At 41.9% G+C, this 60,948-nt stretch overlaps 1 protein-coding gene across 1 annotated transcript; it reads right to left on the bottom strand.

The window, feature by feature from the left end:
• Positions 1 to 1,742: 1,742 nt before the first annotated feature.
• LOC138797771 (alcohol dehydrogenase 1-like) lies at positions 1,743 to 24,536 on the bottom strand. The gene is made up of 9 exons (XM_069978375.1): positions 24,440 to 24,536; positions 15,989 to 16,090; positions 12,462 to 12,600; positions 11,060 to 11,147; positions 9,128 to 9,347; positions 6,735 to 6,995; positions 6,466 to 6,601; positions 5,153 to 5,291; positions 1,743 to 3,190 (listed from the first exon to the last, which is right to left on the bottom strand). Exons 1-9 carry the CDS (start codon positions 24,455 to 24,457, stop codon positions 3,166 to 3,168), a joined length of 1,128 nt encoding a protein of 375 aa, XP_069834476.1. The 5' UTR covers positions 24,458 to 24,536; the 3' UTR covers positions 1,743 to 3,165.
• Positions 24,537 to 60,948: the final 36,412 nt, after the last annotated feature.

Here is a 60,948-nt window from a genome sequence, read left to right as displayed (position 1 = left end):
ATTACCATTAAAATCGATGGAAATATAAAAAGTAGAGATGGGCAAATTTACAGTACAAATTAGGCCAAATCGCAATATTAGCTCGGCAATAAGTTTATCAGCAGAAAGTCTGACGCTCTGCCCTGGGTGCAGGCCCGCTTCTACCATGAGGCGGAATGAGCCTTCCGCCTCAGGCGGCAGATTTTGCGGTCCGGCAGGGGGGCGGCATTATGTCCCCCCTGCTGTCACTTAACAAAAATGACAGCGGCTGCTCACCTGTCCCGTCACCCGCGCTCTCCACATCCAGTCTGGTCCCACGACGTCACCTTGCAGCTGTCACAGACCTCCAGGCTGTGGTGAGTGCCCGGGGTCGGTGGGGGACGCGCTGGGGTGATCGGGTCGCGATGCTGGCCATCACCCAGGATCCCAGAGACCCCAGGATCGGCCCTGCCTGGGTGCCTGGAAGCGCTAGATCCAGTCCTGGGAGAAGTTTTCCAGGACTGAATTCAGCATTTTCAGGCACCCAGAGTGAAGCAGCACAGAGCAGCATGGACTTCTAAAGCAGCAGGCACTTTGTTCATACTGTAAATTCACTAATCTCTACTGGAAAGCAACTTCTCTTCTTGAGTACTGACGATTGACCTTCACCAATTCCTATGCTGTTCTCAGTTTATCTTGTTTCCACTATTGGAGGCAGAATCTTTCAACACCTCCCGATTAAATAGCAGTTTACTAAATGATCCATGGTGGAAGGATACCCCAATGTGTGTCCAGGCAAAAAAAAAAAAAAAAAAAAAAATCATGAATTATAAGATTTATCATCAAAATGTCAGCATAGTAGAGAAACAAGCAATAGATGGAAAAGTAGATAGAGCTCAAATTGAGCAAGTTTTCATAACTAAAGAACAACATTTCCAGGAGTTTACTGAAACTAGAATATATCTATATGCATATAGGGGGTAATCTGTCTATCAGTGCCAGAGACCGCCCCAATGACCCAGAGACCTGTTGCTGGCCCAAGATCTATGTCTACTGTAATACAGCACAGCCATTCAGAGTGAATCACAGAGCACAGTGTAAAAAGGTCTGTTAGCGTATCCTCCTCCTCGTGATTTGGACAGCATTGAATTAGTTGAGACTCGCAACCGAGGCTCCACGGACTCTTGTTTTGCATATTTAAATTTTGGGGGCATCAGTGGAGACTTAATTCCAAATTGATTGGAATTTTTTCGCTGGTCTCCTTGAGTTCAGTGATTGTTGTGTTTTGTTGGTTGATTTGTCATGGCCCCAACTAGCCAGAATCCTGCTCCACGCTGATGAGGGGCAAATACCCCGAAACAGCTGTCTGTGGATGGATGCCTGCCTTGGCAAGCCCTTGTCATGTCGCAATACTCGCACCTTGAGTTAGACTTTGACACAAAAGGGGCCACCCTGTTTCCCTATTTATGTTTCAATACTCGCAACCGGGTGGGACTTAAGGGGTTATCTATCAGGGTGGTGTGGTGCTCTCCCCATCTGGACGCACCCCTGGCAACAGGCTATGGATACCTGGCTATTCCAGTGTTTTGAGACTCACAACCCGAGGCTCCACTGACTCCTTTTTTGAATATTTAAATTTTGGGGGCATCAGTGGAGACTATGTACTTTATTGGAATTTTTTCACTGATCTCCTTGAGCTCAGTGATTGCTGTGTTTTGTCAGCATTGAACTAGGTAAGAATACTATGAACATGTGTGATTTATGATGAAACCAGAAGAGACATAAAAGATGTACATAGAGCTGTTTATTAGGCATGTGGAAGTAACATTCGTTACAGTAACACATCTATACCTTTTGTGTCCCTTTATTTATTAGGCTGGGTTCACACTACGTATATTTCAGTCAGTATTGTGGTCCTCATATTGCAACCAAAACCAGGAGTGGATTGAAAACACAGAAAGGCTCTGTTCACACAATGGTGAAATTGAGTGGATGGCCGCCATTTAATGGCAAATATTTGCTGTTATTTTAAAAAGGCTGTTGTATTGAAATAATGGCCGTTATTTACTGTTATATGGCGGCCATCCACTCAATTTCACCATTGTGTGAACAGAGCCTTTCTGTTTTTAATCCACTCCTGGTTTTGGTTGCAATATGAGGACCACAATACTGACTGAAATATACGTAGTGTGAACCCAGCCTTAAAGTGTAACTGTCACAAAATTTATTTCTTAAGAAATCAACAGGGGTTGTGATTGCGAGCAGGTTTGCAATATACTTCAGTTTGGCCATATGTATAACTTTGATATAAATCTAGAAAACTGAAGTTTGGCAGGAAGGGAGACACCTAGTGGCCATATGTAAGACATTGTTTTACAGGGATATTCCACTCAAACATAACTTTTCATATGTTGCTTACCATGATGAGACTAACAATTCCTTCCATACTTTGTATTCTCTATTCAGTCTCCTTCCCCCAGTTCTGAGCTGCTGCTTTCTGCTGAAGACAGAAAAATCTGTGTTTGAGCTTTTCTGTCCGCCTCCCCCCCCCCCCCCCCCACCCCTGAGATGGCTGCTGTAAACAAGTCCCTATCTTCAACTCTGTAATGCGGGTAGGGATAATCACAGTGAGTCCATCAGCAAGTTGACCTCAGATTAACCCTCCCAGCATTACAAAGAATCTACAAAGCTGCAGATAGGGACTTGTTTATAATCAGCTGTCTTAGAAAGAAGGGGGGAGGAGACTGAGACCGAAAAGCTCACACAATTGTTTGTGTCTTCAGCAGAAAGCATCAGCTCAGAACTGGGGGAAGGAGACTTAATAGATAACATAATAAGTATGGAATGTTATGTTTGAGTGGAATACCCTTTTTTAACATAGATTAAAAGTGTATATCGCAAAATTGCTAAACTGTTGATTTCTTTAAACTATTTCAGAGACCGTGCCTTTTAAACATATCTGCCTTTGCATTATACGGTACATACAATAACTGGGATACATATTAGAGCACATATTCAAGCAGCACTGAAAGGAAGAGAAAAAGATATACGTACTGAAGATACAGTATACATTAAGCATATCAGTAACATTAGACCTATCAGTTATAGAACAGAAAGGTAGTAAAAGTTTGTGATTAATGAATATTACATCTTGTAAGCAGGCAATATTAGGCTTTCTTGCTAAGGTGACAACCAGCTTTGGGCTCTTCAGAGAGTCAACACTGTGCGGATACTAGAAAAAAAAAAAAAAAAATAACATAAAAAAAAAATAATGTTACAGACATCTACAGTACTAAACAATGCATTATATATTTAGTGTGCAAAGATAATGGCTATGTTCCCACTACGTACTAACAACGGCCGTTCTTTAGTGAACGGCCTTTGTTGTAAAACTATGGCTAGAAATAACGATCATGAACATTAATTCTGGCCACGGTTTAACAACAGACGTCGTTTGCGCTCATCTGTACGTAGTGGGAACATAGCCTCAGGCTGGGTTCACACTGTTTTTGCAAAAAACTGATGGAAAAATACATTGAAAAAAAACAAATGCATTCGTGTGCATCCATTTTGATACGTTTTTCCATTGACTGCCATTATAAACGGATCAAAACACTTTTTTTAACGTACACAAAAATGTAGCTGACCTTTGTGTACGTTTCCCTTGACTTCTATTATAAATAGAATGGATCAAAATGAATGGACTCGAATGCATCAGTTTTTCCATCGATTTTTTGCAAAAACGCAGTGTGAACCCAGCCTTACGCATACATAAGAAAAGAATAAAGAAGGTCACTCTGCAGAGAATATTCTTGGTTGTTCAGTAGAATATACAAAACTACATAGTGAGTTATTGTATCAGTAATATTGTATTGGTGGGAACTTAAAAAACAGGTATCCAGCTTTTAAAGCCATGTTTAATATTAAAGTTCATAAGAGAAACAGATCGCTGATCTCAGGGAGACCAGCCAAACGATAACACTGCCAGCTGCTAGTGAAAGCGCTCAATGCAGTGAAATCCTAGGTGCATTGCCCCCTGGGAAACATAAATATGCAAAAGAAGAGCCCGTGGAGCCTCATTGAAGAGTCTCGAAACACAGGACTAGCCAGATATCATTCCGGGAAGGACCCAGCCAAGGGGTGGTTCCTGTAAGGAAACCACCGTGTTAAGTGGCCCTATAACTCAATGTAATAAGGGAAAAACCAAGGCCAGGTATCCATCCACAGAAAGCAGTTTCAGGGTGTTGCCCCTCATCAGTGTGGAGCAGGATTCTGGCTAGGTTGAACATCCTGCTTTAATACAGTGGTGCCTTGGATTAAGAGCATAATTCGTTCTGGGACTGCTTGTAATCCAAATCCACTCTTAAACCAAAGCAAACTTTCCCATAAATTACTGAAATGCAGACAATTCGTACCACAACCAAATGATTTTTTATTTTGAACATGTAAAACAGATGAAATAACTGAATATGTGATATTATAAGTTACTGTACAGTATAGCAATTAGCATGTGGGTATAATGTATAGTAACTGCATAAGAATAAAAAAACAGCAGCAGTTTGTAGATACAGGATGGAACTGCAGATGCCTTATAATGCAGGAGCGTAGTACAATAGGCTAGAATAGAGAAGCAGGGCTGCTGTCAAAGGTCTGTGAGGTCACATGACAGGAAGGGGGTGTGTGTTCAGCATGGACCAATCAGGAAGTGAGAATCAGAGCTGTGCAGGAGGACAGTGACAGAAACTTTACATACAGCAGTTTGAGTGCAGGCACATTATAGCAGCAGTGTGTATAGCTGAGTGTAAGTGCAGGAACATTATAGCAGGAATGAAGAGGATGGGAAACACAAGGGCTGACAGATCTGCCATGATTTGGAAGGTGAGGGAGACTTCCTGATCAGTGTACAGGGCTGTAGACCCTGCTATGCAGACCATACCCCACCCCCACTTCCACACAGTACAGGAAGCTTTTAAACCAAATCAATGCTCTTAAACAAAGTTACAATTTTGAAAAATTGAGCTCTTCTTGCAAAACGCTCTTAATCCAAGGTACCACTGTATATCGTTAGCAGTCAGGGCTCCAGGTTTCTTAGAGCTCCAAATTCCCTTCAGAGCCAGATAAGATTCCACCTCCCTGCAGCCCTTATTAGGGCAGTATACTGCATATGGATTTATATTGTATATATCAACCATACCTCTCTCCTTTGCGTAGAAGTTCAAATGCTTCATTGATCTTCTCAAATGGTAATCTGTGTGTTATCAGCCCATCAAAGTCAAATTTCTTATTCAGATAGTCTGACACAATTTTTGGGACGTCATCTTTAGCCTTCCATCCTGTCTCCGCAAACAGAAGTTATTACTAATTATAATACTGCTATTATTTACATGTCCCTTTAATTTAATGTGCCCATTTTTCATATGAGAAAGACTATGGTGAATATTTGTAAGTACCGGGACCAGTTAAAGGGGTGTTCTCATCCACTGATCTAAACACTTCCATGTGAATGTGGTCTAAAACTGATAGGAAATCTATGTGTGAGCTGTTCTCTCCATCTCCCCCTCTTCCCTCCTCCATTCTGAGACAACTCATGTAAACAAATCCCTGTCCGGCTGTATCTGCAACTTGTAGAAACTCTGTAATGTTGTAGAAACTCTGTAATGTTGGAAGGGTTAATTACATTGAGTTCATCAGGAACATGACCTCAAATTAACCCTCTGAGAATTACAAAGTTGCAGATAAAACGGACTTGTTTACATGAGCTGCCTCAGAAGGGAGGGGGGAGGATAGGGTTTAGAGCTGAGAGAGAACAGCTCAAACACAGATTTCTTTGTCTTCAGCACAAAGCAGCAGAATCAGAACTGGGGGAAGAAGACTGAATAGTAAACAAGTATGGAATCAATTGTTAGTCTCACCATAGGTAGCAACATGGAAAACATGTTTGAGCGGAATACCCCTTTAACACATAATCCCATACATGTACATGATTTTGCAGTTGTGTCTATGAAGTGGGCTGGGGACTCAATGTTCCATACCTGGCGGCTCCTAGCTATTTTTAGCAGCTGGAGGCCACCACTAATAGATTGCTTTATGTTGGCTATTTATTCATTTAGATGCCACCGTCAAAACTAACAGCAACATATATATTGCATTACATCATGTCAATGGTGGCAAAGGGGATCAAATTGGCTTCTAGGGTGTACCAAGAGTGCAAATCTAACAGATCAATGCAGTACATATGTGCTGCATTAATCTTTATGAGCAATTAAATGATTGCTCGTACAACTCCCCTATGAGGACTAAAAATGTGTATTTTTTTTAAATTATTTAAAAAATATAAATAAAGTGGTACTCCAGAGAACATGATGTTTTAAAATCTACTGGTTGCAGAAAATTATACAGATTTGTAAAGGAGAGTCTGCTATAAAACTCCTCCAATGGCAAAGTGTCTACCCACAAGGTATAATACAAATTCTCTTAATATGGAATTACTTTGATGTAATGTATTACCTCCAAAAAAAGCTCCAGTCAGGACACGTCCAGTTAGAACTAGCAATGGATCAAATTTAATAGTAGCGTCGGAAGGAGCCAAGCCTACAATCACAGTTTTTCCGCAGCCAAAGTGACTGGATTGAAGAGCAGACGTCTAATGGAAAAAAAATAAAATAATAATACACGGCACTTAGAATAGTGACCACCATGGTGCATGATTTTGGACAGCATTTAACATTTCAAGATAATGTAATGATGGTATCAACTAGTTTTTGTCATCAACGTACCATGACTCCAGTGTTTCCGATGACCTCAAAGGCATAATCCACTCCGTCATTAGTCTTCTCTGCCAATACTTCATGGATAGGACGGTCATAATCTTTCGGGTTGATACATTCAGTGGCTCCAAACTCTTTGGCCTTTTCAAATTTGTCACTATTTATATCAACGGCAATAATCCTGGAAGCTCCTGCTACTTTACATCCAATAATGACCGACAAGCCAACTCCTCCCAAACCAAAAACTGCGCAAATAGTGCCGGGTTTAACCTGTAATAAGAAAAAAAACAGTATAACGGCTGCTGTAAACAATGGTGGTGTGTATACTGTAGGTAACATCTTATGGTCTACATGTGCAGAATAGCAGCAACAAAGAATGAGAGACACAGAACATTCTACAACAAATCAGCTATGTGTGAATATATATAATACAACAGATCCACCTTTCATTCCTCACAGACTCTTTGGAAAGTGAAAGGTGGAATCTGATTGGTTGCCAGTGTCACTTGACACCATGTATGATCAATCACCCCATAGTATACGCTCCGGCCGGGATCACTAGCAGAGCGACAAAAAGCGGACATGTCAGTTTTTTTCGGTCGCTATTCATAGAATAGTGGCCGCAGAAAACCTGTCAGTTCACACAATGGAGCGTGCGGCTCTGGCCACATGTTCCATTGTGTGCAGCGGGGAATTTGGATGAGGGAGGACACTGGTGCGCCAGCATCAGAATTCTGAAGAAATTAAGGTCATCCAGCCAGTACTGCAGTACCAGCCAGGATGATCTTCTCTGACACAGGCAGTTCTGTGATCCGGCCGAGTCACAGAACGGCCGGTGTCTTATGCCATGTGAACATGGCCTTAAACAGCGTGCAATGGTTTACTAGTCGTTTTTTCTAAACATCAGAGAGCAAATAGTATGAAGAATACTGGGTCTTTATTTAAAACGTTGCTAAGTTTCTCTTCTACAGCCTTGGTTTTCAATCATATTGCTGTCTGCGGTGTCTTTTTTAAAAGGGAAATGTGTCATAGAAGCAGCTTAGATGGCTCTGTTTCCAGCCCCTATATCTCTCCTCTCCTGAAGGAACTGCTTAGCTAATTTATTACTACAAAGTTGACTTTTGATCTAGTCATAAATCTTCAAATTTCCTTCATGAAGCCCGAGATAGGGACTGAAAACAAACTACTCAAGGTAACATCTCTGAACAAGACAGCAGAATGCTTTATATGTGAAAAGAGGCTGGAGAAGAGAAACTAAGTACAGTTTTTTTTTTTAATATAGACTTATGGGGGAAAATATTTTTGTACCACATTAAAGGGGAACTCCGGATAAGCAAAACTTGTTTTCTATTAAAAGTACATTAAAAAAAGTTATATAGATGTGTATATACTGTATTACTGTATCTGTGCGGTTCTGCCACACTGGTAGCTGATAGAAATCCAGGAAGTGAAAAGAAATGGCCCCTGTGCCAATTCACATAGTCTCCTCCTCCTTCTGCTCTCCCACCTTAGGAGACAAATATTCCATGCCTCTGTATTACATTGACAGAAACACAATACAGAACAACCCCCCCCCCCCCCAAACAAATGGACATTTGGCAGTTTCAAACTGGGATAGACAGGTAAGTAATGCTATATGCTTCATTTTTTAACCTCTACCTGGAGTTCCCCTTTAAGTAAGAATAAAAAATACATTCAAAGTTGTCCATAGTTAACTGTACATACAGAATAAAGCAGATCACTAGAAGTCCCAATATCGGTACACTCAATAGCTTGCTTATGAAGGACTTTTAGCAATAAGACAAAAGGGTGAAAACAGACAAACAGGTTGTGATGCAACTACAAACCACAGTGCAACTGCTACACAACCTGTGTTTTCACCCCCCCCCCCCCCAAAAAAAAAAAAAAAAAAAAAAAAAGAAAAGGAACAGGTTGCCCATTTTATAGCAAAATGACTCATAGTACTGTATTAGTGAGTGCAAGCCCTGTACTCATTATGTGCCCCCTTATGTGTCCTGTAGTGCAGATATCAGACATCCCCCCCCCCCACCCAATGCTGCGATGTCCTCTGTATGTTGAATGGAAATCCTGTCCATAATATGGCCACGCATGGAGATGTACAGGTCATGCTCCTCCCTTAGTGTCTTCCACTGAGCCTGTATATCCCAATGGAAGACATTGAGGGATGGGCATGGTCACATGCTTCTCAAAAACATACAAAGCAGGATGGCACAGCATGGAGAAGGTGGGGGCTTCTGATATCAGCACTACAGGGAACACAAAGTGCCATGTGGTTTGTGATACCCTTACTAATACAGTACCCTAAATAATTTTACTATAAAGTGGACAACGCCTTTAATTAAATAGTTAATATGTAGAAATAAAGCACGGCTAGAGCTTACCTTTGCAACGTGCACAGCAGAGCCATATCCGGTGGAGAATCCACAGCCAATGAGGCAGACCTTATCCAGCGGTGCATCCTTGTCTATCTTAGCCACAGCGATATCATCAACCACTGTGTACTCAGTGAAAGTGCTTGTAGTGATGAAGTTGTACACAGGTTTCCCCTTGCAGGTAAATCTAGTAGTGTTATCCAGTAGCACTCCTTTATATTTTCCAAGGCTGTATGAAAATGAAAGGAAATTGGTTACTATCTATATTGTATTAGTCACTATTACATAACTATCTACTCAATTCAAAAAGTTTTCTAGAAGACAGGACACTTTAGGTTAATAAACCCATATGCAATAAAATAATCATCTCTAACCTCAAACTGAAATGTATTTTATTGCTACTATACACAAAGTTGACCCGGTTAAAAAGCTATAAAATAAAAATAGCACAATTATTGTCAATCTGAGCTACAGGACATAATACGAAAAACAATGAAGTCAATCTAGGTATTTATCAAGATTGTCATACAAGTACGCTGGTCTAATATAAAGCCCCATCCCCATGCCCAGTGGCGTAGATACCCCATAGAGGCAGGGTAGGCAGCTGCTATGGGGCTCGTGCAGGCGGGGGAGAAGGTAAGAGACGTCTTGTGACCTTCCCCTTAACCACTTATGTACTGAAGTGTGTAAGTGACCCAATGTTTACTTACATGCTGCAACACAAAAAAATGTGTTAACAAGCAGAAGGCAAAGAAATCTCTGCTTCACTGCACTGATAACCCCTGACCTCTGTTCTCTGCCTGCCACAATCAAGTTGGAAAATGTGCAGAGCTCCATGCAGAGGTCAGGGGGTTATCAGTGCACCAGCAGTTAAACATCTCCTTTCATCTGAATTTTGGGTCACTTATACACTGCAGTACATAAGGGGTTAAGCAGAAAGCAGTCTGCTCCTGCACCTATGTAGTATACAGAGTATATATAGTGCTTTGTGTTGTGTGTGTGTGTGTGTGTGTGTGTGTGTGTGGGGGGGGGCTTAAGTTTTTTTGCTATGAGGCCCTGTGAATCCTAGCTACGCCCCCTGCCCATGCCCCCACATGATTTACTAAGATTTACATGCCTTTCAGTAAATATGGCAGAATTGAGGGTCCTCCTTCTGCCAGGAGAGAAGAGACCTCCACCAGAAGAACTATCCTCCCCACTAGCAAAGTGCAGTCTCCTCCCCACCAGAACAGAGAGCTCTCCTCCCCACCAGAACAGAGAGCTCTCCTCCTCCGAGCAAAGTGCAGTCCCCTCCCCACCAGCCCCTCTCTAAAGAGCCCTTTAAAGAGACCCCTAACCCCAAGTACTGTAAAGATACCCTTTCCCACCATTAAAGAGAGCCCCCTCCCCCCTGCAAAGTAGAGTCCCTTCCCTCTCCAGTATTGGGGACAGGGGGATCTCTATACGGGTAAAGTACCCCCCTCTGCCCTGCATATAGAGCCCCTTTTCCACAGCACTATAGAAAGTTCCCTTCGCCCTAGCACTGTATAAATGATTTAGTGTCCACCATTTTACTTCAAAGGTTTTCATAGGGTTGGTCCAAATAAATTATTTCCAATGACTAATAGCTCCATAGCCCCTGTAGAAATAATGGGAGGGGGGGCACACTGAAGACTTGCACCAGGGCACACAAGCCTTTAGCACCAGTTATAGTACTGGTCTCTTGTATGTGACCGCCCTCAGGCTGCAGGGCCTGGCTCCCTGGTTTGCCCCCTTTATAGACGGCCTGCTCCCTGGTTTGCCGTCTTTATAGGCGGCCTGGCTCCCTGGTTTGCCCCCTTTATAGACGGCCTGGCTCCCTGGTTTGCCCCCTTTATAGACGGCCTGGCTCCCTGGTTTGCCCCCTTTATAGACGGCCTGGCTCCCTGGTTTGCCCCCTTTATAGGCTAACTGACTACTTACTCATTGTTGTAGCAAAAATTACTGTCTGGATTTACACAACATCTGCATTTGTCACACTGAGGCATAAACAATGGGATGACCTTGTCTCCTGTAAGAAAGGGAAGATGACAATGAATATGTTGTTTCTTGACCCCACTTTCACAATACAGATATTTCAGCTGGATAAGTCTGACAGCATAGTCATGGATCCTTGGCACTAATTTCTGCATACGGCAAACAGATCAAGGAGAACAGCCAAAGATGACACTGTTGGCTGCCGATTAAAGGGCTCAGTACAGTTAAATTCTAGGTACATTGCCCCCTGGGAAACATCAATATGCAAAAAGTTCTGCAGCAGTTAGGAGTCTCAAAACACAGGACTAGCCAGAGAAGCAGCCTCCAGAGAAGGTGCTAACAAAGGGGTGGCTCCTGTACGGAGACCACCAAAACCACCATATTAAGTGGCCCCTTCAGTCAATATCCAACTCAGTTAAGAGTCCGATGATATGACCAGGGAAATACTAAAGCCAGGTATCCATCCACAGACAGCTGTTTTGGGGGCAAGGCCTAGTAGAGCCATACGGGAAACAGATCACTGATCTCAGGAAGACCAGCCAAAGAAGACATTGTCGGCTGCTGGTTAAAGCGTTCGATACAGTCCTGGGGCGATTTCTGGCTAGTCCCGTGTTTTGGGACTCGTAACTGTGGCTCTGCAGACTTTTGCATACTCACTTCTGAATGGCATGGATGCGGCAGTTTTGGATGCAGGATAGCCCAGTACAGACAGCATAAATCATGTACAGTGGTACCTTGGTTTTAGAGTAACTTGGTTTAACCCTGCTGTTTAGTTCTGGATTTTTAACTAATTTGGGTAAACCGAGTATGTGCTGCTTGCATGCCATGTATGAGAGTTTGGATGAATGACCAAAAGGCTATGTTCACACTATGTAAGACAACGGCCGTTGTTTGACATGGCTATGTCAAACAGTGGCTGCTGTCTTACATGTTCACCTGGCCGATTCTGCAGTATCGGCCAGATAGATCATTTTATTTTAATTGGAATTTAACCACTAACCACAATGTAAAGTATGGCCAGGAGCCGTACTTTACACTGAGCACAGGCTATTTTCTACGGCCACAGTTTAGTGAACAGAAAATAGGCATTTCAATTATTTTCTGCAGCTGCAGTGAACAACTAGTGTATACACTATGGTCGTTTTCCCATTAAAATCAATGGAATTGTATTAATTTAATTAAGAACGGTTGTTCGAAGAACGTCCGCTGTAAACTTAATACACTGTGTGAACATAGCCAAAAGGACGATTCTTTACTCAAACCTTTCCTTGGCAGGTTAAAAAGTCAGTATCAGATTATACTCATCACCATTACTTTAGATAACAATTCTTAATATTATAAGTCTTACCAGGCTTCAGATCAGTCACTCCTTCACCGACACTCTCGACAATCCCAGCAGCTTCATGGCCCAGTATTATAGGAAATTTCACATTTAATGAACCACTTATAACGTGATCATCTGAACGACATACTCCAGTCGACACAATCTGTAGAAATACATCACATTTTGCTTTGAATTTACACCGCTGTATCTAGTTACAATACCCTAAATGGCATATCCCATGGTTACATTTACAGTAAAAGGAAGGAGTACCGGTACATTCTCCAGTGGTATTCCATAAGAACATTGTTTTCTAGTAGAGTCTTTATGAAATGGTGATGCTTTATAAAAAGTCAGGTCAAGTCTTTCCCCAAAGTTGTTGGCGTGGTATTAAGAGTCTGCTGTTACCTACACACAGACTTAGGCCCCCCTTCACACATCCGGAAAAACCACCCGGATTTCCGGACCCATTCACTTTAATTAGGCACGGACACCCTTCCAGATTTTTCCAGAAGTGTGTCCATTCCGGAAAAATGATGCGGAAAATATAGGACATATAGTCCTATTTTTGTCCAGAATTCCGGCCCGGACGCCCCCATAGAAGTCTATGGGAGCGCCGGAATCACGGGCACTTGGCTGATGATGCCGCTGCTGAAGTTCCCCCATCCCCCCGGGACTCACAAGGTGCTGCTGGTCCCGTGGTCCCTGGAATCTTCAGAAGCTGCTGCTGTCCCGCCGCCGCCGATATGTGAGAGCAACCACCAGAGAACTAAAACTCCCACCATGTCCTGCTAACAGTTCATGATGGGAGTTGTAGGTCTGCAGCCTGTGGCCATCCAGGTTGCAGAACTACTATTCTCATCATGCCCCTGCTGGCAGGTCATGATGGGAGTTGTAGGTCTGCAGCCTGTGGCCATCCAGGTTGCAGAACTACTATTCTCATCATGCCCCTGCTGGCAGGTCATGATGGGAGTTGTAGGTCTGCAGCCTGTGGCCATCCAGGTACACTAGGGGCTGTGTGTTGGCATACTAGACCATATTGGGAACACTTTTTTCTCATCAGGAAATCCTGAAGGTTTTTCCTGATGGTAAAAAAGGATTACTGTTAGGAAATCCTGATACTTTTCTGATGACATTTGTGGCCTCCTGATCGTTTTTACGGTCAGTTTTTACAGTCAGGAAATCCTGGACGTGTGAAAGGGGCCTTAGCGTCCGTTTACTCGGCACAATATGCGGCCGTATGGCCAGAAAAGAGTGCTGATCAGCGAGACTGGTGCTTATTTTAAATGTCTTTACACAGCACAATAAATCGTGCCAGGCCATTGGGGTCCAACCTCAGGGACCTCTACTTAGCCTTACTATGAAGGGGCAGCAATGTTAGTTTCCCCTGCATAGCAGTGCTGCTATCCATCCAGCTGTGCTCGGAACTTCAGCCTTCTCCATTCATTTGAATAGAGCTATGAAGCAGACTCCTGCACCTCGAGTGGCTGGAGTGTCACTGTAGATCAGGGATAGGGAACCTTGGCTGTCCAGCTGTTGCAAAACTACAACTCCCATCATGCAATCATGCCATGTCCAGGCATGATGAGAGTTGTTTTGCAACAGCTGGAGAGCCAAGATTTCCTACCCCTGGTGTAGAGAAAACGTAGGAGGGGGACTCCGCTCTAAATTAGCACCGCACCACCTATATTCTCAGGATAAGTAGGGCCTGGGTCTTCGCAATAATTTATGTGATGGGAATTCTCCTTAAGAACAGACAAGGTAGAGATGGTGTTGCATTCACTGATCCATAACATATGCCAAAACCTGCTTAATACGTTTTGCCTGAAGATCAGAGAGAGTAATTCAAACTACACCTGTATAAACTATAGGTCATAACTAGAGATGAGTAAATTAACAGTAAAGCTAGATTCACATGTAACTTATCCGCAGCGGATTTCTTGCTGCGAATTGGCAGGGATATCTGCTGCGGATACTCAGTGGCGGTCTTTGGCACCAAGCGATCGCTTGGGGCCCCCACGCCCCGCTCTTGTGCTCAAGACCGCTGGACAGGGCTGCTGCCCCGCTCGCTGCTGCCATCTGAACTGTAACTATGAGCACTCGTAATGAGCGCTCATAGTTATATGCAGCAGCACTTACAGGGCTGGAGACATTGGCTCCCTTCCTGTCAGTCACTCTTGTGGCCGCAGGAAGGGTTTTCCCTGCGGTCACAAGTGGCAGCTTTGTCCTTGTGGTGCCGGCGCTCCACTGACATCACTGGAGCATTGGCGCCAGGACAAGGGGAGTGCGGCCTCTTGTGATCGCAGGGAAAACCCTTCCTGCGGCCACAAGAGTGAAGAGAAGACGCCCGGACCCAGGTGAGTATAAGTGTTTGTTTTATTGTGTTATATACTATATGGGAGGGGGGCTATAGACTACTGGGGGAACATACAGGGGGTCTATATACTACTTGTGAGGCACACAGGTGGTCTATATATAACTGGGGGAGCACACAGGGGTCTGTATACTACTGGGGCAGCACGCAAGGGGTCTATATAATACTGGTGGGGCACACAGGGGGTCTATATACCACTGGGGGAACCACACGGGGGTTTATATACTACTGGAGGAGCACACAGGGGTCTATATCCAAGTGGGGGAGCACACAGGAGGTCTATATTCAAGTGGGGGAGCACACAGGGGGGCTAAATACCACTGAGGGAGCACACAGGGGGGCTATATACTAGTGGGGGAGCACACAAGGGGTATATACAACTAGGGCAAAACACAGGAGGTCTATATACTTCTGGGGGAGCACACGGGGGGGCTATATATAACTGGGGGAACACACAGTGGTCTATATACTACTGGGGGAAGCAAAAAAGTGGTATATACTACTGGGGCAGGACACAAGGGGTATATACTATTGGGGGGAGCACAGAATGAGTATATTACTGGCGGCAGCGCACAAGGGGTATATACTACTGGGGGCAACACACAGCGGTCTATTGTTTTGGAACGCGTGTCGAGTGGGGGGGGCAGACATAACTTCGCTTGGGGCCCCAGAAATGCCAAGACCGCCCCTGTGGATACTTTCCCATTCACTTTGATGGGCTGACATACTCGCAGTAGGATTGTCATCTTGCTGAGTGTATGTCAAGCTCCGCGCCATCAACCTCGGCGGCCTGGGAACATACTGTACCGGGTTCCCGCTCCTGCTTGCTTTGGGGGCTCCCGGCAGTCAGGGCACTGCCACAGTGTACTGATTGGCTGACAGCCTGGAGCCCCCAAAGCAAGCGGCAGAGGGGACCCAGCACAGGGAGGATTTATATTTTGGGCAGCATATTTTCACTATATATCAAGTTTCCCACACTGGAATATCCCTTCAATAGAAAAACAGCAAGTTAGTTTCCCTTCAAGCTATAGAAGGTCATCCTAACGCCAAATGTACAAAATACTTTTGGGTGATATTTGAATTCCAGGATTATTACACATCCCTACTAGATGGGGAATGCCTCTTCTAACTAGTGTTAATAATTTGTTTTCAGATGTACTTCTACATATATATTAAGTACCTTTATACGAACTTCATGAGCCTTTGGGGGTGCAACTTCAATCTCTTCAATGCTGAGGGGTTGTTTAGGTCCCCAACATATTGCGGCCTTACATTTGATGACCTGAATATGAAATAAAACTTAATATCCACAGATGTATAAGTCAAATATAACAATCCACTTAATTTCTGTATTCTCATTTGTTATCCTATATAGATATAGGGTAGCTTCACACGTACCGTATCGCAGCACATTTGATCTAAATAACCGAAAACTGGATTAAATCTGCTGTGGATCCTGTACGTGTCAATAAATTAGCCAGAATTTTCCGCCTCGGAATGACGCCTGTCATCTCTATGGGAGAGCGCACGCTCTTCCGCTACAGTCACTGTTCGCTTATAGTGACATGTCACTTCTTCAAGCAGAGAGTGGCGGCAGCGGAGGAGCGTGCGCTCTCCCATAGAGATGCTATGGCACACTGAGACAGGCAGAATTACACCTAATTTACCCTTAGACTATGAGGGAGATTTATCAAACATGGTGTAAAGTGAAACTGGCTCAGTTGCCCCTAGCAACCAATCAGATTCCACCTTTCATTCCTCTCAGACTCTTTGGAAAATGAAAGGTGGAATCTGATTGGTTGCTAGGGGCAACTGAGCCAGTCTCACTTTACACCATTTTACACCATTGATAAATCTCCCCCTATGTTCACACGCTGTTGAAATTGAGTGGACGGCCATCATTTAACAACAAATTGCGGTAGTTATTTCAAAACAATGAACGTTGTTTTAAATTAACAGCAATTATTTGCCATGAAATGACGGCCATCCACTCAGTTTCAACATTGTGTGAACATAGCCTGTGTTTTCAATCCACGCCTGGTTTTGGTTGCAAAATACTTACCAAAATACTGTGTGGGAACAGTTATATATGGCTTTCACCCCCTTCCTAAATATCCTTTTATCAGATACTAACATGTAAAACTGGAACAGACATCACTTCAAAACAAAACTTACATGATTTATTTTAAAACCTTCAATTATGTATTTTAGCTCAATCCAGCCCAGTAGAAAAATACAGTTCAGGCTGGTGTCACACAGGGCAGTATTGAACATTTGATTTCTATAGTTGTTGGCCAGAAATTAGTCTGCAGCGGATGTTGCACAGTAAAAATTGCAATTTTTCCACAGATATGCCATGTCAGTGCCCAAAATATTGGGGGAGTTTTATCAAACATGGTGTAAAGTGAAACTGGCTCAGTTGCCCCTAGCAACCAATCAGATTCCACCTTTCATTTTCCAAAGAGTCTGTGAGGAATGAAATGTGGAATCTGATTGGTTGCTAGGGGACATAAGACAATTCTACTTTACACCAGTTTGATAAATTGTGCCCAGTGGAAAAAATGGCCTTCTGATTATTATGCACTTTGTCCGGGCTTTAGAAACACCCTACATGTGGCCCTAAGCTTTTGCCTAGTCAGACATCAGGGTTCATTCACATTCTAAGGCCTCATGTGGTGATTTGCACGATATTGACCCCAGGTGCAAAACACACCCCCAAACAAACAAGTGGACTTTTTTTTTACCGACAGAGCTGTGTAAGGGCTTATTATTTGCGAGATGAAGTGGTTTTTGGGGGTACATGCAACATTTTGATCACCTTTTACAGTATGTCATTTTACGGAGGTGAGATTATAAAACAATTTTTGAAAAAAAAAAAAATTTTTTAGGGTCTTCACTAGGGATGAGCAAACCGAACAGTTATGAACCAGAGTCGTTACGAACTTTGAGAAAGTTCGTTACGAATCTGGTAAAAACAACGGCAACGCAAAATTGTACTTTTTTCACAGGATAGACCAGGATACTTGTATCCTGGTCTATCTTGTGAAAAAAGTACAATTTTGCGTACAATTATTACTCCTACAATCCCTTGTATCCTGGTTTTCTGTGAATATCAAGATGTGTGCCGTCACCCCTGTTAGGGTAAGACCTTAAATTACTCTCCTCAGATATACCTGGGTGATGCCTAACCCAAAATGTTATGTGACAGCTGTCTGAGTATTAACCAAGACACATGAAAGCAACTTCAGTGTTCAAGCTTATCGAATTTAAGGGAAAATATCTTTAAAATGCTGGATAAAAAAAATAAATAAAATAAAAAATATAGGAGAACCCCGTTTAGCCGCAACATAAAACGTTTAAAAAACAAAAGTAAAAAAAAAAAAAGAAGTCCCATCACTGTCCCAGAAGAAAAAAAGTCCCATCAGCTGTCCCATCACTGCACAGTTTTGAAGAAAAATGTTGGCGACTCATTGGGATTCTTGGAGTCCAAGACCGTGCACCCCAGTGCTGATGTCTGGTCCTTTAATTATGGGCAAGGGCAGTACATGTCTGTTACTGCCCCTCAGACCACCACCAAAAAGTTAGCCCATTCTTGCCACCGTCACCTTCCCGGTGCTTTAGGGGGCCAGTTCTGCAAAAGTTCTGCCTCCACCAGCTTGCAACCATCCACCGCTTTAACTGCAGTCCAACCTGCCCCGGTGTCTTACCAACAATGTCAGGCCCGGCGCTCTCAGGCTGTCCTCCATTTTGTGAGCCTGGGTGAATGGAGCCACAGTGGGCAGGAGCTCCTCCGGACCATCAGGGAGGAGATATATGAATGGCTGACCCAAGGTCAACTAACGGTGGGAAATGTTGTAGCCCACAAAGGGAGGAACCTTTTCTCTGCAGTGCAGCAGGGAGGGCTGCGTCATACATCTTGTATGGCACATGTGATAAACCTAATAGTGCACAGGTTTCTTCGAACATTTCCTGCCAATTGTTGATCCCTTTTGAGGACGCGACTGAGTGGGCATCAACGACATCATCCCACTCGTCCGTGTTCTTGAGAGTGCGGTGAACAACATAATCAGCGAGGATTCCCAGGCCACCACTCCAAGGCTGAACATCCTCCTCCTCCCCCATGAATAGTCTGTTCTCAATCATACTGGCCTAAGTGCAATCAAGTGGTACCGCCTCCGCCTCTTCCGTCAATTGTCTATTCTTCACCACACTGGGTCCAATACAGTACTATTACTGCTGCCGTTTCCATTGTCAAAGGTCTCTTTTCCACTCCACTGGGTCCAAGTCCAAGGAACTTTGTGTCCTATGTCCTGTGTAATCACTTACCCCTTGGCTATTTTTTTTTCCACTATTTTTGCACTTAATAGCAACTGCAACTAAACGAAACTATACCCTATCACACTCCAACTATTGTAGCTGCAGTTATTTAGCAGTTATTGCAAGGTTCGATTTAGGTTCGGTTTGTACGAATCCGAACTTCACGAAAGTTCGCCGGATCGAACTTTTCAAAAATTCGCTCATCCCTAGTGTTCACCATGCAGGTTAAATCATGTGTTTTAAAGCGACTCTTAACCCACAATCTGCCCCCCCCCCAAACCACTTATACCTTCGGATAGCTGCTTTTAATCCAAGATCTGTCCTGCGGCCCGTACGGCAGGTGATTCAGTTATTGTCCTAAAAAACAACTTTTAAACTTGCAGCCCCATGCCCAACGAGTGTATCTTTCCCTTAACTCTGCACCACCCCTCCGTCCCTCCTCATCATCATTAGGAATGTTCCAGGCATTCCCCATCTGTGTCAGCCCTGCACATGGGCTGGATCATTAAGGACCTGTGCAATGTTCAGCATGGAGGAAATGTTTCTGTGGCATTCCTAATGATTAAGAAGGTTCCTGGCTTTGGCTTAAAAAAAAATGTGTCAGATAAATTTTTCTGTGTAGACACACCCATACAGCAGCTGATAAGAACTGGAAGACTTGTAATTGACTTAAAAACCCTCAAATCTCTGGCACTTTAAAACAATTTGATTTGAAAGAAAGCAAATTTCTCTGGAGTTGCCCTTTAAACATAATTGGAAGCTGTATGTGCCATATTCATCCATTTTAGGCTATGTTCACACATTGTCAAAAATTAAGGCTGTATTATACAGACATCATTTAACACCAAATAACAGCCATTATTTGAAAGTGTAAAAGTAGCTTAAAGTGGTGATGGGAGCTAGACGAGCGTGCTCCTCCCACCCACGCTGTCTAAAATTTTACATTTCATACATTTTTCTATCTATAAACTTTTGCCCTGAAATAGAGATGAGCGAACCGGGTTAGAGTCCATCCGAACCCAAACGTTCGGTATTTGATTAGCGGTGACTGCTGAACTTGGATAAAGCTCTAAGGTTGTCTGGAAAACATGGATACAGCCAATGACTATATCCATGTTTTCCACATAGCCTTAGGGCTTTATTCAACTTCAGCAGCCACCGCTAATCAAATGCTGAATGCTCGGGTTCGGATGGACTCGAGCATGTTCGAGGTTCGCTCATCTCTTGTAGGGACACATTTTTTGTAACTGAATATTTTTTTTTACGCATGTTTCAATGGTTATAAAAAGGAATTAATATAAAAGACATAGCCTAAAGTTGTACTATATGTATCAGCATATAGGGCCCCAGAAAAAACTAGGGCCCCTAAATTGTACTGATAAATACATTGCATGTCAATAAATTGTCAGCATGTGTTACATGTGTTTTTTGCGATTACAACATTAAAAACATTATTTCTGAATGTGCATAGATTGATGGATTCCATATGACTGCCCCCCCCCCCCCCAACGCCATTTCACTCCATAGAGCAGCTGTATTGGTTATGTATCAAATGATTTGTTTTGGAAACCGAATGAGAGACATCTTTGGCCGAGCGTAACGCTTTCCAGGCCAGCACGATCCCACGAGCTTAACTACACAACATTTCATAATAAAACATAAAATGTTCCATTGGAATTTTTAGCAGAGCTCTCTGTACTGACTGCTTGTATGACAGCTTTGTGTGGGTTTGGAAACAGGAAGGAGTTGCTTTACATGGTTCATCCGAGAGATCAAGAAATTAATTCGACTGCTGGAAATGTTAAAAAACAAAAAAAAACAAAACACAAAATGTGCCATAACAGATCAGAGGATTGATGCTCAGTTTCTTGGCTTATAAACACTAGAGACAGCACAGAAGTGGCCGGTAGACATATCATATTTCATATCTTTTACTCCTGGGCAACATCTCCTGGCTTGTTTTCCCGTATGTTTTTCCATAGCCTTTTGAGTATATATTTTTTTTTCCCAAAAAATTCTGAACCAACATGTTACATCAAAGCTTTTTTAAAGTGGAATCTCAAAGAAGATTTTTTTTCTTCAAATAAACTGGTGAAAAAGTTAGATTTGTAAATTACTGCTTTTTAAAAGGCTATGTTCATACACCGATGAAATTAAGTGAATGACCATCATTTATCGTCCTATCGTTATTTCAAAACAATGGCCATTATTTAAAAAAAAAAAACAGTAATTATTTGCCATTAAATGACGGCCATCCACTCAATTTCATCAGTGTGTGAATATAGCCTTTATGTGTTTTCAATCCACTCCTGGTTTTGGTTGCAAAATGCTGAGCAAAAATACTGTACCTACGCCTTGTTTTTTGTGCAGGTGGGATTGGCAGTGCTGGCTGTGATCTTTGTGCTTTTTAACATGATTTATTTGCATTATTGCGAAAATTTTTATAAAGACGCTGCAGTACTGCAATGAAGCTCCAGCATGTGTGAACTTAGTCCTAATTTCACTGCAGACTTTTGCACAATCAGTCAAGTTGCAGCAGCTGCTTCTATCACTCCTTACATGTTCAGGCTGTAGGGGCTGGTCAGAGATGGTGAATTGGTGAATCATTCAGGGGGGTGGGAGATCCAGCCAAGCCTCCTGTGACATCAGAGATGATGCATTAACACTAGAGATGAGCGAACCAGACGGATTTCTGGTTCGTATGAATCAGAAATCTCGGCGGCTGACTCCCGCTGCCTGCTCCCTCCGTGCACCGGCATTGGCTGTATCCCAGTTTTCCAGGAATTCCTTACGATGTATCCACCAGCTGCACGGAGGGAGCAGGCAGCGGGAGTCAGCCGCCGAGATTTCGGAATCATACGAACCAGAAATCCGTCTGCTTCGCTCATCTCTAGTTAACACAAGAGAGAGAAGCTGGTGGTCAATACAAGTTTTGTAGTCCTATTTTCCCCCCCATTTCCTGTCAGTAGTGAAAAGCCAGAAATGCCACTGAAGCGAGGACTAATGGTATAAACATATATAGTTTATAATATATAATTTTATATTATATTATATTATATATATATATATATATATATATATATATATATATATATAAAATTTAAATACAATTTTCTCATACTGGAGTATCCCTTTAAGTATACTGCAGTGATCTCTATAAGAGATTAGAGCAGTAACAATAAAAGTCCTCGGGGGACTAAAATTTAAGGTATTTTTTTTAATAAAAAAAAGGGTTTTTTTTTTTTTAATACCCCCCTTCCCCCAATAAAAGTTTACCCTCCTTTACCATTTTATAAATTATAACATTTGGTATCGCCACATGCGTAACCGCCCTATTACATTATCACATTTCTAATCTTGCACGGTAAATGATGTAAGTGCAAAAGAGGCCAAATTTGATCAAGTCAAAAATTGTAATGCAATGCGATCAAAAAGTCTCATATATGCAAGTAAGGTACTGATAGAAAGTACAGATCATGGCGCAAAAAATCACGCCTCACACAGCCCCATAGACCAAAAAATAAAAGTATTAGAGGGATGGGAATAGAGCAATTTTAAACACATTTAGTTTTTTTCAAAGGTTTTCATTTTATAAAAGCTGTCAAATAAAAGTTATACAAGTTACATATAGTACAGTTACATATAGTTGTAATCGTACTGACTTGAGGAGTATGGATGGCATGTCAGTTTTACCATAGGGCGAATGGCGTAAACACAACCTCCCCCCCAAATAAAAAAAATTGCACTGCACAAATATTTTTTTTCTGGTTTTGCAGCATATTTTATGGAAAATTTTAGTCTGACAGTGAAAATTATAATTGATGTTGCAAAAAATAAGAGCTCATGTGGCTCTGTAGGTGAAAAAAGCAAGTGCTATGGCCTTTTAAAAACGAGGCAAAAATGAAACTTGGCTCGGGAGGGAAGAGGTTAACTCAAAAATATTAGACGTTATATGTAAAGCTTGTCTGCTGTTTATTTTTCCCATAATTTTGCTGATTGGCCATTTTTTTAAGATCAGGTCCAGTAGGGCAGAACTCTTGTAGATTGTATGCAGGGAGTCTGAGGGTAAATTCACACGGGCAGATCTGCGGCAAAATCGGCCCATGTGAATTTACCTTTAGACAGACCCATGTCTCATCAATGGGTTAGGCCAGTGCTTCTCAATTCCAGTCCTCATGTTCCACCAACAGGTCATGTTTTGAGGATATCCCATACAAAGAACACCCGTGATCACACCTGATGCACCCAGTATAATTATATCACCTGTAAAATACTAAGGAAATCCTCAAAACATGACCTAGTGGTTGATCATGAGGATTGGAACTGAGAAGCACTGATTTAGGCTACTGTTCCTACCCACAACCGAAAACTAAACCATTAGCAAAAAAAAAACAAAAAACCCATGATTGGTAGCTAGTACACACATACTGAGGGAGATGAACTTTAGTAATGGTGAACCTGGAGGATCCGATTAAGAAGAAGATAAGTAAATGACGAACTTTGATGCACTGATAAAATACAGTACCAGCATATATACACACACAGCACTGCCACATCTACTCATGCGTTAGAATATTCATCAAACCTCCCCGTTACTATCAGCATGATGTAATATTATCATGCAGTATCTGTGTGAGACCATATAATCCATGAATAAACATCTCTGGCTTTTGTTCTGAAGCCTGTCCTATGTATGAAAGCTGACCTTTCTAGGGAACAAAACAAAGTGTTGGCAGGGACTGTAGTACGATTGTTCCGAATTCTGCACAGTGTTGTATTAGGCTAGGTTCACCCTGTTTTTTTGCAATCCATTTTTTGCAAAAAACAGATGAAATAAATGGATGCATTTGTGTGCATCCATTTTGATACGTTTTTCCATTGTAAAAAAAAAAAGAAATAAATAATGAATCAAAACGGATCTTTTTTTTTTTTTTTTTGACAGACACAAAAACGTAGCTGATACTACTTTAGGGTCCATTAAAAAAAAAAAAAATAAAAAAAATTTTTTTTTTACAATGGAAGTCAGTGGAAAAAATGATCAAATCAGATGCACACAAATGGATTGCAAAAACACAGTGTGAACCTAGCCTTATACATTTATTGTACTGTGCATATTCTATCATTAAGCTTCCCTTCTGCATAGTTGATGGTATAATAAACAGTCATTTTCATGGTCATTCCAAGAATAATGTTGAACTAAGGGGCCAGATGAGTGTGAGATGCCGAAGGATCATGTTACTACATAGCTGAGGCTTAAAAGGGGGAACAGTAGAGGAAACATTACACATAAAGTGAACAAGTCAGTTTTCCTTACTTGCCCAGCTGTGCTCATGGTGATCCCCTCTAAGGTGTAGTAGGATGTGCAGCTGCTTCCTCCTGGTGCACAGAGAGCAGAGTGCTGCCTGATAGAGGGTTATATATGCTGCAGGATTACCAGCCCATAACCCTCCCAGACCTCTCCCCTCTAGCCGCCTCCTCATACTGGTGCAATACATCGCTGATAGCACCAAAGGATTACAACAAAAAGCCAGAATTGTATCTATAACTTTTATTGTTTCTATGTGTTTTTATATCATGCAATATTTTTACCCATGTGATTATAGGTGAATGTATCTATATGTATTAGAATACATAGATATCTCTCATTCTGTTGGATAATTTGCATAGAGCCCTATTACACGGCGTGATTATCTCCCCAATCAGGTCGATTTGGGCAAACATGGCCCTGTGTAAGAGTGCGTTTACACAGACAGATTTATCTGACAGATTTTTGAAGCCGAAGCCAGGAACATACTATAAACAGAGACCAGGTCATAAAGGAAAGACTGGGATTTCTCCTCTTCTCAAATCTATTCTTGGCTTTGGCTTCAGAAATCTGTCAGATAAATCTCTCTGTGTAAACACACCCTAATAAAGACAATGATCAGCCAAGGAACTGATCATCGGCTGATTGTTGTCTTTCAGCAGGTTTAAAAATCATTGTCCATTGTCCGCACATGGCTCTGTGTAATAGGAGGTGCGCGGTTGGCGGGTGATGAATGTGCAGAGGAAATAATAGAGCTATATTTCACCGCTCCCCAATGTCCTTCCAGCTTCTCCCAGATCACCGCAGCCATTGATGAAGCTTTTGAAGCTGTCTCCAAAGTGACGTCACTTCAGAGACGTCTCAGAAGTGCCGCGGGGAGACAATGAAAGGATGGAAGGAAGCTGGGGAGCGTGGAGAGACAAAGTATTATTTTCTATATATTCAGCAGGGGATACATAGACATCATGGGGGAGATTTATCAAACATGGTGTAAAGTAAAACTGGCCTAGTTACCCCTAGCAACCAATCAGATTCCACCTTTCATTTTCCAAAGAGTCTGTGAGAAATGAAAGGTGGAATCTGATTGGTTGCTAGGGGCAACTGAGCCAGTTTCACTTTACACCATGTTTGATAAATCTCCCCCATATCTATATAATAAAAATGTTTGTCTTCTGAACACCTGAACCGTCCCATCCCTGCCAGATGTACAGGAGGGGAGGAGGATGGGGAAGACCGCCTCATAGAGATGACTGGGAGAACCTCCTCACAGCACACACAGGTGACATAATTAGTGCTGTAGCTTCCCAGCAATAATGGAAGTTGGAAGCCTTATGGTGCGTTTACACGTAACGATTATCGTGCGACATTGCGCGATAACGATCGAATTCGGACGATAATGGTACGGGTAAACGCAGCGAACGATCAAACGACGAACGATACATTGCTCATTTTGATCTTTCAACATGTTATCAAATCGTCGTTCGTTGTTCGCAAAAAATTCGCAAATCGTTCCGTGTGAACAGTCGTTCACCGATTTAACCAATGTGTGAGATAGGCTTAAGCGTTTGCAAAACGATCGCAAAACGAATTTTCTGTACGATATATCATACCATATAAACGCTGATCGTTATGAAAAAAAAATCGTTACTCCGACATCGTTAATCATACGATCGGGCCAATTATCGTTTCGTGTAAACGCACCATTAGAAACCAATAGGATTACTACTTTCATTTTCAAAGGGAGCTCTGATTGGTTGCTAGGGGCATCTGCTTCAAAAGAGATCCACAAAAATTAACGGTAGACCAACTACCCCAACTATACAGTACAGGTATACAGGACCCCCCGATCTATATACTTCAGGTATACAGGAACCCCAAACTATACAGTAAAGGTATACAGGACCCCCTGAACTATACATTGCAGGTATACAGGACCTCCACCAATCAAATAGTAGGGGTTTACAGGACACCCCCAACTCTTCACTACAGGTATACAGGACCCCCCCCACCCCCCTTAACTATACAGTACAGGTATTCAGGACCCCACAACTATACAGTACAGACATACAGGACCCCCAAACTATACAGTACAGGAATATAAGGCCCAAAAACTATACACTACAGGTATACAGGACCTCCATCAACTATATACTACAGGTATACAGGACCTCCACCAACTGTATGCTACAGGTATACAGGACCCCTGAACTATACTCTACAGGTATACAGGACTCCCTGAACTATACAGTACAGATATACAGGAACCCCCCCCCCCCCAACTATACAGAACAGGTATACGGGACTCCACGAACTATACACTACAGGTATACAGGACCCCTAACTCTATACTACAGGTATACAGGACCCCCCAACAATACACTTCAGGTATACAGGACCCATCATCCCAAATTATACAATACAGGCAGTTTTCTGTTAAGGGGTTGTCCAGCGAAAATCTTTTTCTTTCAAATCAACTAGTGCCAAAAAGTTATTTAAATTTGTAATTTACTTTGATTAAAAATATCAAGTCCCATACTTATTAGCTCATTTATATCATGAAGAAAATGTTGTTTTATTTTCAGTCTGACACAGTGCTCCCTTCTGATATCTCTGGCTGAGACAGGAACTGTCTACAGCAGGAGTGGTTTTCTATGGGGATTTATAGAAAACCGAGACAGAGTTCCTGTCTTGGCCAGTTATGTCAGCAGAGAGCACTGTGTCAAACTGAAAATAAACCAACATTTCCTACATGGTAAACAGTAGCTAATAAGTATAGGAAAACATGAGATTTTTTAATAGAAGTAAATTACAAATCTATATAACTTTCTGATATCAGTTGATTTGAAAGAAAACGATTTTAGCTACAGTACCCCTTTAACCATCATTTGCAGTGACAATAGACAAGGCCCAAGGCCAATCACTGCAAGTGGTAGCATAAATCTGGATGCTGCGTGTTTTCTGCATGGACAATTGTATGTTGCTGCTTCAGAGTTGTACCAGGTAAAAACCTTTAGGTTTATGCACCTGGCAATAACACTGCCGATGTTGTATATTACCAAGCTCTGCATAACACTGCCAATGTTGTATATAACCAGGCTCTGTATAACATTGCCAATGTTGTATATAACCAAGCTCTGTATAACACTGCCAATGTTGTATATAACCAGGCTCTGTAGTTAACACTGCCAATGTTGTATATAACCAGGCTCTGTATATAACATTGCCAGTGTTGTATATAACCAAGCTCTGTATACAGTCTTATCACATGACATCTCAGTTTGGCTATTGGGTATTTAGGATGTTAAACATTTTTAGTTTATTTCTAATGTGCATAAGTTACAATTTACATAAACAGTGCAGAATGTGTGCGGCCATCATCTGAGCTGTTCACATGGATATTTTACAATAGTCCCAAGGAGAAGTAGCGGAACAAGCCCCTGATGACTTATCGCATAGGAAACGCATTGGGATAGGTGGGAGCTATGTGGGATTCTGGCTGGGTGGGAGCAATGCCTAGTAGAGTCATAAGAGAAACAGATCACTGTTCTCAGGGAGACCAGCCAAAGATAACACTGCCGACTGCTAGTAAAAGGGCTCAAGTGCTTGGCTGGGTCCTGGGTCAGGCTAGTCCCGTGTTTCAGAACACCATGGGCTCCATGGGCTCTTTTTGCATACTCATGATTCCCAGGGAGCAATGCACCTAGGGTTTCACTGCATAGAGCGCTTTAACTAGCAGCCGGCGGTGTTATCTTTGGCTAGTCTCCCCGAGATCAGTGATCTGTTTCTCTTATGGCTCTACTAGGCATTGCTCCCACCTAGCCAGAATCCTGCTCCACACTGATGAGGGGCATCACCCCGAAACAGCTGTCTGTATATGGATACCTGGCCTTGGTTTTTCTCTTGTCATTACATTGACTTATAGGGTCACTTAATATGGTGGGTTTGGTGGTTTCCCTACAGGAGCCATCCCTTGGCTGAGTCCTTCCCGGAGGGATATCTGGCTAGTCCTATGTTTCGAGACTCTTAAATGAGGCTCCACTGGCTTTTTTTGCATATCCATGGTATCCAAGCCACTGCCGGGCGCAGGAATAAATAAATGACTGGGTAGCTGTTGTCCTTTTTTATTATGTCTAATTAGCTATGATCATTGATATAAACAGGTAAAGAAGGGGATATCTAGGGTGCAGGTAATCCATTTTATACTGTTTGCTGGGCCTAAATGTTATCTTCATTTGCATTATAAAAAACCATATTGTTATTACAGCCTTGTGACAGATTAACCATTCTACAAAAGGAATATTAATTAACTGTCCTCTCTGCGTTTGCTGAATCAATACCCATGTTTACCTGCTATCAGTTCATGATATAATAGGTTTTATGAGAAAAAAGGCTATAAAGCATTTATGGTGGAACTTGTTTTTAATCCCTTGTTAGTTCCTTTGTATGGGTAGGTATTGTTGTCACACAATAATATGGCCATAATAGGTGCCTTAATGCTGAATTAGTCTTGGTCTGGACAATGCAGAATACTCAAATCCCTACAACTAAATAGCAGGATCAAATATATTCAAATTCATTCTGTCAGTTATTAACTCTTTATATTGTGGTAACATATCAATATAGTCATTAATGTAAAATACAGATGTAAACTTCAAATATACAAACAGAATTTGTAAAAAAATAATAATAATAATAATGAGAAGCTCCATACTTTATAAATCCAAACTTTTAGTGTAAAACTAAAACTTATATTTAAATTATTATGTAAAACTTTTTTTTTTTTTTTTTTTTTTTTTAAATAAAATGATGGAAATCCGGGTTGAACTGGGCCCTCAAAGGACCCACCATTCACAAACTAATAGGCCCTAAAGGATCAGTAGAAAACTAGACCATTAAGAAGTGACTTTGGGGGGGGGAGTCATCTACTACTTTGCTTTCCCTTATGTCCTAAGCAGCAGCACACAATGGGGAAGATTCTATCCTCCTGCAATGATATGACAGATGGTAACAAGCAATAAAGAGTTAATTGCCCCATCTATAAGGGCCATATGCTGACCCAGCCTCCCTGTGTTTTTTTCTGTGCTTGTGTGGGACAGGTGGTTGGAAGGTGAGCAGGAAACAGGGGTGCTGAGGTATTATGCAGCAGGTGGGCGTTTGGTGTTTTGTGGCTGGGACATTTGTAATGGTGGCCAGGAGGGGTGTTACCTACCCCCGGACACATGGGTACTAGCACTTAAAAAGGTAGCACAGTTGTGAGGGTGCGAGTACAAATGCAGTAAGTAAATCAGGACAGAGTCTGGCACTTAAACAGAGGAAACTTTTACTTGTAATCTTCAGTGCAATACAGAATAATGTAAAACACCGAACTTGACAGGTGCAGGTAACAGTAGTGAGTGAGGTAGTGACTTAAGAGGTAGTGAGCAGGAACAGAAGTGAAGCTTTACTTAGAGAATGTATATGGACCACCTTGGGGTCTTGTGTCTTGTCCAAGGTAGAACTGTACTCTGCCGGGATTAATGTAGGAGATAGTACTGAAGGCAAAAGAGAGAATACCCATACACACGTATATAAAAGACCTCCTTCTGCCCAGCCAGTTCAGAGAGTGCCAGGTTGGGTAGTACGAGCCCAAGGCCTATACAGCTGGGCATAGAAGACTCCTCGAGACCTCCCAAGGTACCCATGCAAGATCAGTAAGATACTTCAGTTTGTGCTCTTTGTCTTTCTGGGGATCAGTCCCTTGACCCTGGTGACTCTCCTGAGAATCTGAAGAAGGATCCCTAGCGTGGACAAGGTTTCCCTAGAGGACGTTTACCCCTCCTGCGGATTTAGCAGTGCATCATAAACAAAGTCCTTATCACAGGAAAATCTTTCTCTTGGTTGTGTCCCTTTACTCCACTAATACTGACAAAAGATTTCCCACCAGGAACTACAGTAACTGGGCTTATATAGGGGTGACTAGGTCTAACTCCTATTGGTGGTGTTGTGTAAGAGAGAGGCGAGAGAAGACGTGTAGTTGGCTTTGTACTGTGTGAGGTACCTGCACCTATGATAGGTTAGAAACAGTGAACATAAAACAGCATAGTTTACCCTTATCCTTCAGCTTTGCTCTGACAAACAGTTAAGGATGTGTGAGACACCAAGTGGTGAAAGTGCTAAAGGCAGCTTCATCCCCTTGTGCAAAACCTGACCCGGGTGAGTTACCTTTACCTGGGTGACTTAAGACTTACCACCTTATTGTGGTGGGATGGTTTACACTATTTGCAAATGGTAACCGAGAGCCTGATTATTTTTTATATGGAGATTGTTTTTTAGCAGTTGGGGCTCTGCTTTTTGCAATTATCATATCTGTATTGGGTCTGTATGTTGCCATTAGCGGTGAGCTGTTGCATTTTTTTGTGTATTTGCAATCTCAGCCGTACCAACGTGCTCCTGCCCACTGTGATTGGTGTTTTAGGAGAGCTGACCACATTTGTCTTTTTGCTTATATTCTGTATATGGTGAAGAAGATCTTAGGGGGCCTATTGCCGGATAAAGACCATGTTTAAAGGTTGAACAATGTAGTGCAGAGGTCCTAAGCATTTGTACCATGTGAACTGCATTTTTAAAAAAGTATTGTAGTAGACAATTATTTCATTAAAAAATAATAATAATAATAATAATAATAATTATGAAATTGCAGATATTTTATTGTAAAATTTCACACACTGGTATTATGTAATCTGGTACATTCAGTGATTTCAATGTTTGCAATATTGCCAATGTAGATATTGTATTAGATCTGGGCTCTGATATGTCCTTCGGATTGAATGTGCTGGCCAGTGCTGTGTATTTTCCTGTGAGTGAACGTCAGATCTAGAAAAGGTCAGGGTAAAGTTGAAGCCCATGCTGTCAGCATATGTGGCGTGTGCAAAATTTATAGTTTAGTTAGCTATTACAAAGAACACATAAAAAAAACGAGGATATACCATAGACGTCTGAGCTATATAGCACTAATAAAAATTCCTAACGGCAAATGGTCACCAATTGTCATTTCTTTGGAGTAATAACTTATTAACACTGGGCATAAACAATGATCACATTTATATTTATCTGTCAAAGGAGAAGTCGGGCCCAGGGCCAAAAAAAATTTCAGGCTGGGAGTGGGGGCACATAAAAAAGTTATATTCACCTATCTTGGTGCCCGTGCAGCACCACGTCCCATTTCTGAACTTTGCCCGCTGTCTTCTTAGCACCCTGCCCGCTACATCACAACTTGGTTGACGGATGCCCCACTCAGCCAATCTATGTCTGAGGCGGGACAACGCTGCAGTCACTGATTGGCTGAGCAGGCTAAATCCCACCCGTCTGTGACATTGAACCCAGGTCGTGATGTACCCGGAATCGGGGAGAAGATGACAGCCGGCTCTTGGAGCTCTGTGATGTGGTGCAGTGCAGGCTCAGGGAGCAGTAAGCATATTGTCTTATTTTCCCCCCACACCCTGCCCGTAGTGATTTTTTGTCCCATGTCGGACTTCTATAAAACAAAGGCGTTACTAAGTTCACATAGATTTGCTGTGGAAAAAGTACAACAATTTTTTTTTACCAAGTTCTGTAGATCTTAGTGCAAAGTTTTTGTGGCTTTCCAAGTGGAAAACATCTGGAGTCTAAAATAATAATAAAAAAACCAAAATGCTATACCACAGTGCACCTTGGTTCCATGCTGGTCTGTGTATACCCGACCTCCAATGATGATATATCAACTTATGTAACCGCTGCAGCCTGTGATTGACACATGTCCTGGCTGGAGGCCAATGTACAGACACCAGGCAGAGGGAAAAGAGAATACAACTGCATACAAATAAATACAGCTGGTCATTCCCAATGTGGTTGCAGGGATCCACGCCTGGCCCAACGTGCAAACAAATCCATCAGAAGAGGTATGATTCAGAGCCCCATAAAACTTGATGTTTTATTTAATCCATATTAAAATAATGTCAACGCAACAGTGATCCAGAGACCTATGCACATTCTCTGTCATAGACACTACCCACTGTGACATTACCCTTTAAATTCAACATCTTAAATTTAGGGACCTGCCAAGGTTTGTGTATCACAAGGGCTGTGCCAGTGGCATAGCTGCCATAGAGGCTGGGTAGGCAGTTGCTATGGGGGCCATGCAGGAGGGGGGGCCCGGGGGAGAAGGTAAGATCGTGTGTCCTTCTGCTTAACCCCTTATGTACTGCAGTATGTATATGACTCAGTGTTTACTTACATGCTACAACACAAAAAAAGGGTTAACAAGCTGAAGACAAAGAGATTGTGCGTAGGGGAGGGGGGGGGGGGCCCTTAATTTTTTTTTGCTATGGGGCCCTGTGAATCCTTGCTACGCCCCTGGGCTGTGCTATAACTAATACATTCAGGTGGGTAATGGTGGGGAAACAGTAAGAACAGACATTCCTGAGAACATAAAAGAAAAGGATGTTTTTATTCCTTAGCGATAAAAATTGCTCAGCTGTCATTGAAGGAGAATATGTTTGCCATCCAATAGCGGGCACCAAGATTCCCATCAGGGGACACTATACATGTGGATCCATAAATGTGATTTACATGTTGAAGTACCCCTCTGGGAAGGTATATGTAGGTAACACTTCGAGGCTCAATTAGAGTATATGGGATTTGGCCCATAGATTCCCTTTCCCCAAATGGACTGAATGAGGAATGCCATTTTAGGCCGGGTGCATACTATGTGAGACACTGACCGTTCCGTGACCTGGCCGTGTCACAGAAGTTTATCCCGGCCGCACTTCACTGAAGTTTCTCCCAGTTGCAGTATTTCAGAGCAAGCGAACGCCCACCATCAGGTCAGCGCTCGCTTGCTTCTCGTTCCCCACTTGCTGTCGGTGCCATTACACACAGACAGCAGTGGGGAGGAGCTGGGGGGGATCTGCTGACCGGACGATCCTTTGATCATCGATCATATTCTTATCAAGATTTTAGGTCATGCTTTAAATCAACGATCAGCCAACATTGTGCATGATCGTTGAATTAAAACATAACCTATTACACAAAACAATTATCATCTGGAACGGCTGGTCATCAGCCAAGTATGGCCGATAATCCCTTTGTGTAACAGCACCCTTATAGGTCCATATGGCATACCAGTTCTACAAGTACAGAGGAAAGCCCCTATGGCCACACAGCTGGATAAACAAAACCAATAATAATCTTTTTTCAATAGGGGGTTTAACATGTCCTATAGGGAGGGCCATAGTGTATGTAATTCAGTAACATCAGCCCCCAGTACTAGCACAATGTTAGAGGAAAGGAAGTGGCTGTATGTTTTGTCCATACTTCTGTACAGTATGGCAGCTGGTTTATCAACAGACACTGTCATACATATCAGCTGACACATACAAGGCCCGACAGCTCACATATCTGTTGTAGAATGATAGCCAGGAACATAAAGTAGTCAGAATCCCAGAGGGGAATGTGAATGACTGTAAGTGTGTATGCACGTCTTATCTATAGAAGAGCTTGCCAAATCTGGAATTCTCTAGAGAGAGATACAAGTTACTGAGCGCAGTAAGTTAAATAAAGCAGTACGTGTACAGGCAATATGTATACAAAACATGGATACAGCCTATGCTGATGCCAAGCTTACCAGCCTTGCTGTCAGTGAGGATCATTGGCCTCCAGCTATCACAGAGGCGTACCACAAACTAAAATTGAACCTTTATTAATATTCTTTAAAAAAGTTTAAAAACGCCACAATACATTTACTAGCATCAAGGTCATCCAAAACATCCAATACATCCAAAACTTGTCCCTGGTCAACCACCTTCCTGCACATCAATTTATTCAAGGCAGTAAGATCTATTCCGCCTAAGTAACATGTCCAGTGTCCCAGAACCCATGTGCCACAGCTGTCTGTATGTAAGTCGTCACTGATGTTATGTATATTACAGGGGGATCTGTGGATAAAGATGCTATACTGCCTTTTGGTCACTAGATGTCTTTGTTTCTTTTATAGTGAGCCCATACTGAAGGATGCTGCGGGGTGAAGTCTTCCTCTCATGTATGTGACATTTGTAAACGCTTGAGAGGAAGTTTGCCAGCTGCCTCCCTACCTCTGGGCCTATCACAGCCCTGTAAAAGTTTTCGTCCAGTTCTGCCCTATCAGGTTCCAAGGTACCTCACAGCTAATCTGTGCTATATACTTTGCTCTCTAGTGTCATAACTCACCTTACTACGTTCCCAGGTGTCCTCGGACAGGTGTGACACCGGAGTAGGCCCGAGAACACCTGCGAATATAATAAGGTAAGTTATTACATAATTATTTCATACTACAGGCAAGGGCTTCACGGATATCGCTAACGATGTTTGTGCAGCCCTTGCTGCCCGATAGCCAACCCATCTAATTGCTCTATAAACAATGGCAGATGGGCGCTCGTTTACAGGTTATGATCGGGATATGTAATAGGACCATGAAGTGCTCTGTATGCTGTGTTAGACCACTAGTAGCTTTCCCAACACTGTCTCTGCTTGATTCCCTGTACTGTATTGCCTCTACAGTGTATGTCTATGTTCACACAACGTTTTTTCATCTCCGATTAAAATGACGTCCGGACGTTAAAAACGGACGTTATTTAGCAGCCTGACCTCCCCTTAGTGCACTGACGGGTGTTTGTACATTATTCTAGTTTGGTTACTAATTGCTCTTTGGCTGCGGCTTAATTGAAAAGTCCATTGAATTTAATAGTAAAAACGGAAAAAGAACGGTGACAAAAGGAAAACTGTGTGTAAACTACAAATAAAAAACGTCCGCTGTTTGCAAAATATATCCGAAAATAATGCTCATGTTCATTATTTGACGCCCGCGGCAAAAACGTCAATACGCCGTGTGCGTATTCAATACGCTGTGTGCATTGGACGTCCGTCTTCCCATTGACTTCAATGCATTGCATTGCAGTCAATGAAAATAGCGTCCGTTCTTTGAAAAAAAAAATAGTACGCTGTGTGAACATAGCCTAATAATGACACCAAGTTTTTCCTGTTAAAATATTTAAGAAACTTGGCTGTTATTGGCAGTATAAATTCCACAACTGGACCTAAACTAAGAACAGTGGTACCACAGGTCTCAAACTGCTCGGAACTCAAACTGTATTTTCAAGGAAAGTTTGCTTTGGTTCTCAAACACTTTTCAGGCCCCCAGTCTTGAAGTACTTGGTATCTGAACGGTTTTGCAAGTGTGGATGATGGGTTGTAGGTGGTGAGTTTAACACTGGTGAGGCTTCACATACAGTACAGTATAAGACTGCTGGAGTGCATATACAGTACAGTAGTAGTACAGTCAGTGCACCGCCATCTCCCATCCTGTACTGTATAAGATTGCTGGAGTGCATATACAGTACAGTAGTAGTACAGTCAGTGCACCACCATCTCCCATCCTGTACTGTATAAGACTGCTGGAGTGTATATACAGTACAGTAGTAGTACAGTCAGTGCACCACCATCTCCCATCCTGTACTGTATAAGAGTGCTGGAGTGCATATACAGCACAGTAGTAGTACAGTCAGTGCACCACCGTCTCCCATCCTGTACTGTATAAGACTTCTGGAGTGCACATATAGTGCAGTAGTAGTACAGTCAGTGCACCACCATCTCTCATCTCTTACACTGCTGGGATGGGGGGGTGGACTCTATACAGTAAAGGATGAGGGAGGAGTTGGTGACTACTGTAATATAATTGCTGGTTTTGTTGAATGTTTCTTGTGTACAATGTCCTGTACAGTATATAGTGCTGTTCTGTAATGTCCTGTACAGTATATAGTGCTGCTCTGTAATGTCATATACAGTATATGGTGCTGCTCTGTAATGTCCTGTACAGTATATAGTGCTGTTCTGTAATGTCCTGTACAGTATATAGTGCTGCTCTGTAATGTCATATACAGTATATGGTGCTGCTCTGTAATGTCCTGTACAGTATATAGTGCTGTTCTGTAATGTACTGTAGTGTATAGTGCTGCTCTGTAATGTCCTGTACAGTGTATAGTGCTGCTCTGTAATGTCCTGTACAGTATACAGTGCTGCTCTGTAATGTACTGTACAGTATATAGTGCTGCTCTGTAATGTCCTGTACAGTGTATAGTGCTGCTCTGTAATGTCCTGTACAGTATATAGTGCTGTTCTGTAATGTACTGTAGTGTATAGTGCTGCTCTGTAATGTCCTGTACAGTATATATAGTGCTGCTCTGTAATGTCCTATACAGTATATAGTGCTGCTCTGTAATGTCCTGTACAGTGTATAGTGCTGCTCTGTAATGTCCTGTACAGTATATAGTGCTGCTCTGTAATGTACTGTACAGTATATAGTGCTGCTCTGTAATGTCCTGTACAGTATATATACTGCTGCTCTGTAATGTCCTGTACTGTATATAGTGCTGTCCTGTACTGTAGTGATTAAACTAGGCATTGTTCAATGTAATGTATGGATACTGTAGGTAATTATTGGTGGCTGCTGGAACCAATTAATCACATTTACATTATTTCCTATGGGAAAACGCTGCTCAATTCTCAAACTGCCTTCCGGAACCAATTAAGTTTGAGAATCTAGGTATCACTGTATAGGATTATAGACATGAGTTCATGGATGTTCCTGGGGGATTATCCACCAATGTGATCTCACTTAAGATTCCAGAAAATAAATAATGTGGTATCTCAAGCAGGGGCACATTTTTCATGTCTTTTATTTTTTTGTAGCCTGAGATCTGAACTTATAACCTACAACTTTACATTTTTAAGCTCCCTAGAATTCATCTGGAATTGTCCAGGTTTTCCTGCTTGAGTTTACTTTGATAGACACAAAGTGTTGACTCATATTTGTTTCAAACTACTTTATTTTTTTAAAGAAAAATAACAAGGTAACGCTCATAAGATATGGTGCAAGATGATGGAACTGCCACAGGGATGGGGATGGCCATGGTACTCCTCCTCCATCATCTGCTCATACCATGAGCAGATGATGGGAGTAGTAGTAGTGTGTATCTGTCCCACAGCACCAAGCAGGGAGGGTGGGGGGAGGTAGTTAGATGCACAGGCACCTCTCTCCCTCCCTGCTCGGTGCCCTCCTTTTGGGGAGCAAGTGTCCTTGCTCCCCAAAGTATTCCATAAATGTATATAATCAATAAAGCATAGTGTACATTACACTACATTACATTAGATACACTTCCATAGACAAGACAGTGCCATAGACTTCTACATATAATGCGCCCCCTGCTGGACACTCCATAGGAATTACAACTGATTCGTGACGTCACAGTTTTTTTTAGGGAATCTGAACCCTGCCTGAACTACTAAATTAATAGCACTATATGTGCATTTTACATAATTAATGTACATTAGGAATTTGTCTAACTTTCCATAAGTAATAACATATAAAAAAATACATTTTGTCCGGAGTTGTCCTTTAAGTAATTATTATTGGCCGCACATCTTTTTGTCTGTTTCGTGTGATGTTCCCTGTACTAAAAGCATTTAAAGTAGGGACAACTAGCAACAGGTTCATGGGTATCCAAAGTGTGGTGACTACCAGTTTGAAGATGATGGTTGTTAGCCTGGTTGTGAGCTCAGCCTGTGATGTTAGTTGTCGTGACACCAGTGCTAGTCCAGCACACAGGTGTGATGTTAATACCTCCTTGTTTGGTATGGCTGGCTGTATTGCCCAAATGGCCGGTAACCTACCAGGTTGTTGTGGGTCCCTTGGGCTCTTGTCACTGCAACCCTGAGTGGCAACTGACCCATCCGGATTGTCGGTACTGCCACCCATAGGAGGGGGAAAAGCAACTCAAGGGGCCACATGTATCATCCGGCGTACGGATGATTTTTGGCGGAAAGTGACGATTTGCGTATTTTTTTATACGCAAATGGACGATCTGTGAATAAAATATTCACAAATCGGCACTTTCCGCCGAGTACGCCAGGGGGCCGGAAAGGGGGCGTGTAGTGGGCGGAACGGAGGGCACGGACTCAGAGTCCGCGCGATTTACCATCCGTTCCGCCCAAATATACGCCGAAAACCTACTCCAGTCCTCAGCTGGCGTAGGTTTTCGGCGGTGCGCACCGGCGCGCACGGGATTTATGTAGAAGCAGTCCGCCTCTACATAAATCTCCGTAGCGCCGGAGCTGCGGGGGCATTTTTAAGTCCGGCGTAAAAAACGCCGGACTTAATAAATTCCCCCCAAGGTGTGCAGTGGTATGTGTATAGGTTCAGGTGCGAATAGAGATGAGCAGAGTCCCGTGCGTTAGTATAATAATATAACAACTTTACTGGACGTTTTGCAGTTTAAGCTGGGTTCACACACTGTATACTTCAGGCTGTATTTGGTCCTCAAGTCAGGTCCTCCTAGCAACCAAAACCAGGAGTGGATTGAAAACACAGAAAGGCTCTGTTCACACAATGTTGAAATTGAGTGGATGGACGTCATATAACGGTAAATAACTGCCATTATTTCAATATAACAGCCGTTGTTTTAAAATAACAGCAAAAATTTGCCATTAAATGACGGCCATCCACTCAATTACAACATTATGTGAACATAGCCTTTCTGTGTTTTCAATCCACTCCTGGTTTTGGTTGCTATACAGCCTCACAAATACAGCCTCAAATATACATAGTGTGAACCCAGCCTCAGGCTGGATTCACACGCTGTAACTGTGCGGCTGTATTTTTTATGCGGCTGTAAATGTGCGGGTGAAACTCCGGCCGTGGGAAAAAATAGACATGCGGCTCAAAACATACGGTCATTTACTTGGAAATCTGGTTCAACTAAAAATAACAAATAAAATGTTAAGAAAGTGATGGAAACACCTCTGGATGCATCTGGGAAAGCAGGGAACACAGTTTACATGAATCGCTATTACCGGGGTTTGCGATCCTCTGCACTATAGCCGATGTCTCTCATGGTTAATATATTGAATTAATAAAACACATTTTCTGTCTAATAAAGTCCCTTTTATTGTTCAATAATTAAATGTAAACGATTCCATCATTTTGCAATTAAATATACTGTTAAAATAAATATATATATAAATAAACGTATATTTATATATATATTTATTTTTTGACAGTATATTTAATTGCACAATGATGGATTCGTTAGAATTAAATTATTGACCAACGAAACTGAATTTATTTAAACGAAAATGTGTTTTCTTAATTAAATATTAATTAGTACAGGAAACTCCATAAGCCGGTAATTCATATGCCGGCAATAGAGCATTCTGTACTAATCAGCACTTAACTTTAATGAAAACATCAAATGTTTCTTCTAATTATGTTATGACAATAGCATTATTAGAAGAAACATTTAGAATTATATGTGCGCTCAGCTGATTGGCTGATTGGCTGAGCGCACATATAATTAGCGGGTCCGCAGCACAGTGACTTCATTGTGCTGCGGACCAGCGAAGAGGACGCATCGGGGTGAGTATAGAGCTCTCCCCACCCCCTCCCCAGCACTGCACCCCTCCCAGCAAGGAAGGGGGGTCACTTAACCCCTTCCTTGCTGGGATGGGTGCAGTCTGACATCAGTCTGGCCCCCAGGGGGTTAAGGGGGATGCAATACATCCTCCCTTAACCCCTTGGGGGTCAGACTGTAAGCAGCGATCTGTAAAGATGCTGCATACTGTAAGGTGCACAACACCGCTCACAATGATGGGTGTTGTGCTCCTGTTTGTGTGTTTTTGTGTGTTTCTCCCTTTTTGTTTTTCAGATATCGGTATCCTGGGGATTACGTCGGATTCCATGGACTACGTCGATGACCAGCGTTTTTTTAATGTTTTTTTTAATAAAATGGTCAATGAGGGGTGTGGGGGTGTTTTTATTTGAATAAAAAAATTTGTAAACTTGTGTCTTGTCTTTATTTCTTTACTTTATAGACTTAGTAGTGGAAGCCGTCTAATAGACGGAATCCATTACTAAGTCGGGGCCTAGTGTTAGCCGGTATAAAATGGCTAACACTAACCCCCTATTATTACCCCAGTACCCAATGCCATCAGGGGTACTGGGAAGAGCCGGGTGCCAGTGGTCCTGGAGCGTCAAAATTGGCGCTCCTGGACCGGGCGGCAGCAGGCTGGTAAGATTTAGGCTGGGGAGGGCCTAAACCAATGGCTCTTCCCACCCTGGTGTTACCAGGCTGCTGTCGTTTGGTTTTTAACCCGGCTGGTTATAAAAATAGGGGGGACCCTATGCGTTTTTTTTTTTTAAATAAATAAATAATTAAAAAAAAACGCATAGGGTCCCCCCTATTTTTATAACCAGCCGGGTTAAAAACCAAACGACAGCAGCCTGATAACACCAGGGTGGGAAGAGCCATTGTTTTAGGCCCTCCCCAGCCTAAATCTTACCAGCCTGCTGCCGCCCGGTCCAAGAGCGCCAATTTTGACGCTCCAGGACCACTGGCACCCGGCTCTTCCCAGTACCCCTGGTGGCATTGGGTACTGGGGTAATAATGGGGGGTTAGTGTTAGCCATTTTATACCGGCTAACACTAGGCCCCGACTTAGTAATGGATTCCGTCTATTAGACGGCTTCCACTACTAAGTCTATAAAGTAAAGAAATAAAGACAAGACACAAGTTTACAAATTTTTTTATTCAAATAAAAACACCCCCACACCCCTCATTGACCATTTTATTAAAAAAAACATTAAAAAAACGCTGGTCATCGACGTAGTCCATGGAATCCGACGTAATCCCCAGGATACCGATATCTGAAAAACAAAAAGGGAGAAACACACAAAAACACACAAACAGGAGCACAACACCCATCATTGTGAGCGGTGTTGTGCTCCTTACAGTATGCAGCATCTTTACAGATCGCTGCTTACAGTCTGGCCCCCAAGGGGTTAAGGGAGGATGTATTGCATCCCCCTTAACCCCCTGGGGGCCAGACTGATGTCAGACTGCACCCATCCCAGCAAGGAAGGGGTTAACTGACCCCCCCTTCCTTGCTGGGAGGGGTGCAGTGCTGGGGAGGGGGTGTGGAGAGCTCTATACTCACCCTGATGTGTCCTCTTCGCTGGTCCGCAGCACAATGAAGTCACTGTGCTGCGGACCGGCTTATTATATGTGCGCTCAGCCGAACAGCCAATCAGCTGAGCGCACATATAATTCTAAATGTTTCTTCTAATAATGGTATTGTGATAACATAATTAGAAGAAACATTTGATGTTTTCATTAAAGTAAAGTGATGATTAGTACAGAATGCTCTATTGCCGGCATATGAATTAACGGCTTATAGAGCTTCCTGTACTAATTAATATTTAATTAAAAAAACACATTTTCGTTGAAATAAATACAGTTTCGTTGGTCAATAATTTATTTCTAACGAATCCATCATTGTGCAATTCAATATACTGTCAAAAAATAAATATATAGATAAATATACATTTATTTATATATCTATTTTTTTTAACAGTATATTTAATTGCAAAATGATGGAATCGTTAGAAATAAATTATTGATCAACGAAAGTGTCTTGATTACAAAGAAAATGTGTTTGATTAATTTAATATATTAACTATTAGAGGCATCGGCATTCGGCATCATTGCCGGCTATTTTTGAAGTACTCCGTACGGACCGCCTGTCAATCCACGGCCGCATATTCAGCCGCAAACAATGGTCTTGTTCATTTTTTACGGGTCCGTTTACGATAGGGCCGTAGATTCATACATAGTGTGCACTGTGCAGCCGCATATCCTATACTTCCAAGCATACACACGAACCACCAAAAATACCGCCGCACAATTACAGCCGCAAATACAGCCGCACTCTTACAACGTGTGAATCGAGCCTCACAGTACACATTTTTACAGAGAATAATATTTACACAGACTTTAGTGCTGAACTTAGTGCTTGAGGTAGGTGTAGAATAGAAGTTACAGTAGAATATGAAGTTGTAGTAGTGCTTGTAGAATAGAGAGTAGAGAAGAGGAGTTTGACAGAGGAACCCCAACCCAATATAGCCTTGTACTCTGCTGGAACCTTTGGTAGATATATTGTGTGAAGTGATACTCGTACTCACTTTAGACACTGTCTGACCGCCTTCTGCCCTCTGATAGCATAGAGCCCATCCCAATAGGGTAGTACAAGCCACAGCCATGGTTATCTGGGTGTAGCCAGGTGTCCGAGTCTTCCCAGTTACCTGCACTGCGCAGTAGGATACATAGACCTTTGTATACTGGTTGCTTTGTCCTACTGAGGTCAGTTCCTATTTCTTCAGGAAACTGCTCTGCACTTTTCTGACATGTTCCTGTCATGGGTCAGGGTGTTCCATTGTGACTGCTCTCCCTTGTTGGTGCTTAGTACTACAAAGTGAATATAGTAGTTTAGATAGAAGAAGCGTTGGTCTTTATCTTTATCCTTATCGGCTCACTTTGGTGGCTAGACTCAACTAACTGAACTGTCTCACTTCCTCCCACACAGAGCTAACTCCTCCTACCAGGGGTGAGTGTGTAGAGTAAGGGTAAAGAGGATAGGTGGGAAAAGAGAGAGCACCTACTAGTGGTCAGCACATAACAGATGGTACAACATATGTTAACCCATAACTTTCTTCAGCTGTGCATAGGAGAACATACAACTTTAAAAAACACTGACACCTAGTGGGGAAACTGCAAAGTACTTCATCCACCACTGGTTCTAAACCTGAGGAATTTTTGACAGGTGCATAAGAACAGTAGAAGTGGTACACTACAAAAGCACATTGATGCACAAGGCCAGCCTGTCTGGTCCAGACCTATAGACTAGACAAATTGCTGAAAAATGTAATGCTGGTAATTATAGTGGTTAGACTGCACACTGAATTGCAGCTTTCATACGGGATTGTGTTGCTGTAGACTAGGCAGAGTGCCAATGGTGACCACTAAAAGCCCTTACAATGTGCATGGGCATCAAAAGTGTACCATGCAGGGCCGTATTAACAGCTGCTGCTGCCCTAGGCACTAAACCTGAGAATGCCCCATCTTCACTCAACAATTAGCATCATGATTTTCTAGTTTCTGAACATCACAGGATTGGCAGATTGGTAGGTAATAGCTCCAGGCCTCACATTTAACACTGCCACACCAGACCTAAACAATACCGCTATACTGTGACTCGATAACACCGCCACACCAGACCTGACCGATACCGCCATACTGTGACTGGATAACACCGCCACACCAGACCTGACCAATACCACCATACCCTGGCGGGATAACACCGCCACACCAGACCTGACCAATACCACCCTCCCACCCCCCTTGAAAAGACACCAGATTTACTGGCAAGTCTGAATGGGAGGTGGGAGACAAAAAAAGTAAAAAAAAAAAAAAAGTTGTTTTCTTCCCCCTGCTCTCTGGTGCTGCCCCCATGCAAGGTACTGCCCTAGGCACCGGACCTCGGGTGCCTAGTGGTAAATACAGCCCCGTTACCATGGAGCAATTGAAGAAGGTGTTCTGGTCACTTTAGCTTTTATATCATGGGGAATTTAAGGAGCAAGTGCATGACTTACCTGGGTTTGAGATGGCACAACAATGTACTACGAGAACGAGGCAAGCAGACTCTAGGCAATGTTCTACTTGGAAAAGTTAATCCTGGCATTCATGGAGACCAAGTACACCCACTGAACAATGATATTTGCTAATGACAATGGCCTATTGCAGCAGGACAGTGCACCCCGGCATTATGCAAAAACTGCCCAAGAAAAGTTTGAGGAACAGGACAAACAATTCATGGGGTTGACTTGGCCTCCAAAATCTCCTGAAAATAATGGTTTTGTTGGATCTATCATATGACGGACACCATCACTTCAACATTGACCTTTTTCCTCTGTATTTAAAGTATATCGATGTCAGCAGACTAAAGTCTCTGCATGTCTGGCATCCTGTAGCGTGAGAGAAAACCATTCCCCTAGTATAAACATGTCAGAATGAAAAATATCCACACACATCATTTGTTCTTTATGGCAAACATGATCTCAACTAAAGGGGATTACTTTTATTCACAGCTCGAATAAAACTCTGATAGTAAACATACCCCGTATGTGTACATTCACTTTAATTAGAGAGTGTGAACCATGGAGGTGTAATGTATTTTTGCAGTTATTCACTATATAATTCTTACATACAGTAACATTCCAGTAACTTGGCTCCCTTCCTCAGATGATCGTTCATGACAGTGGACTACAATAAGCAAGTTTAAAGGGAATCTGCCACTAGGTTTATGCCGCCTTAACCCTTAGAGGACGGGGCCAATTTAAATTTTTGCATTTTCGTTTTTTCCTCCTTGTGCTTAAAAGGCCATAGGACTTGCATTTTTTCACCTAAAACCCCACATGAGCCCTTATTTTTTGTGCCACTAATTGTACTTTGCAATGACTGAATTTTTGCATAAAGTACTCTGCAAAACCAGAAAGAAATTCAATGTGTGGTGAAATTGAAAAAAAACCACACACACAAAAAAAAAAACGCTTTTTTTTTTTTGTTTTTACTCCGTTCGCCCTGGGGTAAAACTGACTTGTTATATATGTTCCGCAAGTCATTACGATTACAACGATATGTAACATGTATAACTTTTATTTTATTTGATGGCTTTTAAAAAATTCAAACCATCGTTAACAAATATATGTTCCTTAAAATCGCTCTATTCTCAGGCTTATAGCGCTTTTATCCTTTGGTCTATGGGGCTGTGTCAGGTGACATTTTTTTGCTCCCTGATCTGTACTTATTATCGGTACCTTGATTGCGCATATGTAACTTTTTGATCGCTTTTTATTACAATTTTTCTGGATTTGATGCGACCAAAAATGCGCAATTTTGCACTTTGGGATTTTTGGGCGCTTACGCCGTTTACCGTGCGAGATCAGGAACGTGATAAATTAATAGTTCAGGCGATTATGATCGTTGTTTCGAGTTTTTTTACTTCTCATGAATATCCAGGACTACTGAGCTCATGCACATAATGGAGAGGACTACTTATTGTCCATGTTATTCAGGACAATATCTCCGAATCACCTGCACAGAACAATGTAAGTGATACATCATTCTGTTCAGCTTCTCTGTCACTACTTTATGCTTCCCTTAAATAGGGTTGCATAAACCTACTGACAGAGTCTCTTTAAAAAGGTACAAAAAGACCACCAAACCTGCCTCTAATTAGGAGGGCGGAACTAACATTTTTAAAAACATACTTACTGACATTGTATTACCGTAAAATATTTGCATTAATATCAGCACCCAATGTCCAATAAAGTAATCAATAATATTATCCAATGTAATACAAAAAGCAAACAAGATATATCTAAGAATAAACCTCTATTTATTTTACTTATGTTACATGCCAGTTTCTGTCTGGGTCTGCGCTGGTCATCGCAAGTTCCTTCCTTTTCATTTATTTTTGTGTTTATGCATTTATTACGGGCGAGCGACTTGTTGTATGGTACAGCTTGCAGACCTTCCTTTTACCTGCAACAACCTACAGCTTCTACATACCCCATTGTGGGGTGATATACACAAAGCCCAAGTGGCAAAAGGTGAGAAAAGGATGAGTGAGAAAAACAAACAAGTGAACTCACCCCTCCCCCCTGCCTCCGTTGGGGCCCTCTGGGGTCCTGTTTACCGCTATCGGTAAAACTGCTGCATTTGTGTGCATCCATTTTGATCTGTTTTTCCATTGGCTTCCACTAGAAAAAGAAGGATCAAAATGCATCATTTTTTTTCCCGCACACAAAAATGTGGTTGACCATGCTTTTGTTTATATTAGAAAAACAGATGTGTTTTAATCTTTTTTTTTTTAATAATGGAAGTCAATAAAAAAACGGATCAAAATGGATGCACATAAATGCAGCAGTGTTTCCAATCCGTTTTTTTGCAATAACAGATTTAAAAAAGTAGCGTAAACCCAGCCTTATCCAACAAAGTGAAAAAAAAGCACACACAAAAAAGGAAAAAGCTTTTTAATCAACAAAATACACACACACACAAAACATGGTACCAATAAAAACTTTGGCCCTTCGCAAAGGTCCATCAACAAAGATAAATGCATTATAGGTAGCAGCATATGGCGGTGATATGAGGCAATAAAATAGTAAAACAGGACTATATACTGTAAATTTGGTTTCACAGTAATCATGGTGACCTACAGAATAACAGTTAAAATGTTGGTCTGCTGCATGGTAAAAAAATAATAAAATTAAAAGCATATAACAAATTATTTTTGGGCTATTCAGAACATTATATGGTAAGTACCATTAAGAAAATATAATTGGTTTTGTAAACCAAGCCCTCATACAACTAAATGTAAAGTAATGGAAGAATAAAATATTTTAGTACAAAAATCAACATTGGGAAGGGATCAATGACTAGTCAGCTTAAAATGATTAGAGCAAGATTAAAAGTTCTACAGGATCAGAGGGGTCTAATGGTTGGAAAGTCCCAAGGAGAGTGACATTCACTCAGGGGAGAAGGGTACAATCCTTTTCTAATGAGTTGTGGTTCCAGTAGTTAAATCCCACTGATCAACCATTCACGTTTGGTTTATGCAGCGTGTGAATATAACCTAAAGAAGTAGAAAAAAACCTTTTTTTACACTTTCTAGATAATTAAGTTATATTAGGCTAGGTTCACACTACATTTTTGCTGCCCGTTTTACCGTATGCCATATCGCAGGATCCCTTTTCCATTGATTTAAATTGATCAAAACGGATCCATTTTTGATTTTTTTTTTTACTTACACAAAGACGTGGTTTGGTTGACCACGTTTTTCTGTATGTTAAAATTAAAAAACACAGTGAGACTCTAGAATTACAAAATGAAAAAACTATAGAAAAAAAAATATATATATATATTTGCTGGAATATACTTTAACTGGGTTCACACTACGTATATTTCAGGCAGTATTTGGTCCTCTTGTCAGGTCCTCATAGCAACCAAAACCAGGAGTGGATTGAAAACACAGAAAGGCTCTGTTCACACAATGTTGAAATTGAGTGGATGGCCGCCATATAACAGTAAATAACGGCCATTATTTCAATATAACAGCCGTTGTTTTAAAATAACAGCAAATATTTGCCATCAAATGGCGGCCATCCACTCAATTACAACATTATGTAAACAGATCCTTTCTGTGTTTTCAATCCACTCCTGGTTTTGGTTGCTATACAGCCTCAAATATACAGCCTCAAATATACGTAGTGTGAACCAAGCACGTTCACACTTACCGGATGGATCCGTAGCAGATTTTATTTAAAGATAACCAATCACCTAAAATTTACTATCCCTATTATCAAAGATTCTCTCTCCCTAAGTCTATCTATGAAGATACAGACTGCCTTTGCAGTCTGTATCTTATTCTTTACCTAATTTCTCTTCCTCTGTGCAGTAATGCTGGGCGCCGCCATCTTGATGACGTCACGCTGGAACGCACCGCTGGAACGCACGTGACGTCATCAAGATGGCGGCGGCCGGCATTAATGCACCGGAACAAAGGAGCAGGTAAAGTATAAGATACAGATTGCAAATGCAGTCTGTATCTTTATGAAGTCTATTTATGAAGATACAGACTACATTTGCAGTCTGTCCCATCTTATACTTTACCTGCTCCTTTGTTCCGGTGCAGTAATGCCGGCCGCCGCCATCTTGATGACGTCACGTGCGTTCCAGCGGTGCGTTCCAGAGTGACGTCATCAAGATGGCGGCGGCCGGCATTACTGCACCGGAACAAAGGAGCAGGTAAAGTATAAGATACAGACTGCAAATGTAGTCTGTATCTTCATAAATAGACTTCGGAAAGATACAGACTGCCTTTACAGTCTGTATCTTATACTTTACCTGATCCTCTGGTCCGCTACAGCAAGGCCGGCGCCGCCATCTTGATTACGCTACTTGCGTTCCACCGCTGGAACGCAAGTGACGTATTCAAGATGGCGGCGCGCGGCCTTCCTGCACCGAACAAGAGGATCTGGTAAAGTATAAGATACAGACTGCAAAGGCAGTCTGTATCTTAATAAATAGACAAAATGAAGATACAGACTGCCTTTGCAGTCTGTATCTTATACTTTACCTGATCCTCTGGACCGCTACAGCAAGGCCGGCGCCGCCATCTTGATTTAGTCTTTTGCGTTCCAGCGGTGGAACGCAAGTGACGTCAGTGCCCGGCCTTGCCGCTTTGCATGACGGGAGCTTCCTGTCTCGCGCCGGCGCGAGAGCCGGCGCGAGATAGGAAAGTAAAAAGTAAATATTTTAAAAACACAGCCAAAAAAGTAATCAATTATATTTACAAATATTAATAAAATAAGTAAATACATCTAATTAGGGAAAAATTTTTTTTTGATTTTCATCGATGATTGGTTCTCTTTAATTAACTGAACGCAGCATCAAATCTGCACCATCAAATCTGCTGCGGATCTGCTGCGGATCCTGTAGGTGTGAGCGCTCCGTCATTCTCTATGAGCGTTGGACTCATTTGAGGAGCGCGCGCGCCGGGCTGCAGCAGCTGATATCTCAGTCACCCGACCACCTCCAGAAGCGGGACCCGGCGAGATTAGGTGAGTATAGGGGGCTCTAACGGGGGGTCGGGAGCCTGTCACCCCGGCACGGGGGGTGACAGGTTCCCTTTAAGTTACCTCCTTTTTATCAACACAAAAAAGTACAAGAAAGCAGTGTACAATCAGAATTGTAGACAGTGATTATGCTTCATCAAACCATGCAAAAACATGTGTAACAGGACACTGCAAAGTCAGCTGCTGTAGTCCTTCTGCTTCAAGGTTAAAGATTCTTTGTTCTCAGAGAGGTTTCTTCACATACCACTACAATAATGCATGGTTACTTGTATTACTAATGTCCTTTTATCAGTATAAACTAGTCTGACCACTCAATTTCACCTGTTTCATAAACAGGCTGTTACATTTTGTGAAAAAGTGCCCAGTGATTGCATAGCAACCTTGTAGAGTGCCGGCACAGGTGTGCCACTAAGTCTTTTATGCACCTGGGCAAAGTAACTCACTCCGGTTACCACAGTGGGATATGGTCAAAGTGTATTCTGTTTTTTCCCCACTAGGTGTCACTACAGTGTTTTTTAGTGTGTTTTATAGTGCGCACAGCTAAAGGAAGCAATGGGTTAATTGTATTTGTCACATGTGTGTTTTCCTCCTATCACAGACGCAGGCCTGTTTTCCCCTCACTTTCCTGCCGATCCTCTTTCTCCTTTCTTTGCACCACACAGCCCCACCAATCACAAGGAGGTTTGGTTTGGCCCTACAAAAGGGAGATTAGTTCCTGTAGGGAGTGGTCTTCTAGTTTCAGTCACCAGAGAGGGCAACACAGAGAGACAGTTCCTGCTGCAGTGAAGTCAGGGCCTGGCTCCGGCCAGGACCCTTGTCAGGGACCAAAAGACTTTTCTATTTTTATGCAAGTAACTACCACTAGCATGCAGTGCTACACCCCTCAGGAGGAAAGGACATCTTCTGAGGAAAACCTTGTCCACACCAGGGATACTCTCTATCAGATACAGGGCAGCATACCTAAGTTAGTTACTGACCCCAGTAGGACAAAGCTGCCACTTGCCTACATATCCTACTGTAATGCACGGCTGTTCTGAAAAGTTTCGAGAAGTGCAGGGACCTGGGACCTCTTACTACCCTTTATAGGATGGGTATCCTGACACTGTAGGGCATAAGGTGGTCAGATTAAAGTTATTTATATGTGAGTACAGGTATTTTCTTTTTCTCCTCTTAACTTTGCTATCTAGACAGAGTACACAGCTACCTTGAACAGGGCCCTCAAGGCGCTCCTCTACTCTCACTTCTACAATTACTACTTCTTTTACCTCTTGCCTGCACCTGCAGTTACTGAAGCCTTATTTTTTTTATTGCACTGAAGAACTTAAGTAAACGGATATTATTCTGGTTAACCTACTGGACTCTGTCTATCATTGTGCACTTACACACCAGGTTACACATGGGTTATCCAAACCTGCAGAAGCAGTGCCTGTCTGACCGGAAGTGGGTACCAATGCCACTCCAGGCTACCCTGACAAGTGCCCAAGTGACCCCACACCCACTGAGCTGCCACAACACTGCCAAAGCTACCTCGACCAGCGACAACATCCCCTGCTTCACCACAACCTTCTATAGAGTTTACAGATTATTTGTGGTTTGTTGAATCAGCACTTAGTAATCCTATCAATTTACTTAATTCATGTCCAATAGTTTAGGGCAGGTGCATAGTGCAAAAGCCTTACCTGGACTCATATGTCATCCATATTACCATATTTTCTGGTGTATAAGATTACTTTTTAACCCCGAAAAATCTTCTCAGAAGTTGGGGGTCGCCTTATATGCCGGAGCTCAAAAACGTCCGGATTCCCACCATATGCAGCAACCGCTATGAAAAAACCAAACAACTTAACTCACCTGTGACCTGTTCCCGGCAGCCGCACATCTCCCATCATGTTTTCGGTGCAGGCAGCCTCTACCATTCTCCCGAAGTTCTTCTGGCAGCCGAGCGTCTCCAAGCTTCTCCGATGAGATGCTCGGCTGCCGTGAGAGCTTTGGGGACCTCCGGCACAGGCAGAGTCTCTGCATCACACTGCCTGCGCCGGGAACATGACGGGAGACACGCGGCTGCTGGGAACGGGTAACAGGTGAGTTAATTGTTGTTGTTGTTTTTTTTTCAACTTCAGTTAACCCCTGCGTGACCACAGCAGGGCTTCAGCTAGTAAACCCTGGTGCGGTCAGGCAGGGGTGAGCAAAGCGAATCTGGCAAATGAAGATTTGCTGCGAATCGTGCTGATTTGTTAAAGAAATTCGCAAAAGAAACAAAATGGCAGCTGCACATGCTGTCTGGAGCATCACTGGGCGGGAGAACAGAATTAACCATAATCCCTAGCTGCATGCCCCTCTGTGATGTCAGCCCCTCCCTCTCTATATAAGGAGGTTCGGTAACAGAGGTGGCCAGTCGGCTGTGTGTGGAGGAGAGAGCAGGATGGCAGCAGGCAGTTACAGCAGAGCAGGGAGAGACTAACAGAGTGATATAGGGACAGAGAAGAGAGGAATGGCGGAAATTGGATGACTGGCTCATTGACATTTTTTATTTATTTTAAACATACTTTATTTAACAGATTTCTCCTTCTGTAATAGTCCCGGTACTGTAGTTACTATAGTTTGGGCTGTTTTAATAAAATTCGTTAGGATTCGAATTGCGAACCTTAACGAATTTGACCAAAAATTCATGAAGCGAATTTCCGGCTGCTTCACTCATCTCTTGACTCTTCACTCATCTCATGATAAGTAATTTTACCTTTACACTGCCACTGTTGTTTTTATATACTATATAATCTGTATAATAGTATTTGCCAAAAGAGTGTTGTCAAATGGTAGTTGACTGCACTATTGCATGCAAAAAAATATATACGCAGTAAGTAAATATATACTTTGTGATATACACTTTTTTTTTTTAAATATGGGGATCATTTAAGTGACATATGCAACTGTATAGTAATATGCTAGGCAACCCTTAGTGTATAGAGTACTGATGCAACTACATTGACAAAAAAATTGCTGGGCTTACACATGACCATTGGGTTACTATTACCAGTCTGCCATGTGCACAAAACTCCTACTTCTAGCTAGCCTGCAGCTTAACCCAGGAGGTTATTTAGATGTGGTTTGCTATTAGGATCCATTTACTTCAATGGAACTGAGTTGCAAAACCTACACTTAAACTGGAGACAAAAGTGGTGCTGTCTCTGGAAGAAAGTGGCCATGTTTTTCTAACACTGGATAACCCCTGTAACATTTCTTATCCCCATGGGTACCATAGCAAGAAGGAATAAAGACGGAACAATAAAGATGGAACAATATCGATCGGCGAACTACCAACGATAATTTTTCAAAATTTTTTCAACGTTTTTTCGTTTATCATTTGAGCGTTGGGTGTTATTACACAGACTGACAATCTCTCATTTTCGATCGTTATAGCGAATTTTTAAATGATAATGGCTCCACGCCCATATTTTTACCGATTGAAGATTAGAATCATCCAGATCCTTGAAAAAAACAAAACAAAACATCAAACATAGAAGATTTCTGTAGTATGCACTGCTGGTTCCAATCTTTTTTTTATTGCTGTTGGAAATATCCCAACAATAGAAACTTTACTGACATAAAAATCATAAATTCCCATCTAGTTCATTGGCAGTTCATCACTTGGCAGTTGTTTGACTGGTTTGGATGAAATGTGTATTCTCCATTTTTTTGTTGTTTTTTTTTTACTGATGTGTGCAAAAAGTTTACTGGGATCTTAGTTTTCTGGCCTTTGCACTGTCACCTCGTACCTTCTACAACTTATATTTTACACATTCTAGAAGAATATGAATTTATTGCTATATTTACAATCCAGTAAACCATCCTCAATGGTATCCCGAAGGCATCATGTGTGGGCTGCTTCATGTAGACATCTGCAACAGGGGTTTTGATGATTTTTTTTATAGACTGGTACACTGTGTATGTAGTAGAATCATCTTTTTTTCCCCCCTCGAAAAATGCCAATAAAAATGGAAGTCTTTTGCTTCATTAAAAAACGCCATAGTTTATGTTTATGGCACTTTTCAGAGACAAAAAGTCTGGTCCCCAGGAGGGTTAACATAACCCCCTGTGGGCCAGGGGGTGACAGTCTTGTCCCCAGGAGGTTGAAAATGGGGGGAACCCTATGCCTTTAAAAAAAAAAAAAATAATAATACTAAGTTAGCACGAACAAAAAACTGTGGGTTCCTCCCATTTTTATAACCAGCCAGGTTAAAAAACAAAAAAACTCCAAACAACTACTCGTAGGCCGCTCTTCCCAGTGCGTCTGGTTCGGTGGACACTGGGGTAATAATGGTGAGGTTAGTGTTAGATATGTTTCACCACCTAACACTAGGCGCCATTTGTCAGATAGTTTCCACTACTTAGCCTAGAATAAAAAGGTTTTTTTTACACAAAACACAATAGAAAAAAGTATTTTATTCAAAAAATAATACCCCCACACCCCTCATTCACCATTTTGTTTAAAAAACAAACAAACAAAACAATGCTAGTGATCGGCGTAGTCCCTAAATCCTCTGGATACTGATATCTGAAAAACAAGAGGGAAAAGCACACAAAAAAAAAAGCCAGGAGCAGAACACTCATTATTTTGACAGGTGTTCCAGCACCTTACAGTATGCAACATCTTGCCAGATGCTGCTTACAGTCTGGCACACAAGGGGTTAAGTGAGGGTGCATGGCTTCCACACTTAACCCAGACTGAACAATGTGGCCCCCAACAAATCCCAAACTAAAACGATGTGTGATTGCACCCTAAGAAAATATTTTTTATATCTCTTTTGTAGGTTATCCTGGAAACCTTCAAGGTGGAAATATGCAGTTTTTTTAGGGTAGATGCTCATATGGGCTTAATCCTAATAATCTAATAATCACTGCCATTTTAAAATAAAATAAACTAACCACAGTAATTTTTGGTTCAATTTCTGATTAGTTCATTGATACAGGTCAGCTTTATGTGGTAACTGCAGATTCAAGGACAGCTTAGATAATGTAATGCAAAAGGTGATCATATTAATGTGTATACATACAGTATATACAATATAAGTACAGTGGTGCCTTGGAGCATAGTTCGTTCTGGAGCCGTGCTTGTAATCCAAATCCACTCTTAAACCAAAGCAAATATGCAGACAATTGGCTCCACACCCCAAAAATATATATTTTTTTTATTCTGAATAACATGTTAAACAAATGAATTAAAGATTTAGAAAATGCTGGACATGTTATATTATAAGTTACTGTATAGTATAACAATCAGCATGTGGAGCATAATATATAGTAAGTGCATAAACCTGAAAAAAACAGCAGCAGTTTGTAGATACAGGATGGAACTGCAGATCCCCATAATGGCTGAGTGTGAGTGCAGGCACAGTATAGCAGGAATGGAGAGGATGGGAATCACAAGGGCTGACAGAGACTGCAGGGAGCAGGAAGGAATAAGCAGGACAGATGTGGGCACATACATGCAGTAATCTCTGTCAGGGGAGAATGGGGTTACAACTATGAAGAGATTACCTCCACAGTCCTGTCCCCTGATGTAAGCCCCAGCCTGAAGTGGATCTGCTATGATTTGGAAGATAAGGGAGACTTCCTAGGTCATAATACAGTCCTGTAGACCCCGATATGCAGACCATGCCCCTACCCCGCTCCGCCTCCCACCCAGTACAGGGAGCTCTTAAACCAAAACAATGCTTGTAAACCAGGTCACAGTTTTGAAAAACTGTGAGCTCTTAAACCAAAACGTTATTAATCCAAGTTACCACTGTATATGTATATATGTGGTGCTTTATTTATTACTTCCACTTAGTAATAAGCGGCAGCAAACAGATCACTTCTCTTATGCTGTGTTTACACGGAGCGACAATTCGCCCAATCGATCGTTTAACGATTTTGAAGCAACAATTTGTTTTTTAGAACGATCAGCGTTTAGACAATTAAATCGTTAGTAAAATCGTTAGAAAATTCGTAAGAAAAATCATTATTGCGATAGTTTTTAAGATCGCTTAAGCCCATCTTTTACATAGGGTGAATCTTTGAAAGACTGCTTACATGAAACGATCTGCGAATTTTAAGCGAACGATGAGCGACTATTTGAGAACATGTTGAAAGATCAAGATGAACGATTTTTTGCTCATCGCTTGATCGTTTGCTGTGTTTACACGGAACGATTATCGCTCAAATGCCATCATTATTGCGAAAATTTGAGCGATAATTGTTCCGTGTAAACGCAGCATTATACGAGACACTTTAGAAAACATGAGAATGCAGCCTGCACACACATATACCACAGTCACAAATCATCGACTATTTCTTTCAAGGACGAAAATGTGCCACAGTGACACATTGTGGTATTTCCAACTATGACCAGCAACATGGACATTTTCCATTACTGCTATCAGCCAATCGACAACCAGTCAACACTGATCAATTAATAATACAGTAATACCTCGGTTTTCGAAAGCTTTGGAACTGGAACTGCTTGGTATTCGAACAAAAATTTACCCAGAAGTAGTGTTTGAAATTCGAACTTTGCTCGGTTTTCGAAAGTTTTTCGAACGTTTTTGCGAGCGTGGATAGTGGGTTGTACCTGGCGAGTTAAGCAGTGGTGAGGCCTCACATACAGTACAGTGCTGTATAAGACTGCTGGAGTGCATATACAGTACAGTAGTAGTACAGGCAGTGCACCACCATCTCCCATACATTACAGTGCCTGGATGGGGGGGATGCTATACAGGATGGGTGAGGAGTTGGTGACTACTGTAATGTAATTGCTGGTTCTGATGAACATTTCTTATGTTTAATGTCCTGTACAGTATAGTGCTGTTCTGTACTGTACTGTAGTGATTATACTGAGCACTTATCAGTGTAATATATGGATACTGTAGGTAATTATTGGTGGCTGCTGGAACCAATTAATCACATTTACATTATTTCCTATGGGAAGACACTGCTTGGTTTTCAAACTGCTTGGTTCTCAAACTGCCTTCCGGAACCAATTAAGTTTGAGAACCGAGGTACCACTGTATTACATTTGTTTGTGTAAAGATGCCATACACTGTGGGGAAGAATTTATCAACCACCTACGCCTGCAGTTTGACATGGAAAATCTTCTTTGTGCAAAAATTTCCAACTTTTTGGCGAATTACACTGTCCCCACCAAGCCTAAAAAAATACTAGGGGCTTGGCGGGAAGGGGGTGGGGCCTATACGCGGCCAGATTTATTAAATTATATGCTAGAGAGCTAGTGTGTATTGTAATGTAAATTTGGATGCTGACATACATTTCAAAGTGCAGTGTGTAGACCAGTCGCTGGAGTGCCTGATTCATCAAGGACCGATGCGTGAGACAATAATAAGGGAAGTATTTTGAATATTTTCATTCATATTTTCCATCTCCAAGCTAAACTTAAATGCTTATCGGACGAAACATATCAGGAAATGTATATTTGTGTAATAAGGGAGGGTGTGGCCTAGGGAGCTCAAGACTAGAGATGAGCGAACCGGGTTCGGGTTCGAGTCCATCCGAACCCGAACGTTCGGTATTTGATTAGCGGGGGCTGCAGAACTTGGATAAAGCTCTAAGGTTGTCTGGAAAACATGGATACAGCCAATGACTATATCCATGATTTCCACATAGCCTTAGGGCTTTATCCAAGTTCAGCAGCCACCGCTAATCAAATGCCAAAAGTTCCGGTTCAGATGGACTCGAGCATGCTCCAGGTTTGCTTATCTCTACTCAAGACCCTTTATCATGTTGCACATAATTATTAGGCAGTTTGTATTCTTAAAGTGTCACTGTCGTTTCGAAAAATGTTTGGCATGTCATGGAGGGTGTTCAGAACTAAACCGATCATGAGAATGAGTGCTGCAGCACGTCCGCCCCCACTCTGTGTCACGTGATATCAGTCGGACTCCATAGACTTGCATAGACAATCAGAGGGATCCCGACTGATCACGTGACACAGTGCCGGAAGAGGATTGCGCTTAGCGTGGTCCTTTCCCAGCTCGTTGTGACCTTTGCTACGGGTCTGAACACTCTCACCGAAAGAAAGGCTATGTTCACTCACTGTTGAAATTGAGTATATGGCCGTCATATAATGGCGAATTACGGCCGTAATTTCAAAACAACAGTGTGAGAACGTAGCCTTTTTGTGTCTTTAATTTTGGTTGCAAAATACTGAACAAAATACTGAGCAAAAATACTGTATGGGAACATAGCCTAATTTATTATTGCTGTCAGCATTATTTAATTATTTAATTTTTTTTTTGTTTTACGGTTGCCTTTTTTTTAAATTCCAAAATACTGCCATATTATGAAAATTACAGTTGTAGTTTGCATAATATGCTCATATTTTTAATTTAAATTGACGTATATCCAAAAAGACAGATGTAGAACAGCCGAAATAGGACGTTGTAGGAACACAGCCTTATCCTGTTGGCCAAATCAGCTGAAGAAAGCTACTCAGTAAATAAACCTACACATTCATTCATTATTAACTTCCTCTTTACATTTAGTGCATACAGGTAAGAGCATATTGCACTGTGTAAAGCTTATGATAGTCGTGTCATCTTACCTAAGCCATGTTATCTTCTCTGCGCTTAGAATGAAACAGACTGAATATTTTTTTTATAACATTACATAATGACTAGAGATGAGCGAACCGGGTTCGGGTTTGAGTCCATCCAAACCCGAACTTTCGGCATTTGATTAGCGGTGGCTGCTGAACTTGGATAAAGCCCTAAGGCTATGTGGAAAACATGGATATAGTCATTGGCTGTATCCATGTTTTCCAGACAACCTTAGAGCTTTATCCAAGTTCAGCAGCCCCCGCTAATCAAATGCCGAACGTTCGGGTTTGGATGGACTCAAACCCGAACCCGGTTCGCTCATCTCTAATAATGACTGGATATCATGCAGGATATTGAGAAGCTTTGAGAAGTGACATGTGCCCGACTGGTTCAGGTGCAGGTGCAGGTTTTTATGGGGTCACAGAGATAGATAAATGCAGTCATAGATAGAGACTTCAACAAGCCTTTAAATACAATAATGCGATCTATTGAAGTCAATGGGTGATTGGTCTGCAGTGCACATACCGTATAGAATATGATGTGAGGTTCCATATCTGCATTTTGCAACAGAGTAGCCATTTGAGCATATCAATCTTATGTAGCTCACCACTAGTAGCAATTCGAGAATCACCACTTTGGGAATCGGGTGGCCAGCTGTAAGATCAGACATAAAGGTGGCATGTGTGTGGGGCTGGTTCAGTGGGCAGGACAGTCTGAACCTGTTCAAAGCTTATTGCTCCTGTACTGACACAGCTGCGCCACTGTGTCAGTACAGTAGCAGGAAGATTTCAACACGTTTCAAGCTCCCAACATTATAATGATACATGGTCCCCCCATGATGCGATCCGTCCTACTTGCCAGGCCTCAGCATTGTAATGATGCTAATCCCGGCTCGGGAATCATTTACTATGGGCTTCATCAGCCCCTCTAATCGAGCACCTATTGCAGAGATCAATGCAGTACATATGTACTGCATTGATCTCTATGAGCAATCAATGGGGGACTACAAATTACTAAAAAAAAAAAAAAAAAAGTAAATAAAAAATCCCTTCGCATAGTAAAAGTTTAAATCACCTTTTCCCATTTTATAAATAAAAAAAATTGCAGACCCTATAAAACCTTGTGTTGGACCTGATGAGCCTTAGCTTTCCATCTCGTATACTTTTATAGGCTTGGACTTTGTCAGTGAGCACATTTCACTCCCCTACATAACAGATGACCTGTAAAGAAGCTCTTAAGTGAGAATAATAGGGTTATCGTGTTACAATATTCCATGTACATGGCTCTGCTTAGTATAACAGAACAGGAAGGCTTTGAAAGAAGAATGGCCACTTCTTGATAGGCGCCATGGCAACCAGATAGGCCTCAGAGTAAAAATGCCTTTTATTGGTTTGCACACTCACATGTTAACTATTAACTTCTGTCCGACTTGTTTCAGCCTAATGTTGTTGGTCTTCATTTACATTGATGTTACATTTTTATGGAGTTAAAATTTAACTAGAAATAGCCTTGGCTAATGCACTGAGGTAAAGTATAGTTACACTTACATTTCAGGGCATTTTATAAGGTTATATAAGGGTTCTACTTGGCATGGCAGTAAAGACTCGGTCAGCAGAGAATTTAAAGCTGTCTATTAAAATTTCAATGCATCTAATGCATATGAGTCTATGTTTACAAATGCATTTTAATTGTGTTACTGCATCATTTAATTACAGTGAGGCCAGTCCAGATTAGAAGCTTTCTATGGGAATTCCCATAGAAAACCTCTCCTGCTCTGGACAGTTCCTGTCTCGGCCAGAGATGTCAGCAGAGAGCACTGTGTCAAACTCAAAACAAAACAACATTTTGTTGCAGGACATACAGCAGCTGATAAGTACTGGAAGACTTGAGATTTTTTAATAGAAGTAAATTACAAATCTATATTACTTTCTGACACAAGTTGATTTGAAAGAATTTTTTTTTCCGCTGCACAACCCCTTAGTTTTCAGTTGTATTCTGGCGCCACCCAGTGGTGCTTCTTAGAAAAGAATTTAAAGTAGAGTAGTTGGAGTTTGTTTTATATTCTGCGGCGATCAGCAACGCTAATCTCCTGTGTGCTGAGTATAATTCTTATTCTTTATGGCGTTCTCTTTTATAGATGTTCTGTTGTATTAGCTATGCAAATATTGGTGTATAACACGTATTGTGCTAACCTGCTCCCAAGGCCAGGACCCGGAAGTTGTCTATCATCTTGTTATATGATATGCTTTAAAAGGGGCGTATGTATGTCAGCACTTGTTGCTTAAAAAAGGCCTGCGTTATACTGAACAGGCCGAAATGCGTTGTTTAATATACTATTGGGGTTCTAGTTACAAAATAATAGGACTGTCCACCGGCTGCCCCCACCCTGACGTACGTTTCGGCAGCCAGTGGACAGTCCTATTATTCACCACTTCAGTAATGTATTTTCCTACAGTTTGATACTCAAGTGTTTATTATCTCTGTGAGAGACATTTAGGTGTGTATTTTAACATCTCTATCAGATATAGTGCAAAAAAAAAATTTTTTTGTTCAGTTCACACCTTACTTTGTCCACCTGCACTACCCCCCGCTTGTACGTTCGTTGTTTTTAATATCTTTTCCAGTCGGGATTCATTGCTTTTTCTGTATTTATCTTGATCATGTTTTTTATCAATAAAGATTTTTTTTTTGTGATAAATTAGAGGTTCAGTCATTTCTTATAGGTTCTTTATTGGTCAGGACTACCCTTCCATGCAATGTGTATGCTTGTAGATATGTGCACCTGTATTCTTAATGTACCTTGGCACACGTGATCCCGAGCATGCAGCATTTGAGTAGCGGTGGCTGCAGAAGTTGAATGCAGCCCTAGGGAGTTCAGGAAAACATGGTTACAGCCACCAGAGCGTGCTCTTAGTTTGCTCAACTCTATGGGGGAGATTGATCAAACATGGTGTAAAGTGAAACTGGTTCAGTTGCCCCTAGCAACCAATCAGATTCCACCTTTCATTTTCCAAAAAGTCTGTGAGGAATGAAAGGTGGAATCTGATTGGTTGCTAGGGGCAACTGAGCCAGTTTCACTTTACACCATGTTTGATAAATCTCCCCCATAGACTATAACTATAACTAACTCAATCAAACTGATTACCGAAGGAGGACTGTATAGACCTAGGCTGGAAACACATGCCACAAATGGTTCATCCAATCAAATTAAGGCAAATGACTGTGTTACATGTCTACCTGGAACGTTATTTGTGCAGTCCTATTCACTGTCTAAAGGCCGTATTACACGGCACGACGTGAGGAGGAATCGAGCACCGACCTGTCAGGTCAGTCCTCGATTCCTCTTCATTCCCCACT

Source organism: Dendropsophus ebraccatus, chromosome 7 (assembly GCF_027789765.1).
Source record: "Dendropsophus ebraccatus isolate aDenEbr1 chromosome 7, aDenEbr1.pat, whole genome shotgun sequence".
In the NCBI taxonomy this organism is placed as follows: Eukaryota; Metazoa; Chordata; class Amphibia; order Anura; family Hylidae; genus Dendropsophus; species Dendropsophus ebraccatus.
This window is presented reverse-complemented; position numbering and strand designations above follow the sequence as displayed.

Excerpts from the sequence above, each read along its gene's own strand:
- LOC138797771 (XM_069978375.1), bottom strand. Across the intron at positions 5,292-6,465 it reads GACTGGAGCTTTTTTTGGAG|GATGGAAGGCTAAAGATGAC; the intron begins GTAATACATTAC and ends TTGCGGAGACAG. Across the intron at positions 3,191-5,152 it reads CTTCTACGCAAAGGAGAGAG|TATCCGCACAGTGTTGACTC; the intron begins GTATGGTTGATA and ends TTTTTTTTCTAG.